Source organism: Panicum hallii, chromosome 9, assembly GCF_002211085.1.
Source record: "Panicum hallii strain FIL2 chromosome 9, PHallii_v3.1, whole genome shotgun sequence".
Lineage (NCBI taxonomy): Eukaryota > Viridiplantae > Streptophyta > Magnoliopsida > Poales > Poaceae > Panicum > Panicum hallii.
In genome coordinates this window covers 46,111,055-46,183,143 of record NC_038050.1, presented here as the reverse complement: position 1 = coordinate 46,183,143, position 72,089 = coordinate 46,111,055, and the positions used below count along the sequence as shown (strand labels likewise).

Below are 72,089 nucleotides of genomic sequence, written 5' to 3'. Positions count from 1 at the left end.
CGGTATAATCCCTTGGCCTGTCGGGTAACATCCCGATAAACCACCGATACACAGGATCAAATAAGGTTACCTCACACGAAGGTGAGTCCAGAGATACAGTTACCATCATATTTTACATCACAGGGAATTACATTACAAAAGTTTCCAAAAGCAGTACGAAGTTTCAAATTTAGAGCAAACATTACAAACTGTTAGAGTTATGGTTTTTAGCAGCGGAAAAACATACGCGACGATTCACAACACGTCGTCCTGACAGATGTCCTGTTAAGCCCTGACACGACATCACTCGAGATCACCATTGTTGGCCGGGGACGGATCCCATTCCACGGACCAATCTTCTGGAAGAGCACAGGGCCAAGATAGGGGAAGAGTAGGATCTTCAAAGACTTTACCTGAAAAACATAAAACTAGCAAGGCTGAGTATACTAATACTCAGCAAGGCTTACCCGGGATTGGGTATACTTTAGCCCATAACTAGACTCATGAAGGCATTTCAAGGGTTCTGGGTTTATTTTCAGCTGAAAAGCAACAAAGAGTATGAACTACTTTCAAATTTTAGCTTTCACATTCTAGTTGATTATCCATTCTAGGTTAGCACCTACACTAAGCAAGCAAGGTAGAGATTATCATCCATCAAGATTGTTCCATCATTAGTTACACTTCTTACTCTATGTGGTAAAAGGAATAAGCAGTCTCATTCATCGTGAGAGGCGGACGATTCCTGAATCGAAATTCAACCTTGCAAGGTAAACCTAACACACACGCCTGGAACATCCAAAGATCGTTCCGAAGCAGCCATTTGCCTTTCATTCCGGGTCATGGATAGGGCCACCACAAGCGACTGCAGGACCATACGCACACCCAATGTGTGCAGGACGTATGTCTATAGCGCGACTACAAAACCAGTACTCCTGGTTGCCCTTGCAACACGTATTCCCACACATCGAATCAAGTAACCAAAAGAACCAAATACATGTGGTGGTCAGTATGTCCACTTGCCGGGCCGATTGGTTACTAGGCTTACCGCTTTACCATATTTCGCGGCATGTGGCTAGTACTGTTCAAACGCTTAGCCACCACTACCACACACATCGACCTTAACAGCTTTTAACAAAACAGACAGGGTAAAACTTTAGGTCATGATACAGCACATGACCCTGTCCGTCATCCTTATAGTGATTGCAGGATAGTAAACATGCAATTCCTATATCGCGCGAGTGACAGGAAATCACTCGACTTTTACCGGCCCTATTTAGCAGAGCGTCTAATACGATAAGGACTCGGGTTCAATACATTGGTTCCTAAGATTTATGCATCTAGGGTTTCATTACAACTCCTAGATGTAATGCATAAGTATAGATAAATAGACATAGATTGCAGTGTAAATAAAGTAGTGGGATATGTCCGGGGCTTGTCTTTATTGGTGGGGCTGAAGTCAGAAATGTCAATATCTTCCGAACTTTGGTTCGGGGCTTCAGTTAATCCCTTGGTGACGTTCATTTGGTCTTCAGGAACATCCGCCATAGACTTCTGGGAGATCTCATAGTTACCGTTTGCAGAAGTAGACGTATCTACATGCAATGCAACATTACACTCAAGTGTGCACATAAAACTATTTTACTTCACAACAAAGTTGCAATTCAACACTCATTTAACATATTACTTACATAACAACCAAAAGGATCTGAAACTATACTTGGGTAGAGCTTTAGGTGGACAACTAATTAGAATCAGCTACTTGTTGAGGGTTACAACAGAGCTGATTGGAAACAATGAGGGTTTAGCTGATTGATGAGTGCATCGGGTTTCTAGACGATCGATGAAAACATCGATTACTTCAGCTGAGGGGTGATTCCTAAAGCAGTTGTGTCTTAACTGAGATGTGCTTAAGTGTTCTTCTAGGTAACTAGGTGTGGTTGCATCGGCTCGATTACGTCAGCACAAAATTGAGTGACGTACAGCCGATTGGAGTGTGGTTGAGGATACATGACCGATAGATATAAATAGCCGATCTTTCAATCGATAAATCGGCTAATAGAGGTGTGTGGAATAGAGATGGGAAAACTAAAGATTGATCGGCTCTATTTGACCGATATGGAGAGCAACTAAAATTGGCTTGGATCGGCCGATAGCAAGAACCCTAAGATTGTGTATACACCTTTGATATATCGACTATATGCAGTCGATGTAGGACAGAACAAAAGAACTGTATCAGCAATAGCCGATACTAGAAAGATAACAATCGTATCAGCTAACCAGCCGATGGTAGAAGCATCGACTGACAAATGTTACACAGGAACATCATAGACTCTAAGGAAACGGATGCTTAGCGGCTGAGCTAATAGCCGACGCTAAAGCATAGCTGCAGAGATGTATTGGATAACCAGCAGATACACACGGACTAACAAAGATCTTTATATGAAAAGGACCTTAAGGAAACTGCAATCAAGACGAGGATGATGCCTTGATGGTAGGGATATGGGCACTCGGGTGAAGGGATTAACTAGATATCACACATCTATACTTGAGACATACATCCTATGATTTACCTTTCAGCTACAGTACATGCATATCACATAAGATACAAATAAAGCACACATTTCCTAATATTTAACCTAGACCACACTTCAAAGACTTTCAACTCAAGATCATAACATAAAACTTGTAGTTTTTGACCTAGGGTTTCAAACAAAACCGATTTTGTATTTTTATGAACTTCTTACGAAATTCTATGAAATGTAGAAGTTCACTGATTTGAAATAAAGAAGACTTTGGAAATTTTACAGAGAACACCCTAGAACTTTCTAAACCAAAGCAATTAAGTCCCTGGTTGGGGAAAACAGATAACAGGAAGATAACGACGATATTCCGGCAAAGGAATCGCCGGCATTAAGAAGATTCAGTGAATCAGGGCAAACCTTGGGGTAGCCTTGGTTGTGGAGAAGAACAGACGGAAAGTGAATTCCCGCAGTGAACAGGATCAGCGATAAGATGAGCTCGACGGTGACGAGATTCCGTAGATGACGAAGAAGTTTGCCGGGAAGGGTTGCCGTGGGTGGAAGATGGCCGAAAGAGTAGTCTTCGTGGTGACTCGTGGTGATAGCGGTTGAGCGAGCCATGAGGGATAAGAACTGTTGGATGCCGTGGACCCTGGGACGAGACGACAGAGCCGGATTGGTTCGCTAGGACAACTCCTTCGCGAACCTCCAGGGTCCAACTGCTCACGAGCTAAGCCTTCCTTTGCACACGCACGTGTGCCAATGAAACACGGCCGGCACACCCGCGTAGCTCCCTGCAGGACTCCCGTGTTTGGTTGCATCGAGGTTCCTCCGAGCTCGTCACTCCTGACTGCCGTCTTCGCTCCACAACTTCTCCTTCTGACTTGCCGCGCCATAAGCGCCTCTCCGCTTCCACGAGGATCGAGGGAGCTCGCCGTGCGTGGCTCCTCTGAGCTCACCGCATCCGGTCGCCACCTCCACACATCATCGCTCTGCACGTCATCGTCCTACATGGTTATTCTTCTTCCTCCTGTTGCCGGGCCTGCACTCGCCTCGGCCTTGCCGCGTCGCAGGTCCCTCCGCGACCGACCTTGCCAAGGTACTGCCATGCGCGACCTCGTTGCCCTTCGTGCGAGTCGGTCCCGAGCTGCCACGCCTCACCTCCATCCGCGCACGCCCGAACCGCGCGCGTCCTTGGCCCGCATCGCGCTGCAGCTCACGCGTCTGAATCCGCCCTGCGCGCCACTGCTCGTTCCGGGCCGTTCACCTCCGCTCGGGTCCTGCTCTTGCGCTCACACGCCTACGCCGCCTGCATCTGCGCCGTACTTGCTCCAACGCTTGTTCCTGCCCAGCTCCCGCGCTCACTCCGCGCCAGTGTCCGCACACGCCTGTTCCCGCGTCGCGCGCACCCACTCCGAGCCGCAAACGCATGCCTGCAGTGGCCCAGTGCTGCTGCTCCACCTCTGCGCTCCGCGCTGCGCGCCGCCACGTCGCACCAACATCTGCCTCCGCGTCCATCCCGGTGCTGCCGCGCGTCTGCGCCGAGGTGAGCCGCCTCTGCTCGCGCCGCCCAGCGCTGCGCCCGCGCCTGCCGCGCGCCTCCACTCGCCCACGCTCACTCGCTGCGCGCCAGCTCTCGCCTGCTCCAGTCCCGAGCCGCCGCCCTGCGCACGCTCGCGCTCGCCCAGTCACTGCCGCCAGCCGCTCGAGCCCGCTCGCGCCACGCAGCGCCTCCGCTCGCGTGGGCCGCTCGCCTGCCGCTCGGGCCGTGGCTGCCTGCCGCAGCTGCGCGCCGCCGCCAGCGCTCGCTACGGCCGTCCGAGCCGCGCGCACCCGCCTCGCTCTGGCACCGCCCTGCCTCGGGCTCGCCCGCGCCTGAGCCCGCGCCGGCCGAGCCAGCTCCGCCTGCTGCCGCAGCCCGGTGCCGTATGGAGGAGAGAGAGACGGCCGGGGTAAAGATAGGAATGGAGGCAAATGAGAAATAGGCCACCGGTGGAAGAAGCAAAGAAAAAGACGCTAGGGGAAAGGATAAACAGAGAGAGAAGAAGGAGGAATGGATTTCCCCAAAAACTTATGCGCAATTTCAGAAAACTGCAAGGGCTTGTCTATAAAACATAAATTTCTTACCAATCTAAAACCCTAATGAAGAAATGCCCAAAACGAAAGTTGGAGAGTTTTTCAAACTCTACAACATTGCTTTAGGGCCCAAGTTCAAAAACTCAAAATTTATATCTTTACACGTGAAGTTTTGAACAAAAGTTGGATTTGAATTACTTTATCCTAAAGAGTGAAATTTTATAATATTCAGGACCTAAATGCAAGAATTTATGACACGTCATGATGACGGGATAGACACGTCATAATGATCGGATAGACATGTCATAATGACTTGCACTTTTTACACTTTAGTCCTGAGTAATTTTGAAAGTTACTTTTGTAAATCAAATATTTGCATAAAAGGACTTGTACTTTTATAAAATTACATAAACACCCTTATTTTCACCACTTTACCCGAAATTTTTCACACACTTCAACATAAACATTTCAAATGAAACTTTCAAATAAACATACATTTTCACAAGGGATAACATAGGAAAAACATGTTTACCAAAACCACCTTTCACTTATTTTGAAATTACCCTAATCCAAATACTTTTTGCAAAGACAACACTAGGTTTTTCTGTAATTACAAAATACCCCTTTTTACTTGCACTTTAAATTTTCAAAAGCTTCACATAAACACACATGAGCTTTACGCTAACAAACACATACTTCACACTAACAAATTATATGCCTAGCTTACAAGTACATGAACTGTCACAGCAATGTGACCTTTGTTTCAGGTAATCCCCCTGAGAACTCTGCTCTGCCTGTACCCTGGCCCTATGCTCTTCCTGATGGTTGGTCCGTGGAGTGGGATCCATCCCCGGCCAACACAGGTCCCTCCGAGTGATGTTGAGCTTGGGCTTAGCTCAATATCTCTTCCGCGACGTCTGGTAGTGTCGTGTTTTATTTTCCGCTGCAGATACTCTAACTTTGAACAGTTTTGTATAAATTCGTACTAGTTAGGTCTTGCTACCATATATGTTTGAATACTAATGTAATATTATGCCTGTGATGTAAAATTATCGGTGATTGTATCTCTGGACTCACCTTCATGCGAGGTACCTTGTTTGATCCTGAGTTAGGTGGTTTTATCAGGACTTTACCCGACAGACTATGGGGTTAAATCGTTTGAAGTGCAGCTGAGTCCTTACTGCCTTCCAAGAAAGGATCAGCGCACTTGAGCTGGTGTAATTCAGGTTGGTTATGCCACAGCTGGTATCAGAGCTAACAAGTGTACACCGGAGATATGAATTGCCTTAAAAATACTTTTAGTATAAAATTGGACCAACAACGTATTTTACAAAACTACGTTGGTTTCGTTAAGGATTGTGCTTAGTACGTAAAGCCCTAGGGTGATGTTTACTAAGGGAAGTAAAGGTGGCTATAGTATATAAACTCTGACTTCCAGCATTACCTTTCTGTTAAAACTTAAATTCATGCATAACCAAACCTTACATTTTGTAATGACACCTTCGACGATGAGGTAAGAAGGTAAGGATCCTCAGCTAACTGGGGAGTTAGCCTTCTCGTTGTGGCAGAACCGTCTGAATTATTCCGGCTCAAGTGCGCTAGTCATCACTATACAACCGATAATAACTCAACGCACTTCAAACGGAACAACTCATTGGTCTATCGGGTCTCCGCCCGATACAACCACGGTTCAACAGGATCGAGGCAGGTTTACCTCGCACGAAGGTGAGTTTACAATCACAGCACAGCTTATCAACTTTTAATTTATAGAAACGTAAATACTATTACAAACCATAGTTGCTTACTTAATGTAAACTTATACAAACAGTGTTTAAAATGACAAGCTAAATAGCTTGTCCAGGTTTACAGCGGAAGGAGAATAAACACGAGACTACACACATCGTGAAGGTTGACACCATGCTCAGCCTAAAGCTTGGTGTCACTCAGGAGGGTCACTGCCAGCCGGGGACGGATCCCATTCCACGGACCAGCCATACGGAACAGAAGTTGGCCATGCAGAACTATTCGTGGGGTTTTCGAAGGTCATACCTGAAAGATAGACTAGCAAGACTGAGTATACTAATACTCAGCAAGACTTACCCGCTTCGTGGTATACTTAGCTAGGTAACTAGACTCATGAAGGCATTGAGAAGGTTCTAGGTTTAATTTCAGCTGAAAAGCAACAAAGAGTATGATCTACTTTCAAATTTTAGCTTTCAAATTCTACTTGATTAACCATTCTAAGTAAGCACCTACACTAGACAAGCAAGGTAGAGATTAACATTCAACAAGATTATTCCATCAAGAGTTACACTTCTTACTCTATGTGGCAGAAGGAATAAACAGTCTCAATTTCCGGGAGAGACGGACGATTCTGAATCGAATTTCACCCTTGCACGGTAAACCTAACTCACACGCTTGGAAAATCCAAAGATTGTTCCGAAGCAACCGTTTCCCTCATATTCCGGGTTATGGATCAGGGCCACCACAAGCGACTGCAGGACCGTACGCATACCAATTGTGCAGGACATACATCTAAAGCGCGACTACATGATCGTACTCCCGTCTGCTATGCAAAACATACTCCCACACAGCGGTGCGTGTATTCAATAGAAATTAATATAATCGAGTGGTGGAGACATGTCCATTTGCCAGGCAATTCAGGTACTAGGCTTACTGCTTTACCATATTTCGCGGCATGTGGCTAGTGCTTTCAAACGCTTAGCCACCACTACCACACATTGCAACCTTATCAACTTTTATCAACACAGATGGGGTAACCTTTCGAGTCATGATATTTCACATGACCCCATCCATCATCCTTATAGTGATTGCAGAATAGTAAAGATTCAACTCCTATATCGCGCGAGTGACAGGAAATCACCCGACTTTTACCGGTCCTATTAGCAGAGCGTCTATGCGATAAGGACTCGGGTACAATACATTGGATTCCTAGGATTCATGCAACTAGGGTTTCATTTCAATTTCTAGACGTAATGCAAGATATATAATATATAGGTAAAATTGTAATAAATTGAAATACTAGGGTATGCATCGGGGCTTGCCTTCTTGAGTGGGGTTGGGGGCAGGAGTGTCAGAGACTTCCGAACTTTGGTTTGGAGCTTCAGTTAGAGTCTCGGCGACGTTTGTCGAGTCTTTAGAAAACCCTTGGTCCTGTTCCAGAACTAACTCGTAATTTCCATCGTCGAGTGTTGCTGAATCTACATGATATGCAATGATTTAAGTGAGATGGTGCTTGGGTTTAAAGATTTTATTTTACGATAAAGTTGCAATCCAATAAATTAACACACATGAACTCATAAAACAAGGGGGTTTAATCTCAAGTTACCATTTACACCTAAGTTATGGTTATAGTACTAAAATAACTGAAACAGAAACTAAAATATTTGAATTTGAATTCAAACTTCAAGTTTAAATTCAAATCTTAGGTAAATAGAACTATAAAGTCTTGAAAATTTAATTATGAACTAATTATCAACATTTAGATTATGATAAAAAGATCTAAAAAAAATAAGCCTTAGGAACATGCTTAACTAAATTCAAACCCTTTTAAATTTGATTTGCACAAGTTCAAAAGAACTTAAACTACAAAACAGCACTGAGCATGAAATTTTTACACTAGCTCACACATGACCTAAAGAAGCTACATACCAAAAAATCACAAGAAAATAAGCTAGTATGCAGAAGTTATGCATAATGTACTATTTTACCTTAAGTTTAAAATAGATTCAAAAGTATTTAGTTTCAAACCAAACTTCATTAATAAAAGTTTAGAGTTTGAATTCTAGTTTCTAGCAAAACTCGTTTGGTAATTTTTGGATTTTCCTACAATTTTCTATCGATTTTACAAGCCGGCAGCCTTGCTCACATGAAATAACAAAACGTTTACAGGGGGGTCCTTAGTTTCTTGCACATGGGTACTAAGAACAGGAAAAATATTCGCATATATGCCCCTACCAGCTCCCGATGGTGACCGGCCGATCTGCTCCGGCACGTTCCCACCGGCGGCGAGGTTACCGGCGAGGATGGATTGGCTCAACACGATCTACGGGACATGGGGTGCTGGTTGAGGGGGAATGTGCTCGATGAGCAGGGGCGGAACACAGCCGGCGGCGAGGAGGGGTGGCGACCGCGACAGCGTGCTGGCGTTCCCGGCGAGGGGCCGGCGAACACGGGCAAACAAGGCGCGCAAAAGCACCGGGGAGAGGTAAGGGTGCGATTCTCGTACTCAAATTGGCCGAGGATGTGGTGGAAGAGGGTTGTCGACGGTGAGGCAGTCCTCTGGCGTCTCCGGCGAGGAGCGGCACGGGGTCGGGGCAATTCCGGCTAGGGAAGGCCGGAAGCTCGACCAGACAGGTCGGGGAGCTAGCAGAGGAGGTGAGGGAGCGCTGGAGGGCTGGAATTTGGGTGGGGTGGAGCAGCCGTGGAGGAATCCGGTGAGGAGCTCGACGGTTGGCTCGGTGGTCGCGAGGGGGCAGAAGAGGAAATCAAGCGAGGAAGATGGGGTTCGGGTCAAGCTTTATAGGAGAGCTCTGCTCCGTAGAAGAGAGGGAGAGCAGGCACAGGGCCGGGCTCAGGTCGGCGAGCGGTGCCGGCATGCCCTTCGGGTGTGCGTGGCGGCCGCTCGGGACCAGCGGCCCGACGTGGCGGGACGGAGGGAGGCTAGCGGAGGTGGCGCAGGCGGTGGGAGAGGCAGCAAGGCGACATGTGGGCGAGGGGAGGGCGGCGCAGGCCTGCAGCGGCTCGGGAAGCGGCCGGCGGCGATGGTTCACGCGCGCGCGGCAGAGACAAAGGAGGTAGGGGACCCGAGGACAGATTTGCAAAATCTCAAAAGTGTAGGGACTCCACTGTAATGCTCTGGTAACTTTCAAACCAGTGCTCAATTGGAGATGGGCCCAAAAGCAAAAATGTAGGGTTTTCCAAAATCTACAACTTTGCTTTAAGGTCCATTTGCTGTAGAGCTAAGGATTTGTGATTAATATAAAACTTAGCAAGATGTCCAAACTTTACATAAATCCTATTTTAAAACTACACTACATATATATCCTATGTGTAGTTTCACCTACATTTGTGATTTAAACACAAGTTCTTGACTTTTACAAAATAACCCTTATACATTTAAATTCTACCTCCCATTCTCACCCTTTTAACACTAAAGGACCTTTTTTAATTTATAACTATTTAAACAACCCTTTTTCCATAGCATTTAAATTTTTAAACACATTTTTACCACATTTTGCACACAATTTCGTACTAAAATTAAGGTGTAACAATGCTAAGTACCTGAGTGTCACACCCGTCGGTGATGCGAACCGAACGCTATTTCTCAAGCAGTGGCCTACTTGAGATGCTGCTAATATATCAACTTCGGTTAGTTATATTGGGAGTATATGGTTAGGCACAGGGTATGATGATCGCTGTTCATACCCTCGCATTTTGCGGTACCCCCGTGAATACAGTGTTTCGATAACGTATGTTAATGTTGTCTGTACGGCGGTAATTGTACAGATACTGTTTCTATAGTGAACAGTAATGTTTGGGGACGCTTTCATGACATGCTGGCATGAAAGGTTCACGATATACAATTGCGGTTTTCTGCAGGTACGCTAACCACGAATTGATAGGTTTTGAAAGGTTAGGATTTGTCAATTAGATATTATAGGGAGAGACTTATCTATATTATGCCACCGTAATTAACCATGTAAGACCCAGATTACTGGGCAGTTATTTTTGGTTTGTGAGGACGTAGTATGTGCATGCATCTTTGAACTATTGTTTGTAAATTAGAATTTGTGCTTATGTTGTAATAAGGATACCTAGAGTGTGGATATTCACAAGTGCAATCTTGTACAATCTTGAAACGGTCATGTGGACAGTTATAGGGTTAGTATCTTAGCATCTTTCGATTCATCTTCAAGATCTATAGTATCCATCTGATGTTCACTCGTTGCTATTATCCGAATCAGATGTCTTGTTCCCTTTATCTTATGAAGTTCTTAGTGGGATGGATACCATGATGCATTTCAGCATTTTCATCAGCTTGACTCTCATCTTTCCGCAGCTATTACCAAACTTTAGGAAATTTATATCCTATCTAACATTTGAATCCTTTTGATTCAGATGGCAAATGTTCAGAGGATCTATTGGGATGCTGAGGGATATGCTCACACCGAGTCCCTATATTGGGAAGGGTTTCCGAGAATTCTTTGGGATACACTTCGTATCTATCACTACCCGAATCCACTCCAGTATAAGGGTCGTGAGTTTACTGAGGTCAGAGTCCCTTGGTGCCGTGCCACTATCACTATTCCCCCGCATCCTACCCTTGAGTGGCAATCTATTGAGATAGAGGTTGTTGGATATAGTCTCGTGGATGCTTTTGAAGCAGCAGCCCTCAAGGCTATCACCACTTTTTGTGAACAGCATCCGAATACGGTAGCAGCTTACCCCATTGGACTGTTTCCAGCAGTGTTTGCACATGATGCTGAGTGGACCTTTAGAACAACTTATCTCGGACGTTTAGTTGGAGATATAGCCGAGGAGACCCTCAGGATAGTGATCAGGTATATGAACACTCAGTATCACCTCCAGTCACTTAAGCAAAGGTGTATGGACGATATGGTAAATCTAGCCCAGGATTTTCAGAGGAATCTTACCCTGAAAGATGACCAGATTCATTCGCTTGGTCAAGGAATTGCCGGGAGGGATACTACCATTGGACATTTGGAGGTGCAGATCTTGGAGGGTGTGTGATAGTTCAAGTATTTGTAAACTAGGCACATCATTTGTTAGTGTGATGTATGTGCTTGTTAGTGTAAAGGTTGTGTGTGTTTATGTGAAGCTTTTAAAAACTTAAATACAAGTAAAAGGGGTATTTTATAATTATAGAAAAACTAGGGTTGTTTTTGCAAAATATAATTGGATAGGAGGTAATTTCAAAATAAGTAAAGGGTAGTTTTGCTAACACGTTTTTCTTACTTTACCCCTTGTAAAAAATGTGTATTTACCCAAAAGTTTCATTTGAAATGTATGTGTTGATTTGTGTGAAATTGAGTGAAGTTTGTGAAAATAAGGACCTAGGTATAATTATTCAAAAGTATGAGCTCTTTTATGCACGCAGTTGAATTATAAAATTAACTTTCAAAGTTACTAAGGGCTAAAGTGTAAAAAGGTGCAAGTCATCATGACATGTCATAAATGCTTGCAATAAGGTCAAGTCATCATGACATGTCATAAATGCTTGCAATTAGGTCAAGTCATCATGACATGTCATAAATACTTGCATTTAGGTCCTAAATGTTATGAAATTTACACCCTTTAGGACAAAAACATTATAATTTTGATTTTAGTCCAAGGTTTTAAATTAACACTTCATTATTTGAGTTTTTGAATTTAAACTCTAAAACAAAGTTGTAGGATTTGAAAAGTTGCACAACTTTTATTTTAAGCACTTTTTCATTTGAACTCTAGAACAGTGGTTAAATTCTTCTTTACACCTAGGTCCCTGTATTTTCTAAATTTGTGCACAGGTCCTTGGGAAAAGTCCCTTTCTTCTTCCTCTCTATTTTCCTCTGCTCCGCCGCTCACCTCTATTGCTGCCGCCTGTCGTACTGTGCCTTTACTTCTTCATCCTTCTACTTAAGCCAGTGAGCAAGTTGCCAACGTATTCTCCTTTCTCTTCCGCACTCGGCTTCTCTTCTCCTTTCTGCTTCAAACAGAGCTGTCAGCCACCGGAGTGCCCTTCGCCGCGATGCCCGGACCTCCACGTCGAGCTTTAATCTCTGGCCATCCTCCGCCGTTCCGCTGTGATTCTTTGCGTTCCAGGCTGCCTCGCCTCGCCCCGCACCTGCTCCGCTTCTCCTTGAGTCAGGCCAAGCTCCTGCCCGCGCGCCAGAGGTGCCACCGCATGCCATGGCCGCCGTCGCCAGCTCCTGCTCGCACGCGCAGCACCCCTCTTGACCTTAACACTTGCTCCATAACTGCTCCACGATCTCCTTTACTCACTCACGCGCTTCTCTTCCACGGCAATTCCTTTCCCCGAGCGTAGCTCCTCGCCGGACCTCCGCTGCAACCACTACTCACCGTCGACAGCCGCTGCTGCCGCCTCTCAATCCTGATCCAATACTCCTACAGCATCACGACAACCCACTGGTGCTCCCCAGCCCATCCAATTTCATTCTGCCGCGCCCGAACATCGTCTCCCACAGCGCCGGCAAGCTCAAGCTCCGCCGCCGCTCAGCCTCACCGTCGACTCACCGCCACAGAGCCCCTCCACCCCGCCAAGAGCACTAGCAGCACTACATCATTCCGCAGAAGCTTCCCAGCAGCTTCTTCACCGCCCTCCAGCACCCCAGCCACCGGAACCACCTCGCCGTCGCTACCTCCTCGCCGGTGAGCTTCTGTTCTCGTCGAGCCCATCCTTCCGCCCTTCCTCCGACCGATCCAACCACTTCAGTAGTTCCCTCTCCTCCTGCTGCAGCTATCAGACCTGAGCTTGGCTGCCTTTCTCGCTGGGAAGCTCCTCGTCGGCGAGCTCCTCCACGCCGCTGCCTCGGCCACCATGGGAACCCCACCTCCGGTCATCCCCTTCCCTTCCTAAGACTCCCTGAAGGTGCGCCTTGAGCTCCTAATGCTCTCTGACCACTCCTCCTCCACCCCCCGTCGCTTCCCTCGCCGGAATTTGGCCGGCGCTGCTCCTGCTCTTCTTCCCTGATGAGCTAAGGACCTGATTGAAAGGATTTCAAAAGTTTCAAGGATGTCCCTGCAAGATTCCAGAACTCCCCCCCAATTCAAAAGCTATGAACTTCAAAAATGTGTAGAAAATTGTAGAAAACTCAGAAAAATGTCAAACCAGTTGGGTTTGAATCCTTGAGTTAAATTTGATTACTTTCATATAGGGGTTTTAACTGAATATGTCTGGATTTTGATCTAAGTTAAATAAAGGGAATAGGTGCTTTAATTAGATCTTTTGATCCATAGTTGTGCTGTAGCTGAATTTTGGAACTCAGGTTGTATGTCCCATATGTAGCTCTATGTAAAAGTTTCGAGTTCTTTACTGCTCAATTGCTTAGAAATTCAAGTACCTTTGTTGTATGTTGATGAAATGCTTAGATTTTATTTAAGGATGCTTCTGATAGTGTTTGTATCTTAAATTTATACCCTAGCTTCCTTTTTGCATGTGTAATCCATAGTAAAAGTATTAGGATTAGTAGTAGGCTATACACCAAGTTATGGATTTATGCTTGTTTTCAAAGATAATTCATTTATGCTAGTTCTTGTTTATTAAAAATTATGAAAATACTTTGAGGTGTTACTCCTGAGTAATGTAACCTGTTCAAAAAATTTCAGAACAAGATCTTGTGTATATCTACAGTTATAAACAACTCTTAATCTGTTAGTGCTATTTTTGTTTATTTTTGTGGCACAGTTTCTGTAAAGATAAAATCTTGATAAATTCATAGTAGTTTAGTTATAGGACAATAAGTACCTAGTAAAACTTTCAACCCCAGTGTTGCAGTAGTATGATCTATAAAAATGATTCATGTTTTGCACATGATTTACTTACCATATTTACTCTAATTTAGTTGGTACATAAAATATTCTGAAAATTTTAGGATAACTTTGTTCTGATAACTCTTTGTATCCTAATTTTAATGGTATTAGAATCCATTGCTAACTTAGGACTTATCTAATTAATCAAAAGCTATAATTCTTAACTAGTAATAATCTAAGTTCTTTTAAGAAATAAGTTAGCTTGTTGTGCAAAATTAATAGTGATGTTTAATGTACTTAGTCTGGTTCTATAGAATAGATTGGTCTCTGTTGAAGCTGTATAGCATAATAATTTTTATGCCAAACTCTATCTATAAATCAGTGTTCGCTATTTATAAACCATGGTTATGAGATAAAATAAAACTAACCCTAGTTGTTTTATGTAGTTAATTAAGTTAGTATATACTCGATAAATGATTACCCAGTAAAAGAGTGAATGATATGGTTGGTAAATAGAATATTGTTCATTTTGCATTGTTGATAAGTGTGGTAGTGTTAGCTTATAATTTAGTAGTGTTAAATCAATTTACCTAAAAGTATGTATTACAACTTGTATGCAATACTGATGTGATACAAAATATTCTTGTGGTAGATATGTATGATGTTTAGTTAACCCTTTCACACGAGTGCTCATGCCCTGCTATCGTGACCTTGCCCTTATCTGGTTTGCAATCTTTTAGGGCCCCTTTCTGTATCAAATGTGGCAGAACCAACCTGAATTATACCGGCTCAAGTACGTGAGTCCATTCCTAAGGGCTCCAACGTGCTTCAAACGGTATAATCCCTTGGCCTGTCAGGTAACGTCCCGATAAACCACCGAACACAGGATCAAATAAGGTTACCTCACATGAAGGTGAGTCCAGAGATACTGTCACCATCATATTTTACATCACAGGGAATCACATTACAAGAGTTTCCAAAACTAATACGAAGTTTCAAGTTTAGGGAAAACATTACAAACGGTTAAAGTTATGGTTTTTGGCAGCGGAAAACATACGCGATGATTTACAACACGTCATCAAGATGGATGTCATGCTAAGCCCGGGCACGACATCATTTGATATCACCAATGTTGGCCGGGAATGGGTCCCATTCCATGAACCAACCGTCTGGAAGAGCACAGGGCCAAGACAGGGGAAGAGTAGGGTCTTCAAGACATTACCTGAAAAACATAATACTAGCAAGACTGAGTATACTAATACTCAGCAAGGCTTACCTGTCTCATGGTATACTTAGCCATGTAACTAGACTTATGAAGGCTCATAATGGTTCGGGGTTTAGTTTCAGCTGAAAAGCAACAAAGAGTAGATCCTTAATTTCAACTTTTAGCTTTCAGGTTCTAATTGATTATCCATTCTAGGTAAGCACCTATGGCTATTCAAGCATGGTAGAATCTTTGGTCAAACATCATCTTTGATAAACACAAGGTTGCTCTTGTTACTCTATGTGGTAAAGGAATCAAGCAGTCTCAATCTTCGTGAGAAGCGGACGATTCTGAATCGAATTCAACCTTGCAAGGTAAACCTAACTCACACGCTTGGAACACCAAAGGGTCGTTCCGAAGCAACCGTTTGCCTTTCATTCCGACTCATGGACAGGTCCACCACAAGCGACTGCAGCACCATACGCACATCCAATGTGCAGGACGTACGCCTGTAGCGCGACTACATGTCCGTACTCCTGGTTGCCCTTGCAACACGTATTCCCACACGTCGAATTAAGTAACCAGAAGAAGCAAGACGAGTGATGGGAGGTATTTCCACTCCTCGGGCCGATTGGTTACTAGGCTTACCGCTTACCATATTTCGCGGCATGTGGCTAGTACTTTCAAACGCTTAACCCGCACTACCACACACTGCGACCTTATCAAATTCAACAACACAGATGGGGTATCATCTCAACCATGATACCTCATAAAACTCCCGTCTGTCATCCTTATAGTGATTACAGGAATGTAAACATTACAACTCCTATATCGCGCGAGTGACAGGAAATCACCCAACTTCTACCGGTCCTACAAGCATAGCAGCTAGTTGGACTCAAGTTCTAGTGTTCAATACATCGGTTCCTGGAATTATGCAACTAAGGTTCCACGCAATTTCTAAGAACTTAATGCATAGAATTACATAAATAGATATAGATTGCAGTGTAATTAAAATAGTGGGTTATGTCCGGGGCTTGCCTTTACTGGTGGGGCTGAAGTCAGGGATGTTAGTATTATTATCTTCCGAACTTGGTTCGGGGCTTCAGATAATCCCTTGGTGACGTTTCCTTGGTCTTCAGAAATATCCTCTGCAGACTTCTGGGAGATCTTGTAAGTATCATTTGCGGAAGTAGTCGTATCTACATGTAATGCAACATTACATTCAAGTGTGCACATAAAACTATCTTACTTCACAATAAAGTTGCAATCCAACATTCACTTAACATATTACTCGTATAACAATCAAAAGATCTGCAACTAAACTTAGACAGAGCTTTAGAGGGACAACTAATTAGAATCGGCTATTTGTTGAAGATTACGACAGAGCCGATTGGAACAACAGGGGTTCAGCTGATAGAATCGGTAAAGAAGGGAGCTCTCTATACAGTTTTAGGAAATCTGCTGATTTCTGTTTGGAAGAGAAATCGGCATGAGTAGTTTCTGTATATGAGCAGAAGAGATTAACCGGTTTGGTTTCACCAAAAGTTAAAACGGCTGATAGAGATAGGAATATTAAAGGTACAGTGTTACAAGGATAGAAAAAGGAAGGATCTTGCCGATTGGATTATCAGCATGTTTTTGCCTAACTGATGGTTGGTGTATCGGCTTGCCTTATTCGATGAGGGTGCATCAGGTTTAGCCGATTGATGTGCTTAGGTCATGCCTAACAAAGGCGTGTCTACTGTGCTACCTTACTGATCTAGGGTTGTGTACTTTGGCCTATGTAGCCGACTGTAGTGTGGTTAAGGGTATGTGACCGATAGATATATATAGCCAATTTCTCAGCCAATAAATCGGCTGATAGAAGTGTGTGGATAAGGATGGGAAAACTAAGGATTGATCGGCCATATTTGACTAATACGGAAAACAACTAGAATCGGCTTGGATCGGCCGATAGCAAGAACTCTAAGATTGTGTGTATACCTTTGATACATTGACTATGTGCAGCCGATGTAGGATAGAACAAAAGAATTGTATCGGCAGTAGCCGTTATTAGAAAGGTAACAACCGTATCGGCTAATCAGCCGATGGTAAAAGCATATCAAAAGAAATGCATCGGCTGACAGCTGTTACACAGAAACATCATAGACTCAAAGGAAACGGATGCTTAGCGGTTGAGCTGATAGCTGATGCTGAAGTATAGCTGCAGAGATGTATTAGCTAAGCAGCAGATACATACGAACTAACAAGGATCCTTCTATGAAAAGGACCTTAAGGAAACGGTAATCAAAACAAGGACAAAGTCTTGATGGCAGGGATATGAGTACTCGTGTGAAAGGATTAACTAAATATCACATATCTCTACTTGAGATATACATCCTATGATTTACCTTTCAGCTATAACACATGCATATAACACAAGGTACACATAAAGCACTCATTCCCTAATATTTAATCTAGACCACAAATCAAAGATTTTCAATTCAAGAGCACAACATAAAACTTATAAATTTTGACCTAAGGACTCAAACAAAAATGATTTTGTATTTTTATGAACTTCTTACGAATTCCTATGAAATGTAGAAGTTCACTGATTTGACATAAAGAAGGCTTTGGAAATTTTACAGAGGACACCCTAGAATTTTCTAAATCAAAGCAATTAAGTCCCTGGTCGGGGAAAACAGAGAACAGAAAGATAACAACGATGTTCCGGCAAAGGGGTCGCCGGCACTAGGAAGATTCAGTGGATCAGGGCAAACCTTGGGGTAGCCTTGGTTGTGGAGGAGAATAGGCAAAAAGTGAATTCCCGCGATGAACACGATTGGCGATGAGAAGTGCTCGACGGTGACGAGGTTCCGTGGGTGATGAAGAAGCTTGCCAGGGGATTGTAGTGGGTGGAGGATGACCGGAGAGGTATTCCTCACGGTGATCCATGGTGATGATAGTCGGCTTTGCCACGGCGATGATGTTTCAGCGAAGGGATCCGAAGAGGCTCGATAAGAGGGTCCAGGAGCTTTCTTGAGGTGTCGTGGTCTTGCTCGAACGATCGGCGAGGAATAGGAGCTGCTGAACGTCGTGGACTTATGGGAGGAAACGATGGAGCCGGATTGGTTCGCTATGCCAACTCCTCCGCGAACCTCAGGGTTTTCCTACTCACGGGCTAAACCTCCACTGCTCACGCGCGTGTGCTGCAGAAACACGGTCAGCACACCCGCGTAGCCTCCTACAGGACCGCCACGCCTGGTCGCATCTCCTGCGCGCTGTTCCCGTTCTACTCTCACACCACTAGTTCTTAACCCGCTCGCGCGTGGCCTGTTGCCTTGCACGCGCACTCGCCTGCGGAATCGAGCCAAGCCGGCCACCGGTAAAACACTCACGCTCGCACCCGCGGACGCGCTAGTCCAAATCGCCTGGACCTTCGCCTTCGCTTCGCCGCACCACACTTGTCCCCTTTGCCTCCACGAGGGCCATGGTCTGCTCGCACCTGGCCACCTCCAAATCCTCCACGAGCAGTTCGCAGTGCCGCCTGATCTCGTCCGCTGCTTTCGCCTCAACGGCCTCCGACGTCCTCCACGCGTGGCTCTACTGCTCCCGTGCGGATCCGCCTGTAGCCGCCACATTGCAGCTCCTCCCGCACCGCGCGCGACCTTCCTGCACACCAACTCGGTCGCGGCCTGAGCTCGCCCAGCGGGAACACCGCCATGCGCTGCACGTTGCCGCCCTGCACGTCGTCGCTCTGCACGTCGTTGCCCTGCACAGCTACTCCTCCTTCTCCTGTTGCCGGACCCGCGCTTGCTCCGGCCTTGCCGCATCGCTCCCGCTGTCACACCCGATTTATAAGAACATAAATCGAGCAATCATATATGCGCCAGGATCAAGTCACACATATATACAACAGATTATCAAGATATCACAACACATGTCACGAATAACATGAATATAAATCGTAAATGAATCATAAATGAATTATTTTATTACAACCGAATCAAGAATCGGTTCAAGAGTTGCGGAAGCGTAAAAGAGATACATGAAGAGCTGGGCGCCACAGGGACGTCGACTGGGAGACAAACGCCTAGAAGTCGTCGAAGCCGCTGACGTAGTCCTCCACGTTGCCGGGCACTGAGCAGCAGTCGAAGATATCCAAAAATAGAACAGAAGAGTAGAGAGGCAAGTGTGAGTACAAACTAGTACTCAACAAGTATAACACGAGTATGAGGCTCTAAGGTTAGCTGACTCAACTGCATTAGCTTTTAATCTTGGCAAATTTTATTAAAGCTAATTACTACAAGTGGATGAATTACCATAAACCCAATTGCATAATAAATTAATCAATATTATTTAAGAGCTACTGAGAACCATCCAAACCAAAACCACCCGGGGAATCGCCCTCGTCGAAGGTTGATAACCCCACTAATCAGACGGAGGATCTGGGCCGCTCATGACTGTGAGCACAGCTGATATATCAGTTTTACACTCTCGAGAGGTTGCACAACTTTACCCACAAGTCGTGAGCTACGCTAGTGGTTCATCACACTTCCTTAGGTGAGATGGCTAGCAAGCGCACTACGAGACCGTTACAAAGGACACGTTGGTAAGGTGTAACCGCTAAGGATTCTGGATCAGCGATGATGGGGCCCACCTCCGGGGGTACAAGACACACAGCACAGACCAAGCCGGAGGAGCAGGGACCATTGAAGCTTACCACCCCTCTTGCCCACGCAGGTAAGTTACTCCCGAACCAAAATGACCTAATTAGTAAGTCAAGACCGTCCCATACCAGTCTTGTGGTTGCGCGGTTGTCCCAGGTTGTCGCTCTATGAACCGGTCCTTATGGAGAGTGGCCAACCAAGCACTAAGCACCGTGCTGGCCCCCTAAACCATGTTTCTACAAAAACATATTTTTAAGGACGCACAAACCACTCAAGCACACAGCACAGAGGGTCGGCTCCAGAATTAAGTTGCATAAGACCATTAATCAAATTAATTAAAAAGGACCAAGATTTGTTATAGCGCAGCAACCTAGCACAACTAACCAAAATGCAACCCAAAGGATATATATAAAGGATATAAAGGTGGCTAGGAAATCCTTATAGGCATACAGAATTAAAATGCAGTATGAAATTTGTATTTAAAAGTGATAGGAGGTTCATGTTACACTTGCCTTCCTCGTACTCTCCCGGCTGCTGCTCGAACTGCTCGGAAGACGGCTGCTCCTGGTACTGCTCCAAAGGCTCCGCGTCTACTCACGATCGTCAAACATAGCCCACACATACACACATGCATAGCAAGAACAAACTATAAGAAAACAGTACACCAATACAACAGAACAGCACATGAAACTAGCCTAGAACTAATCTACGCGTTACAACGATCGCGTGCATATAAAGAACACCTAAAACGGAGCTAAAACGTGAAAACTGCGTTTAAAACAGGATCCAGGGACCTAATTGTAAGAAAAACAGGACTTCCAGGGGCTTCTGGACAAAAACCGAGGACTAAAACGTAATTAAAGCATAGACTTAGGGGCTAGCACGTGAAAACTCAAGAGATGGACTGCGGGTTCAATGTCTAGGAAAGACAGGGGCTTAAACGAATAAAATCAGGACTGAACTGCAATTACTTTCGACTTAAGATGGACCGCGGGTTGATTTCCAAGAAGGACAAGGACTCTTTAGCAAAAAGACTAGCTGAACCGGTATCCTTTAATCTGGGTCCTCAGATCTAAATCGGGCGGCTCGGATTAGATCTGTTACGCGAAGGGGTATGCGCAGATCTCACCCGTTGGATCGCGATCCTACGCTCCGGACTCTAGCCTTACGCGGATCTAATGCCTCCCACTGGATCGCGATCGGAGGGCTCTGGGCGAAGGGGTATGCGGCTTCTAACCAGATCCGTTGATCGTGGATCGGGCGGCCAGTACCAAAGGGGAAAGAGAAACAGGGGCTGGCGGCGGCAATTGCTCGCCGGAGGCGGCCTTCGCGGCGGCGCCTCGCCGGAGGACATGCGATCCGGCGGTCCTGTGGCTGGTTTGGAACGGGATCCGGCCGAGGAGATAGGGGGGCGTACGGGGAACTGTTTAGGAGGGAAAGGAGCCGGCCAACTTGGCCATGGCGGCCGGGCGGCGGCGAGCAGAGACTCGGGGCGCCGGCGAGCCCGTGCGGCTGCGGGTGCCGATGGTGCCGCGCTCCAGGTCCAAAGGCGCGCGAGGGACCGGGGCGACCCATGCAACGGAGAGAGAGGGTGGGGAGGTGGCTCACCGAGGCCGGGGTTGACCGGACGCGCGGCGAAACAAGGCCGGCGGCGAGCTCCGTAGAAATCCAACCGCTACGTGGCCGGAGTCAAGGAAGGCGGCCGCGGATAGGTTCCTGGTGCTCGGATGAAGCTCCTGCGGGGTCCGGTCGGAGCTAAAGCGCCGGGAGCGGCGTGCCCGCGGCGGCGGGGTGCCCCGAGCGGAGGCAAAGGCGGCGGGCGTGTCTAGGGTTGGTGTGGGGCGGCGCTGGTGAGAATGGGTGGCCCCAGGGGTGGCGCAGGAAGATAAGAAGAGCAGGGCCGAAGATTCGGGTGCGGTTGAGGCGGGGGAGGGCCGGGGATCTCGGCCGTGCGGCGGCGCGGCCGTTGCGGGGACAGGGGCGGAAGGATGGGGATGACAGGCGGGCCCGGTTTGTCAGAGAGAGGAAGGGGCGCTGCGCGCGCGGGCTGAGCAAGGGAGCGGTACGTGCGCTGGGCCGGGGCGCGCGAGGGGAGGAGCCGGCTCGGGCTGGGGAAACGGGGCAAGCTGGGCTGGCGCTGAGGATAGAAAACGGGCCGGCTGCCGGCCGTGCGGGGAGAGGAGGAGAGAAAAGAGGAGGGCCCGAGGGAGGAAGTGGGCCAGGGGGAAAAAGAGAAGAGGGAGAGAGGGCCCGCGGTTGAGGGAGAGAAGGGAGAGGGTTTTGGGCTGGGCTGAGGGAGAGAGTTGGGCTGCTTTTATTCTTTCTCCTTTCCTTTTCTTTTCTATACTCCACTAATTCAAACAATCTATTTGAATTCAAATGAGTTTGAATTCCAACCTTATAATTTCAACACAAATAAAATAATGCTGCGGCATGAATGCACAAACACTTTAATCCTATGTTAAATTTTATTTTCTTGCATTATAAAATTACTTTAAATACGAGATAAATTAGAGAAAACCCTGGAAAATTTATTCGAGCCCAAATAAATTAATTAAAATTTGAGGAAATTACCTTAGGGTGTTACAAACCTACCCCCCTTACAGGAATCTCGTCCCGAGATTCGAATAGGCTAGCTAGCAAAGAGATCGGGGTATGTCTTCCTCAGCTCGTCTTCTCGCTCCCAAGTAGCCTCATCCTCCGTATGATGACTCCACTGAATACGACACATCTTGATCTTCTTGTTTCGGGTGACTCTCTCAGATGTCTCCAGAATCTTCACCGGATGCTCAATATAGGTCAGATCCTCCTGCACATCCAGCCCGTCTATCGGTGCTTGCTCTTCTGGCACTCTCAAGCACTTCTTCAGCTGAGACACGTGAAACACATCGTGCACTCCTGAGAGATTGAGTGGCAACTCCAAACGATATGCCACCTCACCTTTCCGTTCCAACACCTTGAACGGACCAATGTATCGAGGAGCTAGCTTCCCTCGTACATTAAACCTGCGGATTCCTCTCATCGGCGAGACCTTCAGATATACATGATCACCCACTGCGAAGGTCAAATCTCGGCGACGAACATCCGCATAGCTCTTCTGACGAGTCTGAGCGACCCTCAGATTCTCTCGCACCTGCTGCACCAGCTGTTCTGCCTCTTCAACAATATCTGGACCAAATACCTGCCTCTCACCAATCTGATCCCAATACAACGGAGTCCTGCATTTTCGACCATACAGAGCCTCAAACGGGGACTTCTTCAGACTGGCCTGATAACTGTTGTTATAAGAAAACTCTGCATACGGCAGGCATTTATCCCAGCTGGTACCATACTGAATAGCGCAGGCTCGAAGCATATCCTCCAACACTTGGTTGGTTCTCTCTGTCTGCCCATCTGTCTGAGGATGATAAGCAGTACTGAAGCGCAGCTTCGTATCCAACGAATCGTGCAACTGCCCCCAGAACCGTGAAGTGAACTGAGATCCTCGATCAGATATAATCTTCTTAGGAACACCATGCAGACAGACGATCCTAGAGATGTACAACTCTGCGAGTCTAGCACCGGAGTAAGTAGTGTTCACCGGGATGAAGTGAGCAACCTTCGTCAACCGGTCCACTACTACCCATATGGAGTTGTACCCTTTCTGAGTACGAGGCAAGCCAACGATGAAGTCCATAGTGATTTCTTCCCATTTCCACTCTGGAATCTTCAACGGCTGCAATAACCCTGCCGGCCTCTGATGCTCTGCCTTGACACGCTGACAAGTGTCGCAGATAGCCACGTACTCCGCAACGGAACGCTTCATTCCAGACCACCAGAATCGTTCCTTCAGGTCGTAATACATCTTCGTACTGCCTGGATGGATAGAATATGCTGTATCATGAGCCTCACTCAGAATCAACTTCCTGAGATCTGCTACATCCGGCACACATATACGACCCTTGTACCACAAGGTACCCTGATCATCCTCTCTGAAATGAGGGGCCTTGCCAATCTTGAGCAACTCACGAATCTCCTGCAGCTTCTGATCTTCCTTCTGATGCTGCCTGATCTCTGCCTCTAGAGTGGGTTCCGCCTCGAACGATGTACCCGAGGTATGATGCAAGAAACCCAGGCTCAACTGCTCAAACTCCTCGCATAACTCCTGAGGCATCTGAAAAGCCACGGCCATGTTAACATAGCTCTTCCTGCTCAGAGCATCTGCTACAACATTGGCCTTGCCCGGATGATAGTGAATCTCCAGGTCATAATCCTTGACCAACTCTAGCCATCTTCTTTGCCGCATATTCAGCTCACTCTGAGTGAAAATATACTTGAGGCTCTTGTGATCGGTGTAAATATCACACCTCTGCCCAAACAAGTAATGCCTCCATATCTTCAGAGCATGCACAACTGCGGCTAACTCCAGATCATGAGTGGGATAATTCAGCTCGTGCCGGCGCAACTGCCGCGAAGCATAAGCTATCACTCTGCCTTCCTGCATCAGAACGCAACCAAGACCATCCCTCGAAGCATCACAATACACTGTGAACCTCTTGCTCTGGTCCGGCAGAGTAAGGACTGGTGCCGTAGTCAACCTCTTCTTCAGCTCCTCGAAGGCCTTCTGACGCTCATCAGTCCAAGAGAAATCCACACCCTTCTCCAGCAAGGAAGTCAAAGGCTTCGCAATTTTGGAGAAATTCTCAATGAACCTCCGATAATAACCTGCTAAGCCCAGAAAAGAGCGGACTTCCTTCACCGTCTGTGGTACAACCCAGTCAAGCACATCCTTCACCTTTCCGGGGTCCACAGCAATACCTCCCTTGGAGATAACGTGACCGAGGAACGGAACCTCGTCAATCCAGAACTCGCACTTGCTGAGCTTGGCATACAGCTTGTGCTCTCTGAGCCTCTGCAACACAAGCCTCAGATGCTCCTCATGCTCCGATTCTGACTTGGAATATATCAGGATATCATCAATGAATATCACCACAAAGGTGTCCAGATAATCCATGAAAACCTTGTTCATCAGATGCATGAAGAAAGCCGGAGCATTAGTCAAACCGAAGGACATGACCGTATACTCGTATAACCCATACTTGCAGGTGAATGCCGTCTTCTGAATATCCTCAGGACGAATCTTCAGCTGATGATAACCCGAACGCAGATCAATCTTCGAAAATACACAAGCACCCTGAAGCTGATCAAAGAGATCCTCAATACGGGGCAATGGATGCTTGTTCTTGATAGTGACCGCATTCAGATCCCGATAGTCGACGCACATCCTCTTCGCGCCATCCTTCTTCTCTACAAGCAACACAGGAAAAGCCCAAGGAGAGAAACTGCGACGGATATAACCCTTAGCTAGCAGCTCGTCGACAGTCTTCTTAACCTCCTCATGCTCGACAGGAGCCATACGATAAGGCCGCTTAGCAATAGGAGCTGTGCCAGGCAAGAGATCAATAGAAAACTCAATGTCGCGATTAGGCGGCATACCTGGCAAATCATCCGGAAAGACATCCGGGAATTCAGACACCACGCGAATACCATCCGTGGGTCTAGCCTCCATCTGATGAAGAAATCCAGAAGGCTCTATAGCTCCAACAGTGACCTCCTGACCATCCGGTGCTGACAGAAGAACAGTCCTCTGAGCACAATCTATCCGGACTCCCCACTTAGCAAGAGTCTCCATTCCGAGGATCACATCTATGCCTTTGGAGTCTAGCACCATCAGATTCGCACTGAAATCTACCCCCCTTATGGCCACACTGACTCTGGGACAGAAGACATGAGACCTCAACTGTCCTCCCGGTGAAGATACTAACATGCACCTCTTTAATGTGCTAGTAGGAATACCATGATGCTCAACAAAAGACTGGGTGATGAAAGAATGTGTAGCACCAGTATCAAAAAGCACTGTAGCAGGATGGGCATTAACCATGAACGTACCAATAACCACGTTGGGAGCCTCGGCCGCTGACTCGGCCGTCACGTGGTTCACCCTGCCCTGAGCTGGGGCCTTGGGCGGTGCTGCACGTCCCTGCTGTCCCGCCTGCGCCTTCCGAGGGCAGACGTTGGCGTAGTGCCCTGGCTCGCCGCAGTGGAAGCACACTCGAGGAAGTGCCGGAGCCTGCTGCCCAGGAGGAGGAGTGGGCGCTCCCTGCCTCTGAGCTGGTGGAGCCGGAGGCGCCGGAAGCCTCTGACCCTGTCCCGCCTGCTGCTGCTGCTGAGGACGAGGCGGAAACTGCTGCCGCTGCTGGTACTGCTGGGGCGGCCTCTGCTGCTGCTGCTGCGGAGGGTACTGGTAGCGGGGACGGGTGTTGCTGCCCGAAGAGGATGGAGCCATCTTCCTCTTCTTGTCCTCAATCTCCCGGCGCTTGCGCTCGGTGTTGAGAGCCGCATCAACCAGCTGGTTGAAGTTGTCGAAGCGGTGGTTCAGCAGCGCATACTGGATATGATCATCCAGTCCCTCCTTGAAGTACTCCTGCTTGTCGCTATCACGAGCGACGTCAGCAGGGGCGTAGCGAGCAAGCTGAAGGAAACGGTCACGGTACTCCGTCACCATCATCGATCCCTGAAATGACAACACAGATAACAAGGATAGAAATCGCTCAATGCGTCAGGCTTACGAAAGAAATCAAGGATGGATCAAGCTCAAAAGGAATGGTAGGGAATTCCGTTAAATTTTACCTGCTTAAGGGCACGGAATTCCTTCTGCTTCATCTTCATGATGCCCTCAGGAATGTGATGGGTCCTGAACGCTCACGGAACTGGTCCCACGTGAGAGTGTCACGATCCCGAGCTGGGTAGGACTCCACCAGTCAAGAGCGGAGCCTCGCAGCTGCCCTGCGGCGTACAGAACTCGCTCCCGGTCGTCGCACTGCGCAACAACCAACTGGCGCTCCACCGAACGAAGCCAGTCGTCCGCCTGGAGTGGGTCCGTGGCGTGAGAGAAGGTCGGAGGGTGACCTCTCAGGAAATCCGCACGCCTGTCACGGGGCTGAGGCGGCGGAGGAGGCGGTGGCTGAGCATGGATCTGCTGCAGAGCCTGAACGGTATTGTTCAGGGTCGCCATCATCTGCATCTGGAGCTGGAAGAACTGCTCCGGGGTCAGTGGTGGAGGCATCGGTAACGGCTGACCAGTACTCTGGTTGTTCTGCTCCTGCTGGTCAGAACCGGAACCGGTGCGCCTGGTGTTCACCATCTGATTGCAATAAACGAAATTTATGAGAATAAGACATCGTGCAGCTGCGGAAATGAAACTTCGGAAGGGTATGACAGAAAGAAAGGAATATAGGTTTTACCCCCAACGTTCTAACTCAATTTTTTTTTTATTTAGTTCAAGTTGGGTTAGGTCGATTTGCATGAACAAGTTTAACTACTAGCCTATGCAATCAACCAAAAATCCAAATCAAGCATTTGCACAATAACAAACATTCAACATTCACAACTTAGTCGAGTTTTTCACACTACTCGACTGACACACTCGTTCTAGCGTATTTCCATCGGGACATCTTAAACTCAAGCCAACGTCTACGGAAAACTCAAGCTACTTCTCAGAAAAGACGGGGGAGATAGCAAATCTAGGGCTTAAGACTCAAGGAATAGGAGCAGAAAATGATGGTTGAAGATTTGCGGAGGCAAGCAAGAGAACCGAGTCCTAAACTCGACCATTCTATCTAGCTTCGTCCTACAGTCAACACGGCTCTGATACCAATCTGTCACACCCGATTTATAAGAACATAAATCGAGCAATCATATATGCGCCAGGATCAAGTCACGCATATATACAACAGATTATCAAGATATCACAACACATGTCACGAATAACATGAATATAAATCGTAAATGAATCATAAATGAATTATTTTATTACAACCGAATCAAGAATCGGTTCAAGAGTTGCGGAAGCGTAAAAGAGATACATGAAGAGCTGGGCGCCACAGGGACGTCGACTGGGAGACAAACGCCTAGAAGTCGTCGAAGCCGCTGACGTAGTCCTCCACGTTGCCGGGCACTGAGCACAGTCGAAGATATCCAAAAATAGAACAGAAGAGTAGAGAGGCAAGTGTGAGTACAAACTAGTACTCAACAAGTATAACACGAGTATGAGGCTCTAAGGTTAGCTGACTCAACTGCATTAGCTTTTAATCTTGGCAAATTTATTAAAGCTAATTACTACAAGTGGATGAATTACCATAAACCCAATTGCATAATAAATTAATCAATATTATTTAAGAGCTACTGAGAACCATCCAAACCAAAACCACCCGGGGAATCGCCCTCGTCGAAGGTTGATAACCCCACTAATCAGACGGAGGATCTGGGGCCGCTCATGACTGTGAGCACAGCTGATATATCAGTTTTACACTCTCGAGAGGTTGCACAACTTACCCACAAGTCGTGAGCTACGCTAGTGGTTCATCACACTTCCTTAGGTGAATGGCTAGCAAGCGCACTACGAGACCGTTACAAAGGACACGTTGTAAGGTGTAACCGCTAAGATTCTGGATCAGCATGATGGGCCCACCTCCGGGGGTACAAGACACACAGCACAGACCAAGCCGGAGGAGCAGGGACCATTGAAGCTTACCACCCCTCTTGCCCACGCAGGTAAGTTACTCCCGAACCAAATGACCTAATTAGTAAGTCAAGACCGTCCCATACCAGTCTTTGGTTGCGCGGTTGTCCCAGGTTGTCGCTCTATGAACCGTCCTTATGGAGAGTGCCAACCAAGCACTAAGCACCGTGCTGGCCCCCTAAACCATGTTTCTACAAAAACATATTTTTAAGGACGCACAAACCACTCAAGCACACAGCACAGAGGGTCGGCTCCAGAATTAAGTTGCATAAGACCATTAATCAATTAATTAAAAAGGACCAAGATTTGTTTATAGCGCAGCAACCTAGCACAACTAACCAAAATGCAACCCAAAGGATATATATAAAGGATATAAAGGTGGCTAGGAAATCCTTATAGGCATACAGAATTAAAATGCAGTATGAAATTTGTATTTAAAAGTGATAGGAGGTTCATGTTACACTTGCCTTCCTCGTACTCTCCCGGCTGCTGCTCGAACTGCTCGGAAGACGGCTGCTCCTGGTACTGCTCCAAAGGCTCCGCGTCTACTCACGATCGTCAAACATAGCCCACACATACACACATGCATAGCAAGAACAAACTATAAGAAAACAGTACACCAATACAACAGAACAGCACATGAAACTAGCCTAGAACTAATCTACGCGTTACAACGATCGCGTGCATATAAAGAACACCTAAAACGGAGCTAAAACGTGAAAACTGCGTTTAAAACAGGATCCAGGGACCTAATTGTAAGAAAAACAGGACTTCCAGGGGCTTCTGGACAAAAACCGAGGACTAAAACGTAATTAAAGCATAGACTTAGGGGCTAGCACGTGAAAACTCAAGAGATGGACTGCGGGTTCAATGTCTAGGAAAGACAGGGGCTTAAACGAATAAAATCAGGACTGAACTGCAATTACTTTCGACTTAAGATGGACCGCGGGTTGATTTCCAAGAAGGACAAGGACTCTTTAGCAAAAAGACTAGCTGAACCGGTATCCTTTAATCTGGGTCCTCAGATCTAAATCGGGCGGCTCGGATTAGATCTGTTACGCGAAGGGGTATGCGCAGATCTCACCCGTTGGATCGCGATCCTACGCTCCGGACTCTAGCCTTACGCGGATCTAATGCCTCCCACTGGATCGCGATCGGAGGGCTCTAGGCGAAGGGGTATGCGGCTTCTAACCAGATCCGTTGATCGTGGATCGGGCGGCCAGTACCAAAGGGGAAAGAGAAACAGGGGCTGGCGGCGGCAATTGCTCGCCGGAGGCGGCCTTCGCGGCGGCGCCTCGCCGGAGGACATGCGATCCGGCGGTCCTGTGGCTGGTTTGGAACGGGATCCGGCCGAGGAGATAGGGGGGCGTACGGGGAACTGTTTAGGAGGGAAAGGAGCCGGCCAACTTGGCCATGGCGGCCGGGCGGCGGCGAGCAGAGACTCGGGGCGCCGGCGAGCCCATGCGGCTGCGGGTGCCGGTGGTGCCGCGCTCCAGGTCCAAAGGCGCGCGAGGGACCGGGGCGACCCGTGCAACGGAGAGAGAGGGTGGGGAGGTGGCTCACCGAGGCCGGGGTTGACCGGACGCGCGGCGAAACAAGGCCGGCGGCGAGCTCCGTAGAAATCCAACCGCTACGTGGCCGGAGTCAAGGAAGGCGGCCGCGGATAGGTTCCTGGTGCTCGGATGAAGCTCCTGCGGGGTCCGGTCGGAGCTAAAGCGCCGGGAGCGGCGTGCCCGCGGCGGCGGGGTGCCCCGAGCGGAGGCAAAGGCGGCGGGCGCGTCTAGGGTTGGTGTGGGGCGGCGCTGGTGAGAATGGGTGGCCCCAGGGGTGGCGCAGGAAGATAAGAAGAGCAGGGCCGAAGATTCGGGTGCGGTTGAGGCGGGGGAGGGCCGGGGATCTCGGCCGTGCGGCGGCGCGGCCGTTGCGGGGACAGGGGCGGAAGGATGGGGATGACAGGCGGGCCCGGTTTGTCAGAGAGAGGAAGGGGCGCTGCGTGCGCGGGCTGAGCAAGGGAGCGGTACGTGCGCTGGGCCGGGGCGCGCGAGGGGAGGAGCCGGCTCGGGCTGGGGAAACGGGGCAAGCTGGGCTGGCGCTGAGGAAAGAAAACGGGCCGGCTGCCGGCCGTGCGGGGAGAGGAGGAGAGAAAAGAGGAGGGCCCGAGGGAGGAAGTGGGCCAGGGGGAAAAAGAGAAGAGGGAGAGAGGGCCCGCGGTTGAGGGAGAGAAGGGAGAGGGTTTTGGGCTGGGCTGAGGGAGAGAGTTGGGCTGCTTTTATTCTTTCTCCTTTCCTTTTCTTTTCTATACTCCACTAATTCAAACAATCTATTTGAATTCAAATGAGTTTGAATTCCAACCTTATAATTTCAACACAAATAAAATAATGCTGCGGCATGAATGCACAAACACTTTAATCCTATGTTAAATTTTATTTTCTTGCATTATAAAATTACTTTAAATACGAGATAAATTAGAGAAAACCCTGGAAAATTTGTTCGAGCCCAAATAAATTAATTAAAATTTGAGGAAATTACCTTAGGGTGTTACACCCGCGCACGCCCGAACCGCGTGCGTTCTTGGCCCGCGTCACGCCTGCTGCGGCCGCCCGCGCCAAACCACCACCAGGTACTCCACGCGCGGGGCCTTGCTGTCCTCATGCTAGTCCACACCAAACTGCCGCGCCAAAGCTCCACCTTCACGCTCCACTGGTCCCAAACCCGCTCCATCGCCGCCTGGAGCTGTGCCCACGCCTGTTCCAACGCCTGCCCGCGCTCCGCTCCACCCGCGCGCTCTCCAACGCCGCCAGCGCCGCCTGCTTGCGTGCGCCTATGCCGCACCCGTACGCCGCCAGTGACAGCCGCTCGCCCGCGCGCCTCCACGCCTCCCGCGCGCGCTCGCCCGCGCCTGCTCGCGCCGCGCCCGAGCCATCCCCGCTCCTGCGCCACGCCTGCGCCGCGCCTAGCGCCCGCGCCGCCTGGGGCCGCTCGCCCAGCGCCCGCGCTCTGGTGTCACCTGCGCGCCCGCTACCGCTCGCGCCGCACCAGCCGAGCCGCCGCAGCCGCCCGAGCCCGCGCCGAGCCGCACCGTTGCCTGCTGGAGGAGAGGGAGAGAGGAAGAAAAGAAGTACTTGGATGGAGCTGCGGCCGGTGGGGAAAAAAAAGGGAACGGCAGATAAAAGAAGAACAGAGGAGAAGGAGAAATGGAGTTCTCCTAAGGACTTATGCGCAATTTTAGAAAACTACAGGGACCTTTCTGTAAAACATAGCTTTCTCATTAAACTAAAACCCTAATGAAGAAATGCCCAAAACGAAAGTTGGAGAGTTTTTCAAACTCTACAACATTGCTTTAGGGCTCAAGTTCAAAAACTCAAAACTTATATCTTTACACGTGAAATTTTGAACAAAGGTTGGATTTGAATTACTTTTGTCCTAAAGAGTGTAACTTCGTAAAATTCAGGACCTAAATGCAAGCATTTATGACACATCATGATGACGGGATAGATACGTCATAATGATTGGATAGACATGTCATGATGACTTGCACCTTTTACACTTTAGTCCTGAGTAACTTTGAGAATTACTTTTGTAAATCAAATACTTGCATAAAAGGACTTGTACTTTTATAAAATTACATAAATACCCTTATTTTCACAACTTTACCCAACTTTTACACAATTCAACACCTACATTTCTAATTCAACTTTTGGATAAATATATATATATATATTTATAGGGGATAAAGTAAGAAAAACATGTTTGCAAAACCACCCTTCACTTATTTTAAAATTACCCCCTATCCAATTATACTTTGCAAAAACAACCCTAGGTTTTTCTATAATTATAAAATAACCTTTTTACTGGCACTTTAAATTTTCAAAAGCTTCACATAAACACACACAAGCTTTACACTAACAAGCACATATTTCACACTAACAAATTATATGCCTAGCTTACAAGTAATTGAACTGTCACATCAAAATCCTTAGTTACCCCTCTCTATCAGCACACTTCTATCGGCCGATTTATCGACTGAGATATTGGCCACACACCCCTTTAGCTATATACCCATAGGACACACACCTATCGGCCATATGCCCTTTGGCTACGCATTCGTAGGACACCCATCAGCTGTATGCCCATCAACCTCACGCCCTCTTTAGCTACCCATCTATCGACACCAGCCCATCGGCCACATTCTCCTTAGTCTAGTTCGATGTTTGTAGTCTCGTCGGCTTAAGTCCGATGTTAATGTCCTGTTCCACCTGGTTCTTGTAACGGATCCAGTTTAGATGGCCCCAACGGCTAGATGTCAATCGATTGTTTTACCGACGTAATCAAGCCGATACACCAACCATCAATTAGGTAAAAACATGCTGATAACTAGATCTTATCAGCAAGATCCTTCTTTTTCTATCCCTAAAGTACTATACCTTTAACGTTCCCATCCATATCAACCAATTTGACCCCAGGTAAATCCAAATCGGCTAATCCCCTCTGATCATACACGGAGACCGCTCCTGCCAATTTCTCTTTCAAACGGAAATCAACCAATTTCCTAAGGCAAAGTAGATAGCTCCCTCCTTTACAGATTCTATCGGCTGAACTCCTGTTGTTTCCAATCGGCTCTGTTGTAATCTTCAACAAATAGCCGATTTTAATTAGTTGTCCACCTAAAGCTCTATCTAAGTTTAGTTTCAGATCTTTTTGGTTGTTATATAAGTAATATGTTTAATGAGTGTTGGATTGCAACTTTATTGTGAAGTAAGATAGTTTTATGTGCACACTTTGAATGTAATGTTGCATTGCATGTAGATACAATTACTTCCATAGACAGTACCTATGAGATCTCCCAGGAGTCTGCAGAGGATATTCCTCAAGACCAAATGAACATCACCAAGGGATTATCTGAAGCCCCGAACCAAAGTTCGGAAGATAACATTACTAACATCCCTGACTCCAGCCCCACTAGTAAAGGCAAGCCCCGCTGCATAACCCAGTATTTTAATTTACTACAATTTTATACTTATATATTATATCTTGCATTAAGTCTAGGAGTTGAAATAGAACCCTAGATGCATTGATACTAGGAACCTATGTATTGTGCCTGAGTCCTTATCGCATAGATGCTCTGCTAATAGGACCGGCAGAAGTCGGATGATTTCCTGTCACTCGCACGATATAGGAGTTGAATGTTTACTATTCTGCAATCACTATAAGGATGATGGACGGGGTCATGTGCAGTATCATGACTCAGAAGGTTACCCCGTCTGTGTTGATAAAAGTTGATAAGGTCGCAGTGTGTGGTAGTGGTGGCTAAGCGTTTGAAAGTACTAGCCACACGCCGTGAAATATGGTAAAGCGGTAAGCCTAGCACCTGAATGGCCCGGCAAATGGACATGTCTCCACCACTCGATTATTTTGGTTTCTGTTGTACACACGCACCGACGTGTGGGAGTGCGTTCTGCATAGCAGACAGGAGTACGATCATGTACTCGCGCTACAGACGTATGTCCTGCACAATTGGTGTGCGTACGGTCCTGCAGTCACTTGTGGTGGCCCTGATCCATAACCCGGAATATGAGGGAAATGGTTGCTTCGGAGCGATCTTTGGATGTTCCAAGCGTGTGAGTTAGGTTTGCCTTGCAAGGTTATGAAACTCGATTCAGAATCGTCCGTTTCTCGCGGAGATTGAGACTGCTTATTCCTTCTGCCACATAGAGTAAGAACCGTAACCAGTATGGAATAACTTGGATGGATGTTAATCTCTACATTGTTTGTTTAGTATAGGTGCTAACCTAGAATAATTAATAAAACTAGAACCTGACAGCTAAAATCTGGAAATAGTTCATATTCTTTGTTGCTTTTCAGCTGAAACTAAACCCAGAACCATTATAAGCCTTCATAAGTCTAGTTACATGGCTAAGTATACCATGAGACAGGTAAGCCTTGCTGAGTATTAGTATACTCAGCCTTGCTAGTTATATATTTTTCAGGTAATGTCTTTGAAGACCCTACTCTTCCCCTGTCTTGGCCCTGTGCTCTTCCAGATGGTTGGTCCGTGGAATGGGATCCGTCCTCGGCCAACACTGATGATACCGAGTGATGTCGTGCCCGGGCTTAGCATGACATCCGTCTTGACGACGTGTTGTAAATTGTCGTGTTTGTTTTCCGCTGCCAAGAACCTTAACTTTAACGGTTTGTAATAATTTTACTAAATGTGGAACTTAGTACTACTTTTGGAAACTCTTGTAATGTAATTCCCTGTGATGTAAAATATGATGGTGACTGTATCTCTGGACTCATCTTCATGTGAGGTAACCTTATTCGATCCTGGAAGATAGGTGGTTTCATCGGGACTCTACCCGACAGGCCAAGGGGTTACACCGCTTGAAGTACATTGGAGCCCTTGAGAGAGGACTTGCGTATTTGAGCCGGTGTAATTCAGGTTGGTTCTGCCACTAGGTGATGCTCAAATTCTTCAACGCAACACCATAATTGACTTTTTGCAGGAGCAAGTCCATGACTTGAACCAAGAATTAGGTGACGCCCTTGGACATATTGAGATGCTCCAAGAACAGTAAATGCCTCCTCTTGTGCTGAATGAGCTAGAAGAAGAAGAGGAAGATTTAGAAGAAGAACCTGAGGAAATTGAAGGCGTGTCTCAGATAGATTCAGAACATGGAGATCCAAAACCTAATTCTCAGCCCAATCATTCTTCTTCCGGCAGCCAGTCTTCTGTGGGCAACCTCGACGATTTCTAATCCATCCTTGTCGTCGATATCCTAGATGTCTTTAGTGTAGTATGGTGTGACATAGGGAGTGAGTAATCTAGTTTGACTTAAGGGCCACTTGTTGTATTATATGTGGTAGGAGTAGGTATGGTTGAATGGTAATTGGTAGATTACCAAGATGTAATATACAGACCACCAGTTATGATCTATAACTCGAGTTCCTGTTCAGTTATCTATCGAGCTATCAATCTGTTGCACTATCCTTATATGTTTTCTTTTTGTGCGGTATATTCTGAAAATGGAAGCAAGGAATAACTTGATGTAATGGACATCTTCCATGTTTTTTAGATGGTTGGCGCTACGCGTGGAACTCCCGAAGGTTTCAGGCCAGACCAGGCTAGCGGTTCCCAACAACCACCACCGCCACCCCCAAATCTAGTAGAGGTTATGGCATGACACACTGAGCTTCTCAATCTGCTAGTGCAGGCACAACAGAACCAGCATTGCCAACAACCCCGAGGAGGTCGTGATGACCTCAACCCCCAAGTGGCAAGCTATCAAGATTTCTTCAGTACCCAGCCCCCATTTTTCAGTAAAGCTGAAGAACCTCTGGATGCTGATGCCTGGCTTCGTACTACTGAATTGAAGTTCGGCCTTCTTACTATACCTTGTGCGGACTCGAGTAAAGCTCATTTTGCCACCCAGCAACTTCGTGGTGCTGCCCGCATTTGGTGGGATAATTTTTGCACCATGCAGCCCGCTGGACATGTTATCTCCTAGGAGAAATTTTGGATTGCCTTCAAGTCACATTATATTCCTGAAGGACTGGTGGAGCGGAAGTTGAATGAATTCCTGGCACTCACCCAAGGCACCCATACGGTACTGTAGTATGCACAGGCTTTCAATCATTTGTGCCAATATGCGAGTTATCACGCTGATAATAATGCTAAGAAACAAGATCGTTTCCGTCGTGGCCTCAATACCAAGCTCAAGGAATGCTTGAACCTTGTTAAGGCTAATACTTTTAGTGAGCTGGTTAATATGGCCCTAACCCAGGAGGATTGTATCATGGCACATCGTTCCGAGAAGAAACGGAAGACCCCCACAGGACCCTCGAGTGCTCAGTCACCGAGGTATCGTGTTGTTCCCAATGCGCAGTTCAGAGCACCGCAGCGGAATGTTCCACCTGGCAGATTGGTTTTTCGCCCGCCCCAACAGCAAGGAGGAAATAGACCTTTAGTGCCTCCGCAATAGCCACAACAGTTTGGCACAAGGCCAAACGTTCAACAATTTCAGCAGAGGAGCAGCACTAATCGATGTTTCAACTGCGGGAGTGCGGATCACTTTATCAAAGATTGTCCTCGGCCCAGGAAGCCTCTTCAAGGGCAGAGTTCTAATCAGAACAATCAGGGCAAGAAGCGAGTAATGCAAGTCCGGCAAGGGCGAGTCAACTTCACCACCCTTGCAGAACTTCCAGAAGGAGCCCCCATAATGATGGGTACATTTTCTATCGACTATAAACCTGTTATTATCCTATTTGATTCTGGTGCAACCCATAGCTTTATTAGCAACAAGTGTGGTGCCCGAGTGGGACTTGATTCTTGTCAAGCCAAGGGGTCATACATGATCTCTACCCCTGGGGGAAAGATTGGTTCCAATCAACCGATTAGATATGTGCCAATACAGTTGGGTAGTAAGGTAATAAAAACTGATTTGGTTTTACTCCCTTTAGAGGGTATGGATATCATACTTGGGATGGATTGGATGACAAAACATAAAGTGTTGTTAGATATCTCTTCCTGAGTTATTGAGATTGACTCACCATATAACGGAGCCACTACCCTCTATCTACCCCAACAAGAGTACTTCTACTCTTGTATTTATGCAACCACAAACATCAAATTAGAAGATATTCCTATAGTCTGTGAGTATCCCGATGTTTTTCCAGACGATTTGGCTGGAACGCCACCAGATTGGGATATCGAGTTCATTATTGAACTCCAACCTGGCACAGCTCCTATTTCCAAGAGGCCGTATCGTATGCCGCCTAATGAACTGGCCGAGCTAAAGATACAACTTCAAGATCTTCTTAACAAGGGTTTCATAAGCCCAAGTGCTTCACCTTGGGGATGCCCCGCCCTATTTGTAAAGAAAAAGGACAATAGCTTAAGGCTATGTGTCGATTATCGTCCACCAAATGCGGTCACTATAAAAAATAAGTACCCTCTTCCCCGCATTGATATCTTGTTTGACCAACTAGCTCGAGCCAAAATCTTCTCTAAGATTGATCTACGCTCTAGTTATCATCAGATTAAAATCAAGCCTAATGATATTCCAAAAATAGCTTTCTCGAAAAGATATGGACTTTATGAATATCTAGTTATGTCTTTTGGACTCACTAATGCACCAGCATACTTCATGTATCTTATGAATTCAGTCTTCATGCCGGAGCTTGATAAATTCGTCATAGTTTTCATCGATGATATTCTGATATACTCTTAAGACTGAAGAAGATCATGCTGATCATTTACGGGTCATTCTTCAATGACTACGTGATCACCGCCTTTATGCTAAATTCTCAAAATGCGAGTTCTGGCTTGATAGTGTGAAATTTTTGGGACATACTATCTCCAGTAAAGGCATATCGGTTGATCCAACTAAAGTCCAAGAAGTTATGAATTGGAAGCCTCCAACTTCAGTTCATCAAATCCGTAGCTTCCTTGGATTGGCAGGATATTATCGATGATTAATTCCAGACTTCTCCAAGATAGCCAAGCCTATGACTGAGCTACTCAAGGAGATTAAATTCCATTGGGATGATAAGTGCGAAGAAGCATTTCATACACCGAGAAAACTTCTAACCACTGCTCCAGTATTAGCTCAGTCAGATAATACCAAGCCTTTTGATGTCTATTACGATGCTTCCGGAACCGGACTTGGTTGTGTGCTTATGCAAAACAACTGGGTTATTGCTTATGCTTCCAGAGCACTCCGGAATCATGAACAAAATTATCCGACTCATGATCTTGAGTTAGCAGCTGCTATTCATGTTCTCAAGATTTGGAGACATCATCTTATGAGAACTAAGTGTAACATTTACACTGACCATAAGAGCCTCAAATATATCTTCACTCAAGCCGACTTAAATATGAGGCAAAGGCGCTGGTTAGAACTGATCAAGGACTATGATCTTGAAGTACACTACCATCCCGGCAAGGCTAATGTGGTTGCGGATGCACTAAGCCGCAAAGCACATTGTCATTGCTTATCCATAGAAATCTTCAGTGAAACTCTCTGTTATCAGATGAGGAAACTCAATCTGGAGATTATTCCTCAAGGTAGCCTGAATCTCATATCTATTGAATCTACTCTTCAAGATAAAATCATCATGTCGCAATTGCATGATGAAGGTATCAAAATTATCAAACAGAAACTATTTCAGGGAGATGCAAAATATAGATGTTTCCACACTGATAATCAAGGGGTTCTATGGTTCAACAATCGTATTGTTGTACCTGAGAATCATCAGCTTCATAAACAAATCCTTGATGAAGCAGATCTGTCCAAGTTTTCTATTCATCCTGGTAGTACTAAAATGTATCAAGACCTTAGACAAAACTTTTGGTGGACTAGGATGAAATGGGAAATTGCTAAATACATGTCTGAATGTGATACCTGTCAGAGAGTTAAAGCTAGTCATCTGAAGGTATCAGGTACACTCCAACCACTTCCTATTCCATCTTGGAAGTGGGAAGACATCAGCATGGATTTCATAGTTGGTCTTCCCCAAACATCTCAGAAGCGTAATTCCATTTGGGTAATCATTGATAGACTCACCAAAACTGCCCACTTTCTTCCTGTGCAAACGATTTATACTGTTAATAAGTATGCCGAAATCTATCTGGAGAAAATTATTCGACTGCATGGTGTTCCTAAGATAATCATTTTTGATCGAGGGGCACAGTTTGTTGCATGCTTCCGGGAGCAATTGCAGTCTTCTCTTGGAACCAAGCTAATTCAAAGCTCTGCTTATCATCCGCAAACTGATGGACAGACTGAGCGAGTTAATCAGATCCTTGAAGACATGCTCTGAGCTTGTATCATTCACTATGGTACGAAATGGGACAAATGTCTAGCCTTGGTTGAATTTTCTTATAACAACAGCTATCAGTCCAGTCTTCAAATGGTCCCCTTTGAGGCGTTATACGGTCGAAGATGTCGAACTCCTTTGAGTTGGTCTGAGACCGGCGAACGCAAAATCTTCGGACTCGACTTAGTTACCGAAGCTGAAAATAAAGTCAAGCTTATCCAAGCCAACCTTAAGGCAGCCCAGTCTAGACAGAAAAGTTATGCAGACCAAAGGAGAAAACCATTACAATTCCAAGTAGGAGATTATGTCTATCTTCGAGTATCTCCTACTAAGGGTGTTCAACGTTTCGGCATAAAAGAAAAGTTAGCACCTCGGTATATCGGACCTTTTGAGATCACCGAAGCCTGTGGCCTAGTGGCTTATAGAATCCGTCTTCCTACTCAGTTGGCCGCCATTCACGATGTCTTCCATATGTCTCAACTCAAGAAGTGCATCAAAGTGCCTACTGAGGTCATTGAACAACAAGCCATCGAGATCGAGCCTGATCTATTTTATGTTGAACAACCCCTTCAAATTCTAGATACCAAGGAGAGAGTCACTAGAAGAAAGAAGCTTAAGATGTATAAGATCTTATGGGACCACCATACCATTGATGAAGCCACCTGGGAGACTGAAGATTATCTTCAGAAAAACTTTCCCGAGTTCCTTAAGAATCCTTAGGTAGCTATCTTCCAATGTATCATAATCTCGAGAGGAGATTCCTTTTAGGGGGGAAGGTTGTGACACCCTAGATGTCAAAATTGTAACACATTAGGAAAGAATGTGTAATGTATGTATTGAATTGAGTGAAATTGAGTGAATGTGTGGAAATAAGGACTTATGTGTAATTTTTCAAAAATATGAGTCCTTTTATACAAAACACTTGAATTACAAAGGTAACTCTTAAATTTTACTAGGGGTTAAAGTGTAAGAATAATAGTCATCATTGCATTACATAAAACTTGCAATTAAGTCCAAAAATACATTAAATTTACCTTAATAAGGACAAAAACTTTATAAAGTTTGAATTAAGTCCAAGGTTTTAAAATAAAGCTCTGTTCTTTGAGTTTTTGAATTTGAACCCTAAATAAAAGTTGTAGGTTTTGAAAAGTTCTACAATTCTTGTTTTGACCATTTTATCATTTGGGATATAAAACAGTGAGAAAATCTTGTTTTACATCGGGGACCCTGGAATTTTTGAAGTTCGCACATCAGCCCCTGCCCCCCCCCCCTTTCTTCTTCCTCTGCTCCCGCTCTGTCGCGCAGCAGCGCCGCCGCTGGCCGCCGTGCCGCGCCGCCCGAGGCCAGCTCCTGCTCCAGCGCCGCTCCACGCATCGCCAGGAAGCACGGCCACCGCCTCAGCGCTTCCCCGCTGTCCTCTCCCGCGCGCGCCACGCCGCTTCGCCGCTGCCCGAGCCGCCAGCAGCTGCTTGCCGTCGACCGTCGTGCCGTGCCGCTGCCGTCGAGCATTGCCTATTTAAACTCGAAGCACGATTGCTGCGACCCTCCTTCACCCGCCCACTCCCTCTCATCGTCTTTTCCTAGACACAACGCTGCCGCCGCCGTCGAGCTCCATTGCTGCCGCTTCGGGCCGCCGTGGACAGCTCGCCCCGCCCCTTCTCGAGCCACACTATCACCTCTAGCAGCTTCGCCGTGATCCCATGAAGCTCGCCAGCCCCTCCATCGCCGCCCTTGAGCACCGCATCCACCTCGCCGAAGAGCTCCCCCTCGCCGCCGTCCCGGGTCGCCATGGGGACCCACCCTTCCGGCCGTCCTAGCTCCCACCAAGTAGTTCGGGTGAACCGCCTTGATCCCCTGGAGCTATTCCCCCACCTCCGATCCACCGCCGGTGAGCCACCACGCCGGAACACCGCCGCCGTAGTCGAGCTCTATCGCTGCCACCTCGGGTCATCGTCGTTCCACCCCCTCCGGTCGACCCCCGACCTTCACATCACCCCCAGCAAGGTCCGCTCTAGCCCCCTGATCCTTCCTGGCCGGTTCCCCCTCGTCGTCGGCGATCACCGTCACCGGAATTCGGCCGGCGAGTCTCGGCTCTTCTTCCCCGATGAGCCAAGGACTCGATTGCAATGATCTAAATCTTTCTGAGGGCCTAGCTGCAAGATTCCAGTCCCTCCCTTCAATTCAAATCAGTGATCTTTAGAAATTTGTAAGAATTTATAGGAAATTCAGAAAAATGTCAAACTAGTTTTGTTTGAATCCTTGAAGTAAACTCTACATGTGTTATAGCCTTGAGCTGAATAAGTGAATATTTTGAATTATAATAAATACTAGAAAATGGGTGTGCTAATTAGATCTCTTGATCCATAGCTATGCTGTTGTTGAAATTTGAAAAATAGGATGTGTATCTCATGTATAGCTTTATGAAAAATTTGTAGACTCAGAACTGTTTCCTACCCATGATGTTTAAGTGTCTTTGTTTTATATTGATGAAAGTTTAGGATTTATTCAAGGGAGAATCTGCTAGTGTTTGTAGCTGAAAATTTTACTCTTACTTTCTTTTTGTGTAATTCATGATAAAATTATGAATATCAGTAGCATAGAGTAGCTTGAGTTATGAATTTAGGCTTAGATTCAAAGATAATTCATGAATAATAGTTCTGGTTTATGAAAATTTATGAAATTAAATTTGAGTGTTACTTTTGAGTAGTGTAATATGTTCACAAAATTGCAGCAACCGATCTAGTATAGAACTTCTGATATAAATAGATCTTAATATCACAATGCTATTTTTTATTTATTTTATAGCATAATTTCTATAAGGATAAAAATCTTGATAAAATCATAATAGCTTAGATTCAGATCAGCCTTTTTTCCAATAAAATTTTTATCCTTAGGTTTGTAGTAGCTCAAACTAAAAAAATAGTTCTTGATTTAAATATGGTTTGATTGAATTAATTATTCTGATTGCTATGCTGTATGAAATGTTCTAAAAATTTTATGATAAGCTTATTTCAATTAGACCTATGGATACTAATTTTTATAGCATTAGTAATCACTCCTAACTTAGGGTTTTACTATTTGACCAAGAATTAAAATAATAACCCCAACTCTTATTGAATGAGTAATTTAGTTAATTAAATCAACTAATGATGTTTAATGAATGGATTAGAGTCTTTTTCCATGTGTTTAATATCATTAGTTTGATTAGAGTAACTAGGTAGGTTATCTAATAAAATTAGGTAATATAATTTAATACTTGATAAATGACTGCTTGTAGGAGAAGTTTAATTAACTTGTTGGATTGCAACTTTATCGTGAAATGAAATTGAAGTATATGCATTCCCTCAACTGTGATGTTAGACTCGACAACTCTCGCTGACGGAGATTACCAGCTGATCCCGGAACCAGAAGGGGATATTTCTGAGAACCCCAGGAACATCATCGGAGATTTAACTGAAGCCCCGAACCCTGGTTCGGAAACTTTTAGTGTTGATATCTCTGACCCCAGCCCCACCAGCGAAGGCAAGCTCCGGACATAAACCGCTATTTTTACTACACTGCAATTTAAATATTCATGTATATCTATTTGCGCATTTAAGTTTTCAGGAATTGTATTGAAACCTTAGTTGCATATTCCTAGGAACCTATGTATTGAATATTAGAACTTGAGTCCGACTAGTTGCTAAGCTAATAGGACCGGTAGAGGTCGAGTAATTCCCAGTCACTCGCGAGCTTTATAGGAGTTGCAATGTTTATATTCCTACAACCACTATAAGGATGACGGACGGGGTTATGATTATGATTCATGACCTTGGTAAAAACCCCGTCTGTGTTGATGAAAATTTGATAAGGTCGCAGTGTGTGGTAGCGGTGGTTAAGCATTTGAAAGTACTAGCCACATGTCATGAAATATGGTAAGTGGTAAGCTTAGTAACCGATCGGCCCGAGGATTGGACATACCCCCCACCACTCGTAATTTGGTTTTTCGCACACGCACCGACGTGCAGGAGTACGTTCCGCACAGCGGACAGGATTACGGTCATGTAGTCGCGCTACAGGCGTACATCCTGCACATTGGATGTGCGTATGGTCCTACAGTAGCTAGTGGTGGCACTGATCCACGAGTCAGAATGAAAGGCAAACGGTTGCTTTGGAACGATGATTGGATGTTCCAAGCGTGTGAGTTAGGTTTACCCTTGCAAGGTTTGAAATTCGATTCAGAATCGTCCGTTTCTCGCAGAGATTGAGACTGCTTGATCCCTTTGCCACATAGAGTAATAAGAGCAACCTGATGATGATCAAAGATGATGTTTGTTTAAAAAGTTCTACCATGCTTGAGTAGCTATAGATGCTTACTTAGAATGGATAACTAACTAGAACCTGAAAGCTAAAAGTTGAAATTAAGGATCTACTCTTTGTTGCTTTTCAGCTGAAACTATACCCAGAATCATTATGAGTCTTCATAGTCTAGCTACATGGCTATGTATACCATCAAATGAGAAGCCTTGCTGATTATTAGAATACTCAGCCTTGCAATGTGACCTTTGTTTCAGGTAATCCCCCTGAGAACTCTGCTCTTCCTGTACCCTGGCCCTATGCTCTTCTCGATGGTTGGTCCATGGAGTGGGATCCGTCCCCGGCCAACACAGGTCCCTTCGAGTGATGTTGAGCTTGGGCTTAGCTCAATATCCGTTCCGCGACGTCTGGTAGTGTCATATTTTATTTTTCGCTGCAGATACTCTAACTTTGAACAGTTTTGTATAAATTCGTACTAGTTAGGTCTTCCTACGATATATGTTTGAATACTAATGTAATATTATGCCTATGATGTAAAATTGTCGGTGATTGTATCTCTGGACTCGCCTTCGTGCAAGGTACCTTGTTTGATCCTGAGTTAGGTGATTTTATCGGGACTTTACCCGACAGACCACGGGGTTACACTGTTTGAAGTGCAGTTGAGTCCTTACTGCCTTCCAAGAAAGAATCAGCATACTTGAGCCGGTGTAATTCAGGTTGGTTCTGCCACAAGGGCTGTCACCACCTACCACCTACCACAACGGTACCGTGGGGTGGAACACACTTCCTAGCTAACACTAAGCTCAGACACCACATCTGCACTCGGTGTTAGGATTTCTCTTGACACGTTCAAGAAAAATTCCCCTCAACCTTGGGGATTGATTTGAGCTCCCTAGTCCGGGCGAGAAAACTTGCAAGGTAAGATCCTGATAAACAAGAAAGGTAATGAAGCCTACGCTAGAGGAAAGGTACTTCCACACACAAGTTGGATAAATTGGAAAGGATAAATAAATGCGGAAAGTAAAGCTAACTCAAAAAGTAAAGAAGATAAATTATATTGATAACTGTCAAAGGCAAAGATACGAGAGCTATACCAGACTTCCGATGACAATTCCGGAATCCCGAGACAAGCTTGACTCGACTCTAACTCCCAAACTACTAAACCTAACTCTAGAAAGTGAAAAGAGAGAAGAGAACTCCTTTTGTGTGTGTTACAAGCTGTGATGCCCCTCTATTTATAGTGTAGGAGGGCTGAGGATGAAGTCAGTAAAACAGTTGCAGCAATTGCGTCAGTCCTAAACCAGCCAGCCTCATCCAGGCTAGCCGGCCTGGCATTGTGGCTACTTGGCACCGTCTTTCTCCTAGACGCTCCTAATTCTCTCCTGGTGTCGGTGGAGGTGGCGTCTTTCCAAAGCGACGCAATTAGAGGCCACCCGGCCTAGTCAAGGCTGGTCGGCCTGACTCTAGCATGTCTTGTCCCTCCGTTGCACCAACTTGATGATCCACGCTTGCATGTTGTCCAGGGAGGCAGTTCTCTGGTGTTTGCTCGAGTCTTCCATGCAGGTGGGCCCTTCAATCCATGGGTGAGGCCTTTCAGGTCATTGGATCAAACCGACTTGAAGTGCATGGCACAGGGGCATTGTGGGTGTGTTTCTTTGCACCTGGATCAGTGTTGTGGCATTTGGGTTCAGCGCTAGGCCGGCCAACCTAGGGGAGGCCGGTCAGCCTGGGATTTTCCATAATTTTCCTCATTTTTTGTTCATTTATTCCTCAATTCACAACTCATCAAAAACTTGTGGAGCTTGTTAGAAATAAGTAATTTACAGTATGGAACATAGTGCAAAGCTTTGTTTATTCCCAAGAAGTTGATGATCACAATGTGTTTTAATGGCCATCAACAGTGACAAAATGGACGACGCTTACCCCTGCTGGCGCAGAATCTCCCGGAGAAGAGGTGGTCCCCGAGGTGGAGCGCTGGAGCCCTCGTCCACCGGGCGCTTTTCTCCTACCATCTCGCAAAAGGGGAAGGCAAGTAGGAGAATCTTTACTTCTCCTCTGGGCAAAGAAGCTAACTTACGCTGGTGGGAGCATTTGGCCAGGACGGTGGAGCCTTATAATGGGATCCTAGGCGCCACGCAACGCACAATCCCTCGATCTCCGCAAGGAGAGGAAAAAGTATGAACCGTCTCCCCTCCTATTAAATTTAATCACAACAGGGGAAGACGGCAGGCATGGTTACTCTCCACCAACCTCAAAAATCATGACGGACCGGGCGCCTCATCATCATCTGCGATGTGGCAGGGCCATCTCCAGCGTGCATCCCCGAAAAAGCTGCACCGGCATTCTGACTTCCCCGGTAAGCTTCTGCAGACCCCATCCTCATTCAATAACTACATTTCAATTATTCGATTTTTGAAATATCTTAAGACCTGAAAGGGCGCATGCCGATGGGTCCGACCTCAAGAACCCAATCGACCGACGTTCGAAGGCCAGTCCACGGAGGACTCGAGGCCGCCTCACGTCAAATAGAGCCAGGGGAGAAAACGTAGATGAGCCCCAGCAGCCCTCGCCCGACCTGCTCTAGCAGCGACTCGGGTCATCTTGACCTTTTCGTCCGATCCATACCTCGAGCCATGCCCACAGAATCTCCATTGAGGAGAGGCCATCAGGCCACCAGAGTCGATCGGACTACTCGAGCATCTGCCACGAGGTGGGTCACGGAGCAGTGGAATGCCACCTGTGGGCTATGTCGATCCTGTCACGTACGACGGACCCGGATTCCACTCGGACGCCTAGAATTATGCTCGGGAACACCTGCTAGGAGCTCACTGAGCCCGTAACTCGAGCCATCGAGGCAAGTGACGCTTGCTCAGCCCCTCCGATCGCAGAAACCACGAACGGGGTCACCCTTATGCGTGCACACATTTAAATGCCCCTGACATGACCGCCTTCCTTTGTAACAAGGATATGACGAGTGGGGGACCGTTTCCTCCACTCAGAGAAGGTAACAAGTTTCTACCCCCGACTGGACTTGTGGTCGGGCATGGCTGAACACAACGATCACACTTCAAGATAAACACGCTTTATCCTTGGAGATTAAATATTACAAAGTACAGTTAGCCCACGGCCGTTACAAAGTACAAAAACCCGTTACCACCACAAGGGTGATAACACTTTAACCCTGGGGAGGGCTGCTTCAAGTGCGGGAAGACTGGGAGGGGCATCTTCCTCGTAAACCTTCTTGTTGCACCTCCCTCGCCATGGCAGCAGAAGATGATGAGCAGTACATCTACCGTCGCCACTGACCGAACTCCCGCACCGCCCCAGGCGATAGAGCGGAGCTCTTTCCCAGCTTCAGCTGCGTAGGAAGGACGAGCCTTCCGACAATGTAGGTGGAGTTGGGGAACACAGGGAAGCTGAGGACACTCAAGGCTTAGACATCCTCTGCGGATGCGCGCACGGCTACAGGCAGCAATGAGGAGTTCCTCCCCGTACCAGGACCTGGCCGGTGGAAGCACTGACACATCCACCGCTAGCGGACGACACTGCACCCCTAATCATCCAGGACAACCAGGGAAGCAGCATCGATCGACAGCCAGGGATAGTGACCCGCCTGCACACCCGCTCCCCTTGATCGTCTGAGCATGGCGCTCGTGGGATTGAGCATGGGAAAGGCCCGAGCGCACGACGTCGCCCGCGTGCTACCCTGTGGCACCCGCCTACTATCCCCTACCATTCGCAAGCGTTTTCTAGCACCAGATTGTGAAACCCTAGGTGTTAAATAGAGCAAGCCAATAGGAAGAATGTTTGGTGTGGATTGAATTGTGTGAAAATTTAGTAAAGTTATGAAAATAAGGGTATTTATGTAATTTTATGAAAGTACAAGTCCTTTTATGTAAATTAGTTGAAGGACAAAAGTAACATCCAAATTTACAAAGGGTCAAAATGTAAAAAGGTGCAAGTCATCATGACATGTCATAAATACTTGCAATTAGGTCCAAAGTTATAAGAAATTTACCTTAATAAGGACAAAACTTATTTAAGTTTGATTTGAGTGCAAAATGGTAAAATAAAGCATTGTGCTTTAGGTTTTTGAATTTGAACCCTAAAGCAAAGTTGTAGGATTTGAAAAACTCTACAACTTCTATTTTGGTCATTTCCTCATTAGAGCTTTGGATCAGTGGAAAAATTCAGTTTACAGTGAGATCCCTGAGGTTTTTGCAAATTCCAAGAAGGTCCCTCGGACCCCTTTCCCTCTTCTTCTTCCTTTGGCACCTGCTCTGCTCCCCTGCTCTGCCCTCTGCCCCTCTGCCGCCGGCCGTTAGCGCCGCTCACCGCCTCTCCAATCCCTCCCCGGCGCCACCTCCTGCTCGGGCAAGCACCACGCGTCGCTCTCCCCCTTTCCCGGCCCTACTTTCCTCCCCTGCTGGCCTTTCCCGCGCGCGCCACGCCAACCCGAGCGCCGCCCGGCCGCCCTTTTCATCGCCGCCGTGTCCCGCACTCATGCCTGCTCCTCTCCCCTTCCTCTTCTGCCCAGTAGCACCAGCAGACGGCACTAAACCCATTTCCCTCCCTTTCCATTGCCGTGCGCACCCGGAGCCCCAAACACCACCGCCGCCACCTTCTTCAACCCCGGCGACCTCCTGTGCGCCGTGGGCAGCCCACCCCAGTCCTCCCCGCACCACTACAACCCCCTGGGAAGCTTCCCCTCACCTCACTGACGCTCCCAAGCCACTCCCCATGGCTGGACTTCCACCGGAACCACCCCACCGCCGTTACCGTCTCGCCGGTGAGCTCCTGTTACCGTCGAACCCCTCCCTTCGCTCCTTCTCCGTTCAATTCAATTGCACCAATAGCTTCCTCTCCTCTTGTTGGAGCTTCTGGACTGGAGCATTGCCCCACTTCCTCGCCGGAACCCTCTCGCCGACGAGCCCCCCTCCGCCGCCACCTCGGCCGCCGTGGGAACCCCCTCCGGTCATCCCCTTCCCTTCCCAAGACCCCCAACAGGTGCGCCTTGAGCTCCTGATGCTCACTGACCATTCCTTCTCCACCCACCGCCGACCCCTCGCCGGAATTTGGCCGGCAATGCCCCTGCCCTTCTTCCCCGACGAGCCAAGGGCCAATTTGAAAGGATTTCAAAAGTTCTAAGGGTCTCCCTGCAAGATTCCAGAGCCCCCCCCCAAATCAAAAGTTGTGAACTTCAAAAATATGTAGAAAATTTTAGAAAATTCAGAAAAATATCAAACCAGTTGGGTTTGAATCCTTGTGTTAAATACTACAACTATTGTATTATGATTATGAGATGAATATGTGTATTTTGTGCTGTGTTTAAATTAGTAGATAATGGGTACTTTAATTAGATCTTTTGATCCATAGCAGTGCTGAGGCTCAAATTTGAAACATGAAATGTGTGTGCTATAAGTAGAGCTGTGTAAAATTTGGAGACTCAGCACAGTCCTCTAGCTATGATATTTAGATATCTTTGCTTCATGTTGATAAAAGATTCATGATTTAATTCCAGATGCATTTCTTCATGTTTATAGCTGAAAATTTCACCTTAGCTTTGTTTTAGTATATATAATACAAGATAAAAGTTTAGGAGTCACAACCCTAGTGTAACTTCAGTAATGAATTTAAGCTTAGATTTAAAGAAAATTCATGAACAATAGCTCTAGTTCATGAAAAATTATGAAAATATTTTGAGGTGTTGTTCTTGAGTAGTGTAATATGTTCAAAAATTCTCAACCTATGATCAGGTGTAGAACAACTAGAATAAATAGAACATAATATAATAATGCTATATTCCTAATTAATCAAAGTAGGTCCATAATTCAATAATAACCTAGGGTTATTAAAGGTGATTAGCTAGTCAAATAAATAAAGTTATTAAATGTAATTAGTTTAATTGTTTAAGATAACCAAAAATGCTACCTCATGCAGTTAGTTGAATGTTTAGGGTAACCAACCATGTTACTTAATGTAACTAAGTAGTTTAATTAATACTCGATAAATGACTGCCCAGTAAAGGGGAATTGTGTTGTTTGCTAGTATGTAATGTTAATTTCGTTGGATTGTAACTTTATCGTGAAACAAATAGAAGTCTATGAATTTTCTAAACTGCATCATTTACATCACATGTAGACTCGACGCTTTTCGCCGACGAAGACTATCAGATTCTCCCGGAATCCGAAGTAGAAATCTCTGAAGAACCCGGAAACGTCATCGGAGATTTAACTGAAGCCCCGAACCTGAGTTCGGAAGAATTTATTAACGTCTCTGACTCCAGCCTCGCCAGTGAAGGCAAGCCCCGGACATAAATCCACTACTTTATTTACACTACAATCTACATTTATATATATATATACTTGTGCATTAAGTTCTTAGGAATTGTCTGGAAACCCTAGTTGCATATTCCTAGGAACCGATGTACTGAATACTAGAACCTGAGTCCAACTAGTGCTATGCCAATAAGACCGGTAGAAGTCGAGTGATTTCCTGTCACTTGCGCGATATAGGAATTGGTTACTTACAATACTGCAATCACTATAAGGATGATGGATGGGGTTACGGGCAGTATCATGGAAAGGAATAATACCCCGTCTGTGTTGATGAATTTGGTTAAGGTCGCAGTTACGTGCAGTATCATGGAAAGGAATAATACCCCGTCTGTGTTGATGAATTTGGTTAAGGTCGCAGTATGTGGTAGTGGCAGTTAAGTGTTTGAAAGTACTAGCCACATGCCGTGAAATATGGTAAGCGTTAAGCCTAGTAACCAATTGGCCCGGGAAGTGGACTCGTCCCCCACCACTCGACTTTTATTTTATGTTTACATGCACTGACGTGTGGGAGTACGTTCTGCAGAGCAGACGGGAATACGATCATACAGTCGCGCTGTAGACATATGTCCTGCACATTGGATATGCGTATGGTCATGCAGTCGCTTGTGGTGGCATTGTTCCACGATCCGGAATGAAAGGCAAATGGTTGCTTCGGAATGACCTGTCGGTGTTCCAAGCGTGTGAGTTAGGTTTACCTTGCAAGGGTTGAAATTTGATTCAGAATCATCCGTTTCTCGCGGAGATTGAGAATGCTTAATACTTCTACCACATAGAGTAACAAGCACAATCTTATGATGAGTAATACTGAGGTATGCTTTAAAAAGGCTCTACCTTGCTTGAGTAGTTATAGGTGCTTACCTAGAATGGTTAATATGATTAATGAAACCAGAATTTGTAAGCTAAATTATGAAATTAAGGACCTACTCTTTGTTACTTTTCAGCAAAAGCTAAATCCAGAACCTTTGCAAAACCTTCATGGTCTAGTTATGGACTAAGTATACCTAATTCCAGATAAGCCTTACTGAGTATTAGAGTACTCAGCCTTGCAATATGATCTTATTTCAGGTCATGTCCCTGAAGACTCTACCCTTCCCATGCCTTGGCCCTATACTTTGCCTGATGGTTGGTCCGTGGAGTGGGACCCGTCCCCGACCAACCTGATGGTTGGTCCGGGAGTGGGACCCGTCCCCGACCAACACTGAACATATCGAGTGATGTCATGTCAGGGCTTAACATGATGTCCGTAATGGCGACGTGTATAGTTATCGTATTTTAAATTCCGCTGCCGTGAACTTGAATCTCTAAACTGGTTTGTAATAATTTCTATCGGTTTGAAACCTACGCTACTTCTGGAAACTCTTGTAATATAAGTGCCTGTGATGTAAATTTGATGGCGATTGTATCTCTGGACTCACCTTCGTGCGAGGTACCTTGTTTGATCCTACTTTCGGTGGTTTATCGGGACGTTACCCGGCAGGCCAAGGAGTTACACTGTTTGAGGTACAATTGGAGCCCTTGAAAGAGGACTTGCGTACTTGAGCCAGTGTAATTCAGGTTGGTTCTGCCACACAGATGCTGGAGGAACCGCCGGCCCCGTCAGGAGGGTGCACTCGGGCTAGGAGCAACTCCATTATACAAGGCAAAACTCTCTCGCAACTCAAGCTCAAGATGAGTTCAAAAAATAAGGTCCTAAGGGCCTCCATTTATAGCCGCTCAGGCATCCTTGTACCCCATAAGCCAGCTTTGTTGCGCGGCACGCCGCTCCACCTCAAAAGGATGAAAACCTTCAAGAGGGAAATAGGGAGGAATCCCTCCGCGGCGGGCTGACGTGACGGGTCGAGCAGGCCTTGATATTCTGTGCTTAAGCAGCTGGCACCGTTGCAGTGCACTTATTACGCGATCAGACTGAGGCAACCCCGACTGACTCGCGGTCACAAGGGGGAGCCTCTCGAACACTATGTCTCCTCGCGACTTCTCACTCAAAGCAAAAACACAGTGCAGCAGGAATAGCGCCTTCACGATTAAACAAATCGTGAAGCCGCTCAAGAGCCTCTGACGGGTCCAGGACCTGGGGTCCGCAGCGGGCCCACTTCCTATTGACCAGCCCAAGGAAGCGCTAGCAACGAGCGTCCACCCGCATAGGTAGCGACTCCATCCACACTACCTCGGCCCATAACCCTGACCCACAGTTTGGTCGGGATGGCCCGAGCCCATGTCCCCGACTGGAACGTGATCGGAGGCAGGAACCGTACCGCGGCTCCGACTGAGGGCTCCGACCAGGCTCCGCCTTACACGTGCCAACCTCCCTGTTTGGAACGGCCGGTCGGATGGCTAACCCTCGCATACCTGCGGGTTCTAGGAGCAAGGGCGGAGGCTAAGGATGAGCCCCCGGAGTCAACTTGTCATACAAGGCCAACCACTCCCGTCACAAAGGGTCGTAGTCCCCACTGTCGTGGCAGTAGGGGGGCACTATAACACCTGCCCGTCCTCGTGAGGGGACGGGGCATGATACCATCATGATCCAGCAGGCATGCCTCCGCTGTGTGATAGGACATGGCGCCAGGGATGGAGTGTGACTGCCGTACCATACTCATCGACACGCGTCCTCCCCCAACTGGGGGAGGGCTCGGCGCACAGGAATAGGACAAGACGGCCACTCCATGATGGCGGACTTGGACGGTGGTCACTAGAAAGCTCTGACTAACAGGGTTGGCAGCCCCGACTGATGGAGTTGATGACCCCGATCGGCAGAGCGAGGAACACACTCTCTCTCTCACCTTTCTTCTACCTTTAGATACCCTATAATGGAGCCCCTCCTTGGACTATAAAAGGGAGGGTCCCCTGTAGGACGAAAGTAGGAGATCTGATCCGATCCGATCCGACTAGAGCAATCTTCCACTCGAAAGCTCGTAAATCCCAAACTCTCCCGAGCACTTGGGCTCAAGCAATACAACTGACCGACCCCCGACTGGACGTAGGGTATTTTGCCTGAACCAATATAAATCTTAAGTCATTGCGTGATAGGCCAGATCCGATCACAACGCACGGCACACACGTTCGAGTAGGTTTAGCTGTCGGTCATTTCCGGAACCGACAAATAACTGACCAAATAATAATTTTTTGTGTATGTTTTACCTAAGTGGGTCTAATTGGGTGGTCTTCTCTCTCTAATGTAAGAACTAGAGAAGGGCCTACGAGGGAGATGGACCTGATATCAAGTGTGACCGTATGAGAGGGTCCTGAGCTAAGAGAGAGAATATATGCGCATCTGCTCATCATCCAGAAGATAGATCAGAAGATAAACTATATCCGCACTGTGCTGGTAAATAAATTGAGATATATTAGACTTGACGTCCACAAAACCAAAAGAGCAAGAAGCAAACCGACTATACCAAGCTCGTAAAGAGACTTAGCTTATTTGAGCTACCTGACAAAATTAGGGTGTACAAGATATTATCTCAGTCAACATTCCATGAAGAAATGTGTTCTTCATATCCAGCTGGTACACCGACTCGAGAGAGAGAGCTAGAGTAAAAATAGTGATACTAGGCAGCAACCTTTCCTCCAGCCATATGTCCAGCCAAGCTTAACTAATTGACACTAAATAATAAAATTTATGGATTTATCTAATATTTTCTATGTCTAGCTCGATATGCTACTAAGGTTTATCTAGGATGCCTATACCACCCATAAGAGAGATTTGTAAACTCGAAGCAAAGAGGGTGTTTGGTTTTACGGACTAAACTTTAGTTTCCGTCACATCAAATATTTGGTTACTAGGAGTATTAAATATAGACTAATTATACAACTAATTGCACAGATGGAGGCTAATTAGCGAGATGAATCTATTAAGCATAATTAGTCCATGATTTGACAATGTGGTGCTACAGTAAATATATGTTAATGATGGATTAATTATGTTTAATATATTCGTCTCACGAATTAGCATGCATCCGTGTAATTATTTTATAATTACCTCATGTTTAATCCTCCTAATTAGCATCCGAAAATTCGATGTGACAAGAACTAAGCTTGTAACCAAACTCCCCCTAAGCTACTCTATTAGCAATGTAAATGCAAGTTGCAAGTAGTCGGAGTCAAACTTTAATTGTGAGGAAGTGGTCAAGTTGTTGTGGATCAGTGTAAGGAAACCAGTGCATCCATCTTATGGGGAGAGGGGGCATGTGGACACTAAATAACAAAATTTATGGATTTATCTAAAACATGCTATGTCTAGACATACATGCTTGTAAGAGCAGCAGCAGCGTATAATCGTTTCACGAAGCAGCTTGAAGGCCATGTCACCGAGGTATAGATTTCAGGTTATTTTGATACAGCGTGAAGCACCCACTACCCTGCTATCCAATCAAATAAAAAATATGGTCAATATAACTCTTTTCCTCACTCTCTTACCTGCCCAGCTGGTCACGTACATTCTCAAAAGTATATTTTATTTGGAGCACCTGATGCAAAACGCAGCATCCGTGCTAGGGAGTTGCTCCAGAGCACCCTATGGTCCAGCGTGAAGCACCCTGACAATCTTTCTCTTTTTCCTCATAGCACTACCTAAAAACCAACGCTGGAGCTGCTCTAAGGTTTATCTAATGTGTCTATACCCACCCACAAAGAGTTTTGTATACCTGAAGCAATCATATGTTGATCTAGGCATCTAGCCATCAAACTACTCTAGTAGAAGAATATAATGTAAAAGTATATTACTCATGGCTCTTAGTATATTGCATGCCGAGACCTCTACAAACATATATACTTAATAAACATGTTATATACATTGGCCATGTAACATGTTGTCACTCAATTGCCACTATCACATGTACACCACTACAAAAATTCTTATCATAAGTGGCTGAAACGGATTTGTAGAGGTGCTTCTCGTGCTCACCTATACGCGAGCATTCTTAAAATCATGATTTCTGCACATGGGTGAGCACCCCGTCTAAAAACCGATTTTCTAGGGCTAGTGACAAAATACAACAGCACGTGGATATCAATTTTCACATACGATCGTCTTCGATGCCTACCTCTAAAAATTAATTCCCACTATTTTGAAATCTTAAATTAATTGCGAAAAAGTATTTCATAAGTCAGTGTGATTTTTTGTATAAAATACACCCACGAGCGGTAAATATGACTTATGTCGAAATCTCTCTTCATGCGTTATCTCTTAACCATCTCAACTACTAAAGGCACATCTTACTAGATACGAAATGTCATTCTTTTAACTTCACTTCTCTAAATATTATATTAAACATTTGGGAATATAAACAATCTTAAATGAAAAGATTGTCAATTACAAGATTTGATCTTGTTGAACACTGAAACTTAACTTTGGTATAAAGCACATCTCCATCCAGGTCGTTTGAAAAATTAAACAATTAATTTAAAATAGATATAGAAAATATATCAAATATTTAGGTCCCTAAAGATCTCAAATGAAAAGATTATCCTACACAATTTTCGATCTCATCAAACTCTACAATTTTAATGTAAATCTTATCTTCATCCTACTCCTCGCCTTCATCAAGCTCTACAATATTACGCAACAAATCTTGTTAGAGAACGAATGCAACCTATATGCCCTGTCAAATGTAGCAAAAACAATATATATGCATGATGCTAGCTTACAATAAGCATCATGGAAACCATCATCTCAAGCCATATATGCATCATGCCAGCTTACAATACAACAAGCCTCACAGGAGGAACATGTTAACGTAAAAGGAAGAACTGAAGAGCTTCAGAACAACCCTTTTCAATCTGAAAAAAGGCACTCCCTATTTTGTACAGACAATTCGACCACAGGCTACATTCCACATCCATTCATCAATTTCTGGTTGTATTACAATTAGCTGTACCACCACAGCATTGTAGCTGTCACAAGACACGATCTGGTGCAGCGACCACCCAAAATTATGTTTTAACCTCCTATATTTCTCATCTGGAGGCCATCGACCAGAAATTCAAGATACAGGATGGCGCAAGTGCAAACCAGCTTATGAAAGCCATTGCTGTGGCAGTCTCAAAACTTGCACAGTGATTCTCAGCACATATGTTGAGATCATTACCAATGAGAACAGTGATTCCTGCTGATGCACATGCCGCACCCAAGGTTAGTGTACCTGTGATCTACAAACAAATATAAACGGTTATTAACTATACAGTTCACGAATAAGATAGTTTCTTTTACAGGTAAAGAAACTAATGTAACATGGCTATCCCTTCTTTTTTTGTTGATATGTCCACACCATTTCAACATTCACCAAATATAGACCAATATTTTACAGAGTAGACTGAAAAGACATGACTCACCCCATCTCCGATAGTAAATATACATACAGCTCGGGCATTCCTTAAAGATCGCTTGACAAGAAGTGCATAAATGTCGACAAATGCTAACGAAAGGCTCCACAAGCACTGCAAAATGGCTGCTGCGACAAGGTAGCTGGTCAAAAGAAGACCATCAGTTCATCTTGTAGCCAAATAAATAAACAAATACATATAAATCTTTAGTAACAAAAACAAAAGTCAGCATCACCACTCAACTAGCAAAGACCCGTTTTCACCCAAAACCATGCCATCATTTGAATAGCACCCTCAATGAGCTCATGTACCCAAACCAAGGCCAGAACCAGAAACTGGCTGGTATGTTCACCTAGTTCACCACAATTTTAATTCCCAAATTGCATATTAATGTTTTTTATGTTTAAACTATAAAAGATCAACTAGAAGCCTAGAACAAACGCATCGGAAAATGAGAACCAACATGCAGGTTTCCATTACCTAGCCCTAGGGATGAAAACAGATCGGATATGGAAGTATATATACAAATACAGATACAGATATTTATTTTTACTCGGATTCACATTCGAATACGAATAGTGTCAAATGTGCCGGATATTGATATCCATCCTATTCGCGTATCGTATATCCCACTTGAGTATTCGGATACGGATACGGATATGGTATGAATATTGAATACCCGGTTATAGATACGGTCTATTCCATTTAGTCTCTGAACCTCTTCGATCGAACGGATGGACGGACAGATGAACGGATGGAAAATATCTGTAACGTTTTCATCCCTACCTATCCCTGAACCATCAAAACATGTGAAAACAAACTGTTAAACGAATACTCCATCCAGCCACTAATAAATGACTATTTAGTTGTGTGCTGTCAATCATTTCAATTTTTTGTTACAATTTCTATTTGTGTGTCAAGTTTTTGTATTTGAAAATGATAAGTAAATTTTCCTTGATAAGTAATTTCATAAACCTAAAAGTATACACTTGCTTTGTTTTATAAACATATTACAACGGGTATTAGTTAAAGTTGTGTTTTGGAGACTGTCAACGTCCAAAACATCACATATTTGTGACCGGAGGTATGTATTCCAAGGTGGTATTATCATGCTGGAATATGATATCACCTAAATTTTACCTAGTTAGCACACCACCCATGCTCACCTTTTACTAAATAAAAAACTCTCTCCGCTCATGAAAACTTGGACAATCACCAAGCCACTTCAATTAAGCTAATCTGCTAGCTGGGAAAGTGGGATGCCACATCAATCTAAAAATGTAGTAGTTTATGCAATGTAGCTATTTGCATTGGTATCTAATTTGTGGTTCTATTTAGAGGTTGAAATCTTGAGTTTTATTGACAGTTGAAGCATGTGCTGTATAAATAATTTTCATTAGAAAAAGGAAGTGTTCTTACATTAATATTCTCGATAGCGATTATTATGCTAGTAAGAACGATAAAGAAACAATAGAAGGAAACAAAGTGTTGCAATGCATAACATAGACTTTGGACTGTATTCCTCAAAGATAAACCATTAGTATAATTGCTACTTCATCGTCAGTGTTCCGAATTCTGCGACATGACACCAAAAAATGTCAACAAACAAAAAAGGGGTTCGCTGAATGCCTACAAAAATAAGCACGCACAAATTATCTTCTATTTTCACATACATGTTTATGATCAGCAAACTAGATTAAAGCTAATCAGCGGTATTATTGTATCAATGAAAAATGCTTAATTGGATGTGAAGTGTTGCAAGAATAATTGAAGCAAACATGATAACAAAGAGATGGTCATGCCACATTCAAAAAGCATGCCCTCTTTCAAGATGAAAAAGAAAAAATAGAAAACATGTAAAATATTAATCGCACTGAACTATCAAAATTTCTCTTCGGAAAATTAGGCAAGTGCAATGACCATTTTATTCAAGAAAACCACTCCAAAATATATATGTTCTTATCTTATCTAGTAGCACTAATCCACTAACAAAAGCATAGAAAAAGGCCTCTTCCTGAGGCTTGAGGCTCTTCACATCTCTGCTACCTATTTCATACAGTGACAATTCAAGGGGAAGCCCAAGACATGAACATGGACAAATAGCTATACCCAGAGTTTATATAGCATCAGGTCCTATCAGAATTGAAATTGTACAGTGTCATCCCTGCAGAAACATGACCCTGTCATTGGTTACAGGGTAAGGCTTTTGAGTGATACAAGAACTCATTGCTCTATTAGTCTTGTGAATTGAAACAAGATGTTGTTGCCAAACTCATTCTTTATTTAAAAGCAAAGAAACAATGCTGAATGAATGAGTGCTAGGAACATTCATATACACCACAATCATCGAGTTCCAGTTATAATCAGAACTAAATAGTCCACAAAGTTTAAAGACTAATCGAAAGCTAGCTAATTGAGCAGATTCATCACTCTCAAAATCAGACCATGCAGTTTGTAAGTAATCTAGGCCATGGAACAAGATTCAAGGATTCCTTTTCCTTAAGTAAATAGAAATTCTGAAGCATTACCCTAATTACCACATGTGTAGCTCTGGATATAGTTCAATCAAAAACATGGCCCAAACCATTTCACAAGATAACATATTACTGTAGATAATACAAATAATCTACTCGAGTTGAAAACCAAGGCTTGAGAACTCTCCCAGGTCAAAAAACATGCTAGATTACTGTGATTCCTCATTGTTTTTATTGGTCTTGTAATCGTTTATATAAAAATAAGATGGTGATGCCCTATTCAGTCTGTTCGAACTGAAGAAAACATGCTGCCTGAGTTATTAGAACGAACACATCCCGTGGACACACAGCCTCATCAGATTCTGGTTGCAATCATAGGAGCAGCCAGTCACAGTTCAAGACTGATTCAAATGCAAGCTTACTGAGAAAATTATTCATTTGTTACATGTCCGCATGTAGTTAGCCGGACGAAAATCTAGCCGACTAGGCCATGTGTAAAGATTCCAGAATAGCGAAACTTGTCAAAATTTACCTTTCCTTGATAAAAGAAAGCCTCTTGAGCTTTCCTAGTCATCACACGTAAGCTCGGGATACAATTCAATCAAACACATCACGCCATTGCCCAACCCCTTGCGGAGGATTGCTTCAATATACCGCAAATATCAATACCAATACGACTATTCCACTGAAAGCTGAAGCTCAAGGCTCACGAAATCTCGCAAGCCAAGAAACGTGCGAGATTGCTAGCATTTCTAATCCAGCCGTACAAAGAAACCAAAGAAGTCAGTTCAGACTTCCCTCAGACGAGAGGCGGAGAGGGGATCCAAAAGAAAAGGGATGCGTCGGACCTGAAGGCGGAGACGGACGGGAAGTCGTTGGTAGACGCCATGACGGCAAGCGCGGCGGCGGCGAAGAAGGCCTGCGCGAGGCGTAGACCCAGCCCCGCGGGCGTTCCCGGCGCCCCCGGCGGATCCTTCATCCGCACCCCGCGCGGGTGCGCGACGCCCTCCCCCTCCCCTTGACCCTGTGCCTGCGCCTGCGCCGCCGCGGCCGGCGGCGGCGGCGGCGCCTCCACCGGGTGCACCGCCGGCCGGCTCGCCCGCATCGCCTCCGCTTCCGCTCCGCTCGGTCAGCAGCGGCCTGCCGGCATCTGATCTCTCCGGGGCCGGGGCGCGGGATTCGGAATCGTGGGAGCCGGGGTTTGGGAGATTCGCTGGTGAGGGGAGGCTGTTAGGGGGATGGGATGAGGAAGACTGGAAGTTGGAGAGAGGAGCTAGGGGGAGCAGCACGGGGCGTACGACCACTGTCTCTCTCTCCTCTACGTGCTTTTTCTTTTTCCCAGAAAAATGGTTTGTTTACTTGGCCACGCAGCGTGGGGCCCGCATGAGGAATTCTAGGCGGCGGGATCCACAGGTCAGTGAGAGGTGCTTTAATTCACTGTCGATGTCCATGCCTACGCCTGTCATCAATGGGTAGATAAAAAGTCCAGGGGTTTGGTGAGTTGATCAAGCGCTGAAACTTGGCCAAGGAGGAAAAATTGTAATGGTAAGAATAGAGCGTCTGACCGACCGGACCCCGTATCCACCGTCTAAACAGCACCTCCATCCGATGGTTGGAATTAGTCAAGTCGCCTTAGTCTAGTCGCACCGCTCCAGCGCTAAACGAGCATGTAAACAGGACATGGTCCACATGCTCCATCGACCTGGAACGCTGCGGCTGCACCCTCTGTATTTTGATCTGCATCTCAACGAAACCAATGAACAAGGCCGGCACGAGAGGAGAGGCTGCTGCGGTGGAGAGGATAGCGTTCGTCTCCGCTAAGCTGGGTTTGCCGATTTACTGTTGCAAACGGAAGCATCCGGTGCCATATACATGTACACGGTACGGGAGTTTCATCGGTGGATTTGCAGTTCAGTCGCGTGTAGGGGTCCACCGTGCGACTAGCCTTATACCCACACGCCGCCTGCTTTCGGCGCACGCGCCGTCTCCATTTCGTTGCCAGCTCCTCCTTGTCGCACGCTTCGCCTCGCCACCGCGCGCTACCGCGCCTCGCCGCCCGCTTCGCCTCTCCGCCTCGCGCTACCACGGTGGAGACCCAAATATCTAGCCCAGCCTCGAGGATGGCGGCACGGGTGGTGGTAGCGTCGGACGCCGCGGGCGTCAAGGTAGCAAATTTGGGCAGCAGATCTTGTTAGAGCTTGCCGGTGCACGGATCACCTTGATCGCCGGCGAGGTCCTGTGGTTGAACACAAACACACAACTCACGCGAACACTTGGAACACGGTCTCGTTTTGTGCTGCATAAAACCAACTGGCAGCTTTTCCATATGACTATTAGTTATATAAACCAAAGATTACAACTAAAGAAACGGGAAACGTGAGACCCGACATGTGCGCCACGACCTTCCTCGATGCATGCCATCACACACACCTCCATCGCAGCGCACGACGCGCACCCGAGTGAACAAAGCGCTCGTCAGTGCTCCATAACGCGCACAGCTATCAGATAGAGCCATGCGCCTAATCTAGGAAGCAAAGTAACTAAGCACAAGGATTATTTCACAAATCTCCTCCTAAGACTTGTGCATTTACTACTTACACAGATTGAAGGCCAATCTTCATGCAAAGTTCATTGAACTTCTTCTTGCCCAGAGGCTTTGTGAGAATATCCCTGAGCTGCTCCTCTGTCCTGATGAACTTCACCTCAATTTGACCTGAATTTGCATACTCCCGGATCAAATGAAATCTCGTGTCTATATGTTTGGACCGATCGTGATGCAGTGGGTTCTTTACCAACGAAATGGTGGATTTATTGTCCACCCTTAGCAATGGCCTGCTTGTCCCTGAATTTCTGATTTCTGCCAGCAACCTTGCTAACCAAACTGCTTGACAGGCAGCAGTGGCAGCAGCTATGTACTCCGCTTCACAGCTTGATAGTGCCACCACCTTCTGCTTTGCTGACTGCCAACTAATCGGGCTCCTTCCAAAGAAGAAGAGGATTCCAGAAGTGCTCTTTCTCCCATCTACATCGCCAGCCATATCACTATCACTGTATCCCAAGAGTTCATCACTCCCTCCATTCCCCCTTGCATAGAACAGGCCCCTATTTCTTGTCCCAGCTATATATCTCACAATTTGCTTCACAGCTGCAAGATGCTCCTCATGGGGCTCCTCCATAAATCTACTCATGTACCCTACTGAAAAAGCCAGATTGGGTCGAGTATTGACTAGGTACCTTAAACTTCCAATCAAACTTCCGTATTCAGTTTCATTCACCTGAGGACTGTTGCTTTCCTTACTCAGCTTTGTTTTTACCTGCATTGGCACTTCGCAAGAGTTATAGTCCTCCATACCACTTTTCCCAAGAATTTTTTCTGCATAGCTCCTCTGAGATAAGCTGATCCCAGCTGCTTCCTGTCTAACTTCAATGCCCAGATAATACGAAAGCAACCCAAGGTCACTCATTTTGAACACCTTAGTCATCTCGGCCTTGAACTTCTGGATGCTGCTGCTGTTAGGGCCCGTGATCACTAGATCATCCACATAGACACCTACAACCAGCCTCTCGATGCCTCCTCCTCGGCAGTAAATGGCATGTTCAAATGGGCATTTTATGAATCCCAAGATACCCAATTGTTCATCCAATTTTTGGTTCCATGCACGAGGAGCTTGATGTAAACCATATAGAGCCTTGTGAAGTTTATATACCTTGTGTTCCAGCCTGGGTTGAGCAAAACCAGGTGCTTGCTGCACGTACACCTCTTCCTGAAGATCGCCGTTCAGAAAAGCCGTCTTGACGTCCATGTGGTGTACTTGCCATCCCTCCTGTGCCGCTAATGCCAGAAGTAGCCGTACAGCTTCCATGCGTGCCACGGGTGCAAACACTTCGTCGTAGTCAATCCCGTGGCGTTGTGCATACCCCTTGACGACGAGTCGTGCCTTATGCCGCACCACAGCTCCATGCTCATTTCTCTTGACCTTGAACACCCATTTGAGCCCAATGGCACGCCGGCCAGGGGGCAGCTCAGTGAGGGTCCAGGTGCAGTTCTCCTCAATGGCGCGTAGCTCCTCCTCCATCGCTCGACACCAGCTTGGGTCATGTTCTGCCTGGGCGAGCGATCTGGGCTCCTCCACGCTCACAGTGAAGAGTTGCCCCCACCCAGATCACGCACTGCGTAGCCAGGTGGTTTGGCAGGGCCGATCACATTGTCCACCATGCGAAAACGGAGTGGCACTTCCTCGTCATGGTCGGCGTCCAGCTCCTCGTCAACCTCAGCAGGTGGTGTGGCGAATTGAACAAGCGAGGAAGTTGGCTCCGCCGCCGCAGGCGTCGCTGGTGGTGTTCCACCGTCTGGGGTACCAGGTACTGTATCCTCCATGCCCTCCATGCCTTCTTGTCCCGGCACCACCCTGTACTAGACAGTGAAAGTGTCGCTCCCGCCGTGATTCGCACCAGTGCTGGCCTCGCTGCCTCCTGACCAGTCCCACTGTGCGGCCTCGTCGAACACTACATCGCGCGTCACGTGCACGCGCTTCGCCACCGGATCGTAGGCCCGATATGCCTTGGATCCGCGCTCATACCCAACGAAGATCATCTTGCGGCTGCGATCTTCCATCTTCTTCAGATGTGGCATCGTGTTCTTGACGTACACGATGCACCCGAAGGTCTTCAAATGGTGCACTGCCGGCTTCTTTCTGTACCATGTCTGGAACGGAGTCTTGCCTTCCACAGCTTTCGTCGGCGCCCGGTTCAGGAGGTACACGGCAGTGTTCACCGCCTCCCCCCAAAACCAGGCCGGCAGCCCCTTTGCCTTGAGCAGACTGCGCGTAGTGCCAACCACCATCGCATTTCGGCGCTCGACGACGCCATTTTGCTGCGGGGAGTATGGCGCCGTCAGTTGCCGGTGCACGCCATCCGCCGCGCAGTACTCCATGAATTCCTTGGACGTGAATTCGCCGCCGCGATTCGTCCGGAGCGCCAGGAGCTTGCGCCCGGACTCCACCTCCACGCGCGCCTCGAACACCTTGATGGCAGCTGCTGCTCGATTCTTGGATGGCAGCAGGACCAGCAACATGTACCGGCTCCAATCATCAACGAGCAGCAGGAAGTAGGCATTGCCGCTCGGTGTTGCCGACGTCATGGGGCCGCACAAATCGCCGTGAACTAGCTCCAGAGCTTGTTCCGCTCGCCATTGTGCCTGATTTCGGGAACGCCGTGCGCCGCTGCTTGCCGACGAGGCATGCCTCGCAGAGCTGGTCCACCTGCTCGATAGCAGGCAGTCCGCGAACAAGCTCCTCGCGCGCCGTCTTCCTCAGCACCGGCATGTTGATGTGGCCGAGCCTGGCGTGCCACCGCCAGGCGCTCTCCTCGCCGTGCGCTGCCAGGCACACCGGCCGTGCCACGTTGACGTTGAGCACGTACAGTCGATTGCTTGCACGCGGGATCCTTGCCAGCAGGCGCCCCTCGGGCTCTCGAATCTCCATGCCGCCGCGCCGGAGGTGGATGTCGTAGTCGGCCTCCTCCAACTGGCCGAGGCTCACGATGTTCGCCGTGAGCCGCGGGATGTAGTAGACGCCGGAGAAGGAGCGGTGTTCACCGTTCTTGCACGAGAAGAGGACCGTGCCGCGCCCCTCGATTTCCCCCACGGAGTCGTCGCCGAATCTCACCGTCCCACACACCGCCGTGTCTAGATCCGCGAATGCTGCCCGGGACCCCGTCATGTGGTTCGTGGCCCCGGTGTCGCAGATCCAGGACTTGGAGTCGCGCTCCTCCTTGGCTCCGAGCTGCACGAACACCTTCTCTTCCCGCAGATCGACTCTCCCGCCGGTCGCCACCAACGACTGCCGCGCCGGCGCCTTGAACGCGCCAGAGCCCACGACATGTGGAGATGGAGAGTATGACCCCGCTGGGTCAGAGCTCGCCGAAGATGATGCACGCGACGTGGTTGGAGACACCGGTGGCGGTGGCGTCGTGGATCTCGCCGACGAGGATGACCCGCATCGGACCGCTGGCTTGGCCCTAAGTAGCATGAGTGTCTCCTCCTGGGCCACATTTGCTTGCTCCCTCTTGGGCTTCGACCCGCAGTCACGAGCCCAATGGCCCGTCTTCCCGCACTTCCTGCACTGGTTCCGACCCACCTTGCCGATGCCATTTCCCGGCCCAGAGGAAGAAGATGAACCTATGTTAACCCCACGGCCTCTGCCGCGTCCGCTCTTCCCGCCGCGCCGACCGGATCCACCGCTCCTGCCATCGGCCGACGGCTTCTCCACCTCGCGCTGCTTCCATTTTGCCTCCCAAGCCTCCTCCGAGAGGTACAGCTTGCCGTTGTGGTGGACCGACGGTGGCGGCGTGTGACGCCTTGAAAATTACCAAGTCAAATTACGCGCTAAGATATTTTTGTTCAAAACCTTTTCGTCATCGAAGCTCGCTCAACCCTAAACCCTAATCCTCTCCCGGATTCGCCGCCGAACCGACACCCGAATCCGACCGCTGTCACGCTCCCTTTTTCTTCTCCTCGTGCAGCGTGCGAACGTCGCGCGCGCGTGGCCGACCAACCGCGGTCGCCGCCGTGAATATCGCCAGAGCGCGTCACCCTTTTTCCCTCCTTTCTCTCTTTCCCATTCCCTTTTTCTTTTCCCCAATTTCCTTTCTTTCTCCTTCTCTTTTCTTTTCCTCCCCTTTTTCTTTTCCTTTTCTTTCCCTCCCTTTTCTTTTTCCTTCCTTTTCCCTCCTCCTCCCTTCTCCCCTTTCTCCTCTCTCCTTCCTCTGCTCCCGAACGTCACACGGCCGCGCCGCTTGCCGTGCCGCGCGCACGTGCTCGCCCCGCGTGCACCGCATACCGCGCCACCCGCCGCGCCACTCGTCGATAGGACGGCCGCGACGCCGCGCCGCCCGCCGCTGGCGCCCAGCCTAGCCGCTGCTCCCACGTGTGCACGCCGCGGCGCGCACCGCCCTGGCCCCCCCTGTGCGCCCTCGCCGTGCCGCCTGCCGCTGGCGCCCCGCCCTCGCCGCTCGCGCCACACAGTGCCCGCCCCACGTGCCCGCATGCGTGCCGAGCCATCACGTCGCTCCGGCTTCGCTGTCCGCGCCGCCACTCCACGACACAGACGCCATTAAGGTGCCCCGCGCCGCTCGCCGGCCTCCTCACCGGCCACCACCGCCCCACCGCCGCAGGTCGCCTATAAAGATACCCCCACCCCGCCTCGGAGCTCGGCACCCGCATCCACCACCGCACGGCCTCCCCTCGAGCCCGCAGCGCCGCCGCCGCCCACAGCTCTGCCGCCGCCCGCTGCCCGCCGTGGCCCGCCCTCCACGCTCCGCCCTAGCTCGAGGTGAGGAAGGGGATGGGATCCCCTCGCCTTCCCCCCTCTGATGCCCCTAACCCCGGCCGCCGCCGCGCCCCGGACGCCGGGAATCGGCGCTGAGCACTACCCCCCCTCTCCTCTGTTCTGCATGGGGAAGAGGAAGGAGAAGGGCATTTTGCCCAAAGAGCCCCCCCTTCCCTCTATTTCCTATAAACCCCCCCCCTATGCGTCACCTTGCATAAAAGCCCCTCCACCTTTATTTATTCAAGGAACTAGCCCCCACCATGTAAACTTAATATCAAATAACCCCTACCTCTTTCTAACGTGTCCCACACATTTCTGGAATTTACGACCAAGTCCTTTCCACACCATATCTATTTACAAATAGGCCCTCGGACCCTTGTTTAGACCCTAATACCCCGTTAACTTATCATTTTATGTACCAAACGATCTCCGATCGACCCGAAACTTTACCACGCCCTTTCTAGTATAGTTCTAACCATGCCATTAAGAAACCACCCAAAAATATTACCCCTATCTCCATAACTAAATTATTTCCGATTCAAGCTCAACGATAAAAGCTTATAGTTCTTTCGCTTGATTGTGTGCCTGCTGTTTGCGTCGTAGGACACGGAGTGAATGAGGAAGGTCCTGACTGTGATCAAGCGAACGAGGACCAGTTCTGCGATCCCGAACCCGAGGGACAGTGCTTCGATCAGGACCTCCCGCAAGGATTTGATGATGGCAAGTTCAACCCCGCCCTTTGATGCATGTTTCTATCCTAGTTTTTATGAACACAACCCGTTGGCCTGTTTTATAAAAATGCATGGTTTTGCTTGAGAAAAAATGGTAGGATAGCCACCCTTGTTTTGTGATAACCACCCCTTGTTTTGTGATGACTATTCCTTGAACACCTGTTTTATAAATTAAAATGTGTGTGTGTGTGTGGAAAGAGGTAAAATGTGGTTTTGAAAGATGAGTTAGATGGGATGGATGGTATTTCTGTGCGAATTGCCGTTGGTGTGCTCGTACCTGTGTGGTTGAGCAAGGAAGGGAGATATCCATCTCGTCACCCCTAAGGACCGAGTTGATGTGTCGTCTCACCTAGCTTCCTGTCGTGCAAACCACTTGACCGTTGTATGGGCACCGGCTTAGCATAAACCCCACTAGTTAGTCTGATAGCCATCAGGAGAGCTGGGAGCCACGGGTGATCAAGGAGAAGGGATAAGCCTGGTGTGACTTATGCCCCGGTTAAACCTCGGAGATAGATCGAATGACCCCTTGATGGACCCGTGGTGGCTAGTCAGGTCTAGCTAAGGTGGGTAATAGCTTTGTTGGGATCTGCACCGACACTAAGGTGATCGTGCTGTGATACCCCTCCTGTGGGTAAAGTTGCACACCTCTGCAGAGTTAAAATCTATTTGAATAGCCGTGCCCATGGTATTGGGCAAGTTATGGTGTGGTCACATAACTAGTGTTTCTCTCTGGGAATGGTTGGACTGGTGTGGGTTGTTTGGAAAGTGTCCGGCAGTTGTGCCGTGTGCTACGGCGGACGGGGAGTCTGGTAGCAGCTTAAAACTTGGATCCTGTGTGGATCAACACCATGTGCCCCTTGGTACTTAAAAACTTGTTTCGAAAAATGTTTTTAAACGAACCTTTGCATATAACCGAGTTTTCCGCAAATGAACCCTAACCTTATCCTTGGACTGTCCTGTGCATTGATTTCTGTTATAACCCCCCCCCCCCCCGTGGGTGTGATTGGACTTGCTGAGTACATTTTTACTCACCCCACTCTTACTTCTTACAGCAGAGGATCCAGACTACCTCCTCGAAGACGTCGAGTAGGGTTTCGTCCTGCACCCAGTCTTGCCTGTGGTTAGGGCCACCGCTGGAGTTCCGCATGGCACAAGACTCTGATGACCCTCTATTCATGGCTAGTGTAGTAGTGTGGGTTTTAGTTATAATCCTCGCGATAGTGGCGCTTCACTGCCCATTACCGCGTAGAGTTGTACGGTGATGTACCATCTGATGTAATAAAAGTGTTATTAGCCTCCTGGGACTGATAAAGCATCACTTTTAAGTCTTCCCTGATGGGGGGACGCTTCAGGTGGTATCAGAGCCGTAGGCTGACCGTAGGACGTGACCCTAGAAACGAGACCCTTTTTCAGGCCCCAGGACTTGTTCTGACTTAGCTCTTTTCTTGCGCAAACACTCACCACTGGTTCTTGTCCTGTTCCAGATGGCTGACAATGGATGGGTTGACGGAATCTGCCACGCAGAGCCCGGCCTTCCTAAGTTATTAATACTCAGCCTGGAACGCGTCGGAGTTATGGAACCACCAGAGTATGCCTACCAAGAATACACCTCCAAGGGCACCCTTCTGTGCGACATGATGGTCTTTGTGGGAAAAAGCATCCGCTACTCTGATGTGGACCCCTGGTTCATCTCCACCTCTGGCTTTCGCTTCCCTGACACCTACCGAAAGGCCGCCCGTAAAGCCCTGCGACGACTGCGTGTGATCTACAAGCACCACCTTCAGCGGACTCCTATGGGATTTTTCCCACCTACTGAAGGAAGAGGACGCACTTGGATTGCCCGTATGAGAGGACTCGGAAAAGAAGAAGAAGATCTAGAAGATACGGTCTCCCACCTTTCCATCTACCTTACCAGCTTGGATGAACTCTACCGCGAACAGGCGGCACAACTAAAGCAGCTAATCCATAGGGCAGAAAAGGCAACCCAGGAACTGGAAGAACAATAGATAAGAGCCGCACGCGCCGAGTATTCCTTAGCCGCCCTCCAAGCCCAGATACAGGAATACAAAAACCGCAGAGGAATAAGTGGATGGACAGAGGAAGAAGAAGAACCCGAGGAAACCCATTGGGATAAAGGTACTCAGATCGAAGATGAGGTGGTGGATCGGTGCCTCCCAATAAAGAAGCGCCCTATCAGAATCGGGGAAGAATCCCCATGATAGGAGTAGCACTCCAAGCTAGAACCCTACCCTAATAACCACGTACCTATGGGAACTGTACCCCCTCCATGTTGCAATAATAAATGTTACCTACTCCCTTTCGTACCTGTGCAAGATTGTTTACCCTGTCCTTGTTTCAGATGGCTGAGGAAGGATGGACCCAGGGCAATTTCCAAGCTACACCTGGCTTTCCCAGCCTTTTGATCAACGTCCTGGAAAGCCTTGGCGTTACGGAACGCCCAAGGTACTACCGCAGAGAGTACGAACACCATGGTACCCTCCGCTGCAGGGTGATCCTGGTAATCACCAGGAGCAACCGCTACCCCGACATCCAGCCGTGGCGAGTGACTGCCACAGGGTTTAGGCACCAGGACACCTACCCCTTGACCATCAGAAAAGCGCTCCGTTATTTATGCCGGATTTTTGAAGGACACCTCGCCCCCACACCAATGAGGTTCTTCCCGCCGGCCTAGAGAACCCCAGTTTGGGAAGCACGCATGAGAAGTCTGGAACGACGTCGCTATGAAGAAGGCCCTCTGTACCAAGTGGCTACTTATCTAGCCACCTTGGACCAACTCTTTGATGAGCAAGCCAACCTTCTGAGAGAGCAGACCCATCGAGCCGAGCAAGCATCCGAGCCACCCAAGCCGAGGCAAGGGCTGCAGCCGCGGTCAGCAGCGAAGCAGTCGCCCAAGAGTGCCTCAGGCAGGCCCGAGACCGGCGTATGCAAGAATGGACCCGAAGTGGAACACCAGTCCCGGCAATTGGAAAAGACCATGTTTTACTCGGGACACCCGTCAGAGGATGGGGACCACTCTTTGAAAATTCACAAACCCCATCCGAGAACCCTGAAAGTTCTACTACCGCCGTTGAAAGAGATGGTGCTGCACAACCCTTGGCAAATGGAAATCCAGAGGACGACGAGCAAGGATTACTCACACTCCCCACCCCAGAAGAAGGCACGCCCCACGAGTAAAATAACCGACGCCACCCTAGTGATGTGTCCCCAGCCGCTTTTGCTTAAGTCGTGCCCTTAGGCATGACCCCGGATGAGTAGTACGAGACCTAGTCTTACCCCCAAGCTGTACCCCCTTGCAGTAATGAAGTTGTTTGTGCTTGTTGTTTGTGATGTTGTGTGCTGGTTTGTTGTGTGCTACTTGTTTATGTGACTACTGGTAGGAGGTAGATTTTGCCTTATATACGAATTAAACAACTTAAACATCACATAATCGTAACCCCACTCTACCCAATCAACAGATGGCTCCCCGGAGCGTCACGAGGGCCTCCCGTAGCCGGAACCCCGCAGCCGCTGGTGCCGGAGCGCAACCCGTGGGACAAAATCTTCCTCAGGGAGAACAGAAAGTAAGCCAGAACCGAGGAGAAAATCAAGGAGGAGAGCAACTACCACCACCCCCACCCCTCGGAGACGTGGCACAGATAATCCGCAACCAGACCCTCATACTGGAAACACTGGCCAATGCCCTCGTTAACTGGCAACCACGAGGGCAGAACATGAATGACAAGCTGACAGCCTTTCTGAGGACCAAGCCGCCCACCTTGGCCGGATCCTGCAACCCCTTGGATGCAGACGACTGGTTACGAGTAATTCAGAGGAAACTCGAACCGTTTGAATGCCAGGACCGAGACAAAGTCCTTCTGGCAGCCCACCAACTCACCGAAACCGCATTAGCCTGGTGGGAAACTTATTGTGCCGTAGCAGAGGATGCCTCTACCATCACTTGGGAGGAATTCGTGAGGGAGTTCCGCCGTTATCACATCCCTTCGGCCACCATGAAGCGCAAGGCGGATGAGTTCCGCGCACTGCAGCAAGGGAGCATGACGGTGGAAGAGTACACCCACTAGTTCATGGAGTTAGCCCGATATGGACCAGAGGAAGTGAACGACGATGACAAGAAACAAGACATGTTCAAGAAGGGACTGAACCCAGAACTCCGGACCTTGCTCACCCCTCAGATCTATCCTGACTTCAATACTCTGATGAACAAGGCTATCCTTACGGAAAGGGCCAAAACCGAAGAGAGGAAGGATAACAAACGCAAATTCCTGGAAAGTAAGGCCCGCCAACAGGATCGATTCCAAAAACCAAGGAACTTCAGCTACACTGCACCAAGATCTCAGGCCCCAATGCAGTATAGGACTCAGTCTCAAGTGACAGGACCACGGGCCCCTGACACACAGCCTAGGAGCCAGAGTACCATGAGGGCCCCGCAGAGCAATGCAAGCCTGGTCACCTCCGACAACAACAATGTTAAGGCCTGTTTCAACTGCCGTGAGACAGGACATTTCATTGCCAATTGTCCTTATGCCAAGAATAAGCCGGCTACATCAGCCTTCTCCAACACGGTGAATGGACCCAGACCAGCCCTGACCGGTGCCAACCGAGTGCCCATCCGCAACAACGACAACAGTCAGCAGATGAAGCAGCCCCAGCAGTCATTTGGACGAGCCCGCGTCAATCACATCGACGCGCAGGAGGCTCAAGAAGCTCAGGGCGTAGTGCTCGGTGAGTACCTAGTCAACTCAACTCTGGCAACAGTACTATTTGATTCTGGAGCATCGCACTCGTTCATATCCTCAAGTTTTGTGGAAAAACACAAAATTCCTACAGTACTACTAAAAACACCCTTATTTACCCGGACGCCTGGAGGCGACATCAATTGTCAATTAGGTTGTCTACGGGTAAGGATCAATTTAAGTGGGGTAGAATTTCTAGCAGACTTGGTAGTACTTAAGTCTGGGAGAATAGACGTGATCCTTGGAATGGACTGGTTAAGCCAACACAATGGTCTCATAGGCTGTACTGACAAGGTGGTATACCTAACAAACCCCGAAGGAGTACAAGTGATCTGCCATACCCGGGATAGTAAGTTTAACCCGATGATGTTTAGCATGGAAGCCAAGCCCTTAGAAGGAGTCCCGGTAGTAAACGAATACCCAGATGTCTTCCCCGAAGAACTTCCCGGTATGCCACCGGACAGGGATATTGAGTTCGTCATTGACCTTATCCCTGGGACCTCCCCTATAGCCAAGAGACCCTATAGGATGGCGG

General features: G+C 47.3%; 1 protein-coding gene across 1 annotated transcript; it reads right to left on the bottom strand.

The window, feature by feature from the left end:
• Positions 1 to 55,572: 55,572 nt before the first annotated feature.
• LOC112877164 (CASP-like protein 5A3) lies at positions 55,573 to 60,063 on the bottom strand. Its single transcript, XM_025941380.1, has 3 exons — positions 59,590 to 60,063; positions 56,277 to 56,409; positions 55,573 to 56,093 (listed from the first exon to the last, which is right to left on the bottom strand). The coding sequence occupies exons 1-3, from the start codon at positions 59,844 to 59,846 to the stop codon at positions 55,902 to 55,904; spliced, it is 582 nt and encodes a 193-aa protein (XP_025797165.1). The 5' UTR covers positions 59,847 to 60,063; the 3' UTR covers positions 55,573 to 55,901.
• Positions 60,064 to 72,089: the final 12,026 nt, after the last annotated feature.

Bases quoted from the DNA above. Each gene is read 5' to 3' on its own strand.
- LOC112877164 (XM_025941380.1), bottom strand. From the start codon at position 59,846: ATGCGGGCGAGCCGGCCGGCGGTGCACCCGGTGGAGGCGCCGCCGCCG. The intron at 56,410-59,589 runs GTCCGACGCATC...TCTTTTGACCAG, and splicing joins CCGTCCGTCTCCGCCTTCAG to CTACCTTGTCGCAGCAGCCA. The intron at 56,094-56,276 runs GTGAGTCATGTC...ATTTGTTTGTAG, and splicing joins TATTTACTATCGGAGATGGG to ATCACAGGTACACTAACCTT.